Source organism: Bos taurus, chromosome 18, assembly GCF_002263795.3.
Source record: "Bos taurus isolate L1 Dominette 01449 registration number 42190680 breed Hereford chromosome 18, ARS-UCD2.0, whole genome shotgun sequence".
Lineage (NCBI taxonomy): Eukaryota > Metazoa > Chordata > Mammalia > Artiodactyla > Bovidae > Bos > Bos taurus.
Genome location: NC_037345.1, coordinates 22,955,177 through 23,027,265, shown reverse-complemented (window position 1 = coordinate 23,027,265; position 72,089 = coordinate 22,955,177).

Here is a 72,089-nt window from a genome sequence, read left to right as displayed (position 1 = left end):
ATAAACCAAATGATGATCAACTAAATCATAGTGCATATATCTGATAGATAATTATGTGGCCATTAAAGTTATAATTACAAAAACATGAAGTAAATGTTAAAAAAACTTATTAAAACATACAAAATTATATGTATGCTATTCTTGTGAATATATGTTGAAGTAAAGGTGAATACACAGGATTGTAATAGTTGCAGTCTATCATGACTAGGATGCCCTGAATTTGCTTCTTGCTTTTCTCTCAAACATAATTAAGAGTTTGGTTCTGAATATTGTCAATTAAGAACTGAAAAATGTATTTGCATTCTACAAATGGTGCTTTTTTAAAAAACTGGTTTATAAAACATGGTCCAGGCTTAAATTAACTGAGGACATGTTTTTGAAGCTTAAACTTTTGTTACTTAAAAAACAATTTTACACTTTTGAGAAAATAGCTGTGTATTTGCCAATCATACGAATTCTTACACTGCAAACTAGGGATTTTCCTTAGCTCATATGAAGCTAAGATTTGGCGTTCAGAAAAGCTGTACACAGGTGACTAAAAATATCTGCAGCCTATCTGACCAAATCTTTCAATTAGGTCAATTTCCTTTTTCCTAGTGTTTATGTAATGTTTTCTCTGCAGACTCAGGATGCCCGTTTCCTGCTACATGTTCCCCACCATCACTCTCTCACCTGATTAAACAGCAGGACAGCAGGCTCCTTAAGAACTGATAAAGGGGGCTTCCCTGGTGGCTCAGTGTAGAGTCTGCCCACCAGTGTAGGAATCATGGGCTTGATCCCTGGGCCAGGAAGACCCCACATGCCTCAAAACAGCTAAGTTTGTGTGCCACAGCTACTGAGCCTGTGCTTAAAGTCTGGAAGCTGCAACTGCTGAACCACGCACCACAATTACCGAAGCCCGTGTGCCCTAGGGACCATGCTTTGCAGCAAGAGAAGCCACTGCAGCTAGAGAGTAGCCCCTGCATGCTGCAACTAGAGAAAAGCCTGCATGGCAACGAAGACCCACTACAGTCAGAAATAAAATAAAAAAGAAATCTTTAGCTTCATCTTAAAAAACCAATCAAGAAAAAGCTTCTCTAAAATTTTGAGATTTTTGACTCATTGGCCAAGGTTCCTGTCTTCAAGATGCTTCTTGGGTTTGTATCATCCTCTGTTCTAGACCATAATCCTTAAAGACAATGATCACCATAAATGCTCTTCTGTTTCCATTTATTCTGAGAGGTCAAAAGATGCAGCTGGTTTATGAGTTTATTCTGCCATGTATCACTACAGGCAGGTCAGCCGGCCAGCGGATGGATGGGCAGTGCTCACCTCCCCATATATTACTCTTGTCAACTTGGAAGGGATTTTTTTTTTCCTTTACCTTGTGAAAGGCCCATCAGCAATGAATCAGTGAAGTGAAGACGACAGTTGATTTGTGAATTTAGATTCAATAAAGTGACTCCGCTTTGGTGGGCTGTGTAGATAAAGCAAGTGTCATGATAAGATGCCAAGTGCAATTCCACAAAACCAAATTTATTGCACATTGGAGGAAATCATCCTATTTTAAAATGCCATAAATTCTAAATTGAATATTACTTATTCCCATGAATTTTGATTTATATTTTGAATATTTTTAATGGGATGCTAAATAGCTTAGGTTCGAAGTTATGAGTTTATGCATTTCCTCTTGCAGGCTATTGTGACTTGGCGCAGAATATATTGGCCATTCTTAGGATTTTATTTGTGTGGACCCTGGTGGGGGTGGGATAGAGGATTCATACTCCTGCTGAAGGCACCCTGTGGGGAATGATATGGATGCTGGTTATAAAGAAAGGGAGCTGGCTGACTGCAACCTTCCTTCCCCCGAGCAGTCTCATAAGGAACTCAGAGAGGGACTTTTTGCACCAGCTCAGACAAGGCTGACACAAGCATGAGAAGGAGCAGGAATCCTGACTCCCCAAGTGTGTTCGACCCCCATTGCTGCTGCTAAGTCACTTCAGTTGTGTCCGACTCTGTGTGACCCCATAGACGGCAGCCCACCAGGCTCCCCCTTCCCAGGGATTCTCCAAGCAACAACACTGGAGTGGGTTGCCATTTCCTTCTCCAATGCATGAAAGTGAAAAGTGAAAGTGAAGTCGCTCAGTCATATCCGACTCGTAGTAACCCCATGGACTGCAGCCTACCGGGCTCCTCTGTCCATGGGATTTTCCAGGCAGGAGTACTGGAGTGGGGTGCCATTGCCTTCTCCATTAGCCACCCTAATCAGGATCCCTGTACTTGGGACTTCACTGGTGGTCCAGTGGTTAAGAATCCCCTTTGCAATGCAGGGGACTCGGGTTCAATCCCTGGTAGGGGAACTAAGGTTCCACATGCTGTGGAGCAACTAAGCCTGAGTGTCACAACTACTGAGCCTGCGTGCTCTGGAGCCCAGGTGCCACACTCCCTAGCCCACACGCCACAAAGATTCTGCATGATGCAGTGAAGATCCTGCATGCAGTAACTAAGATCGAATAAATAAATGAATAAATTTAAAAAACAGAAAAGAATCCTCATACTTCTCTGTAACACTTAATGCCGCAATAATGAACGATTTCAGTGCTGACTTCTTCACAAGTTGTGTCTCCTGTCATGGGTCGCATCTCCTGGCTCATGACTGTAACTTCACAGAGCTTGATAAGCAAGGAGGCCCTTCAGCGATGACGACAAAAATCTCCCTTGCCCAGAATGCTTTAGGCTACAACCTTTCCAGTTAATTTAGCTTTCTGCTTAACTGAGAGTTTAAAAAAAAAAAAAACAAGCCACCTAATTTCAACCCTGGCTGTTAGAGCACTTAAAAAAAGGAACACCCAATTTACCCCCCTCCAAGGAGAAAGATCAGGGAAGATTCTTTCAGCCTGTACCTGAAAATTGACAGCTTTCCCGGGTCCCCACCAGGTAGCAGCCCCTTTGGGACCATTTCCCTGGCCTGCGGTGGAAAGACAGCTGGGTTGCAAGGTCTTGAATGGCTTCCCCATTCTTTGTGCAGACTTCACCCAGCACCTGGCACAGTGAGGAGCAGGTACTGAAACTGTCAGATTACATGGTCAGGGTTTCTCCAGCCTAGACTGGAGCTGCTTTGCCATGAATCCCCCAGGGATTCATGACAGTTGAGAAGATTCAGCAGAACAGATTTAATATGCAGATGTGTGTGCATGTATGCTCTTCTTGTCTGACTTTGTGACCCTGTGGACTGTAGCCTCCCAGGATCCTCTGTCCATGGGATTTCCCAGGCAAGAGTACTGGAGTGGGTTGCCATTTCCTCCTCCAGGGGATTTTCCCAACCCAGGGATTGAACACACATCCCCTTGGGTTCCTGCATTAGCAGGAAGATTCTTTACCACTGAGCCACCTGGGAAGCCCAGATATTCAGATATGGGCCTGGTAAAGCCAGGAAGGTCTCTAACTTCTTTTAAAATACTTTTAATCACTACTGTGTTTGGAACATGGATAGAGTTTGCATGACACCTGCTAGAAAGGTTCTAAATCTCTGTGTAAGTTGAAACCTTCTAACTTTCGCAACCTGAGCCCTCTTGGGCCCCCAAACCCCCAAAGAACTGTGCTGTTTTTCTTTGCATTTTACTGTAGTTTCTCTTCCCATGAAGCATAGAGAATAAGAGAAACATACAAATATGCTTTTTTAAAAAAGATAGGGGAGTTATTTATCATACTCTATTACCTCCTCTCTGACCACCACCTATAAGACTGTAGAGCTAAGTTTGAGTAGCTTAAATGCACAAAATAATGTGATTCCACATATGACTGCATTGACTGAGACCTGAGCTAGGCTGTGTGTTGTGGGGAACACTGCCACATGGCCTCACAGGTACCCTGGGCTTCCTCACAACATCGTATGCGTGCTTGCTCAGTTGCTAAGTCATGTCCGATTCTTTGACACTATGTAGCCTGCCAGGCTCCTCTGTCCATGGGATTCTCTAGGCAAGAATGCTGGAGCAGGTCCAAGGGACTTCCCAACCTAGGGATCGAACCTACATCTCCTGTGGCTCCTGCATTGGCAGGCAGATTCTTTACCACTGGGAAACCCTTTACACATGGTAGTGGGGTCCAAAAATGAGTGCACAGAGTGGGAGAAGATAGGAAGAGAGGGGCAGAGACAGATAGACACACACACACACACACACACACTCACACACACAGACAAAGAAACAGAGGCAAATACAGAGGGAGGGAGAGAAGAAAGGGAGGGAAAAAGAGACAAAAAGACAGAGAAACAGAAGGACAGGGAGAGAGAGAGAGAACTTGGTGGAAGCTTATCCTTTTTATGAAAAGCTTCATGGAGAACCACTCTGTCCCTTCCTATTCATTAAAATCAAGTCACTACAGAGGAGAAATATGTGACTTCCCTTACATGCAGAATCTAAAAAAGAAAGGAGACAAATGAACTTATTTATGGAATAGAGACTCACAGATTCAGAGAACAAACTTATGATTGCCAGTGGGAAAGAAAAGGGTGGAGAGATAGTTAAGGAGAATAGGATCAGCATGTATACGCTGCTTTGTTTTAAATGGATAATCAACAAGGTCCTGCTGTACAGCACAGGGAACTCCATTCAGTGCTATGTGGCAGCCTGGATGGGAGCGGAAACTGGGAGAGAATGGATACATGTATATGCATGGCTGAGTCCCTTCATTGTCCACCTGAAACGATCACAAACATGGTTAGTCAGCTATACTCTAATATAAAATAAAAAGTTAAGAAAAATAGTCTGACCCACATTCAAGTGGAGGAAATTAGATTCCACTGTTTGAAGGGAAGAGTGTCCATGAATGAGCAGACCTATTTTAAATCCACCACATAGGGGGTCATTGTGGGAAGCAATCTTGCCCTTGATGGTGGTGAGATCTGGTTTGGGTGGTACCTGAGACCCTGCCAAACTCAATTAGCATCTTTCAGAAGCAACCAAGGGTTTGGCAAACCACCTTCTTACCTGGGTGGATACTCATATAACATCTCCTGCAGTGCCATTTTCTTGGTTATAAGGGTTTTGAGAGATAAGTTTACAAGCGAGTCTGAGGCCTCCTCTGGTTCTCCAAATGCCATTTAATATTTTCTGGAACATCTCTATGGGGAGGGTAAAGGTCACTGTGCTGTGCCCCCTGCTTGCAATGTCTCTGTCCCCTTTACTGTGTTTGACAGGCTCTGTGCTGTGCTTAGTCACTCAGTTGTGTCCGACTCTTGCTACTCCATGGACTATAGCCCACCAGATTCCTCTGTCCATGGGAATTCTCCAGGCAAGAATACTGGAGTGGGTTGCCCTCTTCCGGAGGATCTTCCCAACCCAGGGATCGAACCCAGGTCTTCCACATTGCAGGCAGATTCTTTACCAGCTGAGCCACCAGGGAAGCCCAAGAACACTGGAGTGGGTAGCCTATCCCTTCTCCAGGGGATCTTCCTGACCCAGGAATCGAATGGGGGTTTCCTGCACTGCAGGCAGATTCTTTAGCAGCTGAGCTACCAGGGAACTAGTCATCCTTTAATGGCCGCACTTCAAGCCCATCTCCTCTTTTAAGTATTCCAGGGTGCCTCCAGGGATTGTTGAATCCCCCATCCCTCTGCTTGCCCACGGTCTCTTATTCTCAGGTCTGTCACAGCACCAAAGTGTCTGCTGTTTTCTCTTCTGGATGGTAGGTTCCCCTAGGGCAGTGATCCTATCCTTCCCCAGCTACAAACACAGTTCCTGGAATGTGGTGGGCATGTATAATCCATAAATGTTGGCTCAGAGGGGCTTAGAAAAATGGGCAATTGTTTTAGCTCAGCATTTTCCCACATGGGACATATGCAAGCTACACTTGATGAGATCCTATAAAAGGAGGGTTTTGTGTCAAATAAGTTTGAAACAAATCTACTTTTTCTCATTTTCCCTTGAAAGCTCATAATGCATATTGATACTCAAATGGTGTTGAGTGTGGTGTAGAGCTTAAAAAAAAAAAAAAAACTCTGCACCTTGAGGTCAATTTGGATTTGAATTTTGGCCACACTCCCATATGCCATATTTCCTTTGACTATAAAACAAGAATGATATTATTATTCCTTACCCCCTGGTGATATTGTTTTTGAGAGAATGAATTTGGTTCATGAAAGGCACTTAGATGGGTTAAGAACTGAATAACTATTGAGTAATATAATTATCAGTACAGGCTCTAAGAAGTCCTGTGACAATCACAGTGTTTCCCAAACTTACTAGACATAGACCTTTTTTTTTGCTCGTCACACTTACTAATTTACACCCACATTTTAGGATATATGGCAGCAGATTTGACAATATTGGAAATTAGTCTCTGCAAATTAGATGATACTTTCAAGCTAGAAAATCTTAAAGATACCATGATTCTTAAAGGGTTGTTCCAAGTGATGAAGCCAGAATTAGTCAATGAATGAGTAGCTGACACTTTTGTGTCATTCAAATTTCTTTAACTGATGGCTGTCACCCTTTGAGAATTGATAAAACTACTTCAGTTATATCTGACTACATGTTTCAGTAGCCTGCACTGTGAAAAAGGAGTTACCAGCATGGTGGGTGGTAATCATGCTGAGCTTAGCGGATGTCCTTTTGTGAAAACTTAGCACTCACTCTGTCATCCTTGTAGGCATGTTCAGAAAGAAATGCAATGCTTAAATTGCAGTCAGGGACTTCCATCTCTGGTAGGGAACTTCCAGCTCCTGCGTAACAGAAGCTGTGTTGAGTACTTACCCCTTATAAGCCAAGGGGCTTATAAGTTTGTTTATTAGCTCCTCACAGAGACTTGAGGCTGTCAGGGGCTTCCTCAATCCTTAGATGGGTCTGGGCTCAAGGTGGCTGCTTAAATACCTGTGGACATCTGGGTCCTGATTTGAGTCTTGTAAAGTGGTTTTAACTGTCCCACAGACATGCCTCTTTTTTCTGGTAACAAACAACCTTGTTCTTTCTTTGGGAAGTCATTCCTTTCCACTCCCAGGCCATATAATTGAGGTAGGACTAACTTTAACCACCCCCAACAGACTGGGCACATGCCCCAGGTCTGGCCAATCAAAACATCCCTTTTGGCTGCTTCAGAAAAAGACATGTGACCTAAGTGGGCCAGTGAGACCCCTGGGTGGAACCATGGGAAGAAAGTCTGTCTGGTCAGACTAGGAAGGGGAAGGGAGCAGTGTGGGGCAATGGCAAAGTGAGTGAAGTCACTCAGTCGTGTCCGACTCTTTGCCACCCCATGGACTATAGCCTACCAGGTTCCTCCATCCATGGGATTTTCCAGGCAAGAATACTGGAGTGGGTTGCCATTTCCTTCTCCGGGAGATCTTCCTGACCCAGGGATTGAACCCAGGTCTCCCACATTGTAGGCAGACACTTTACCATGTGAGCCACCAGGGAAGTCTATTGTCCAGGGAAACTCAGACATCAAACTTGTTTAAACCTCCTTTTTGAAAAAAACATAGGGAAAGAGACAACTTGCATTACATTACAGTTCGTCTCCAGAATAATCATTAACAATAGAATATCTCTGTTTTATTGAATATTTACTATGTGCCAAGCTCCTGTTTGCCCTCAGTTCTAACACACGACTTTTCTATTTGAAATCTCCAGAATCAGGATCCATCTTCTCTTTGACGGCCTCTTAAAACTGCTTGCAGCCAAGCAGTGGTCATGACCTAGTTGTCACTGCATTAACCAGTATATCGCACTTCTGTTTTGTATGAATGCCAAGGGTAATATTTGGTGAAAATCTATGTTAATATAAGTCTTCAAAAAGCTTTTTCAACAAAAATTTCAAATGTTAAGAAAGCTTTGGGATATGCTTCCATCACCAGTGTTTTTTCTTTCTTGGAGAGACACACAATAATATTGCATCTTGGGACTTCCCTGATGATCTAGTAGCTAAGACTACATACTCCCCAAGTAGGGGGTCTGAGTTTGATCCCTAGTCAGGGAACTAGATCCCAAATGCTGCAACTAAGCATTCACATGCCACAACTCAACAAATCACCACTAAAACATCCTGCATACCACAACTAAGACCCAGTGCAGCCAAATAAAGAAAATATTAAAAATAATAATATTGCATCTTGCAATTGATGGCATCTCCATTTCTTCAAAATACAAGATTATCTTACTTAGCGTTGGACTTGGTATTATTTTGCATCTAAGGAAAGCAATGCTTGGGGAAGTTAACTAATTACCACAATCCACCACCAAGTGCCAAGCTGGACCAGCGTGTATAAAGCACATAAAGCTGGGCCAAATTAGTTCAGTTCAAAACTCAAATCATAAATGGACTTCGCTTTCTGGGCAGATTTCTAATTTGCAATCATAGGCAGAGGTCATCTTTTCTTATTCCTGTATCAAAAAGAAAAGGGTTTTTTCGGTCCTTTCCCAAATCCAAACCTTCCGTTAGTATTGCTGCTTTAGATAATGCCATCTCAGTACAGTAGCATCATGAAATAGTTACTTGTAATCTACAGGATTAGATGAAAGCCGAGTTCCTGGTCTGTTGTTTCTCTACCAGAAAATTGATACCAGGGACTTTCAGAGCTGAAAGAGACCAGTGAGCCTGCTTAAAACAACCAAGGACCCAGTTGCCATGATGTGGCAACAATTAGAATACGATTTCCTTTAGGAAAACGACAGTGCAGCCAAATGCCCCAGTCATTACGAACAATTTTTCCTGCACAACCCACCCACTCCCAAATTTTTATAAATTAGAATCATCCAATTTGGCTTCAGAGTTTGCTTGCATGGGCAGTGAGTTTCATTCTGGAATAAAGTGTCTCATGGGAAGAAGGGTCTTAGCACAGAGGCAATTTCTTGATGGGGTGGAGGGTCCTGGAGCATTGCGAGACTTTCCTTCCGAGGTTGCTTTGAACCCTGGCTTTCATGTGAATATCAGACACTTTATTGCCTTGACTCAGGTGACCTCATCTATCAGAATGAAGTCATCCATCCCACCAGGGAAGACAAATCTTCATTCCAGAGAATCAGTTGGGCCCATCAAGGGCCCTGCTCACCCCCTTATCTCCAGCCAGTGAAGGAGTGCACAGTTATGAACCTACAGGCCCCAGACAGCCCCCGTTCCGCACGTCCCACTAAATCAAAGAGGAACCCAGAGACTCACGTAGTGCCAGCTGGCTACTGGGTAACACTGCTTGACTTCATTTCTGACTTAGGGGGATTGTTTTGCATCGAGGTGTTTCTTGAGAACAAAACCATGGCATTCCACTGAACTTTAGGATTTTCTCCTTCTTCTTATTAAAGTATTAACTCCTGCCAGATAGGAATGCCAGGCACATAATTGCTCGCCCGGCCTTTTTATCCCAGGCTGTTGCACAACCCATAAACAGTCCAATTAGGAAACCAATTAAAACCAGAAAGAGGCTTCCTGAATTACCCAGCAGTTGAGGCAGTGCTGTCTTTTCGTTGTCAAGCAGTGAAAGGTTTTTATTGCATCTGCCGAAGAGGTGAAAGGATGAAGGAAAACCGTGGCGCCCGCCCGTGGGCTGAGCTGCAGCGAGAGGGGAGCCCTGGGCAAACTCAGGGATGCTCTGGGGGATGACGAGGCCGGTGTCAGAGAAAGAGGAAGCTTTACTTTGCTTATTGGAAGCGAGACAGAAATTACAAATAAAAATGAAAAACCGGTCCATGAAGTTTATTTCTGCAGAAGCTCTGGTGAATATGGATAGATTCAGAAAGTGGGCACTTTCCCTGGGAAATGGATCCTGCCTCGCATTCCTGGAGGACTCTCATGTACACTGAATGCCAAATCCTTCTTCAAGGCAGCCCTCTCAGTGGTCGAAGGAAACCAAGAAGGAAGCTGACCTTGGCCAAGGTCACATACCCCTTCATGCATTTCTTCAAGAGACACTTGCTGTTGGCTGACTGCATGTAATAGACACTACTGAGCCCTGGGGACCTGAAGGGTGAATAGGATGGACTCCTGCCTCCCTTGACCTTGCAGCTTGTAGACACATGCACTCACTTCTCCCTGGACTCACCTCCAGTTTAAACCTTCATCTTCAGCTAATCCCAGGGCATGGCACACAGTGGATGCTCAGACAAGGGGATGATGGGAGTATCCAGACTCATAGCCTCTGCTCATCCCACCTGACTATCAGCATTCCATCAAGAATCCTTGAAAAGATGGGGGCTACTGATTCCTTTTTCTGAGATGGAAGCTTGCATGTGTGTGTATGCAGGCATGTATGCATATGTTTTGAGGAGATATAGTTAATAAATTGAGCGTTCCTTGTTCTCCAGAGTATTGAGATCTCTGTCAATTACTGGAGCCACTCAGAACTCCAGTTGTGAAACTGACTTTGTTCTTTGCTGCCTATAGACTCAGAAGAAGGAAAGTGGATGAGGGGTGTCATAGATCTCTGAAATGCCAAGAGGTGGTACCCTAGAAACGCCCCTCAGTGGTAAAGAACCCGCCTGCCAATGGAGGAGATGCAGGTTCCGTCCCTGGGTTAGGAAGATCCCCTGGAGGAGGAAATGGCAATCTGCTCCAGTATTCTTGCCTGGGAAATCGCATGGGCAGAGGAGCCCATGGGTTCACAAAAGAGTGAGACACGACTTAATAACTAAACACACAACTCTGTAATGGCACCAACAGCCTTCTCCTTCGCTCTGAGGGATTTTGCTATGTCTCCTTCCTCCCTGCCTGGATTTGAGCTCCTTGAAAATAAGCATGGGGCATCTTTGCTGCTCCAGCCACAACCCCCCACCTCCCCCGCCTCCTGGAATCTCTGGCTTAGGGACTGGCCCAGGGTGGCTCTTCTCTGAATCACTGACAGGAGAACACGGGTTTCTTGAATGTCTCTGAGTTCCTCTGTCTTCTCACTCTGTTGGTCCTATAACTGCCTGACCCACTTCATTTCCATTTTAGATGACATGGTGGCTTCAGGACTAGGATTGAAGTCTGTACCTTCAGCCTCCTTGGATAAAAAATTGAGTCTCATCCAAGTTCCTCCAATTAAGTCAAGTTGCTTAATCTCCTTAAGCCTCTGTCTCCTCATCTGTTAACCACAAACAATAATAGTCTGAGTCAGGTTGCTGGAGGATTGAACGAGTTCATATACACAACGTGCCCAGACCAGGACCTGGCACATGGCAGGTGCTACACGATGTAAGTTGTTAACTATTTCTGTGCTCTGGTGCTTATCCAAGCTGTTTGCTTTCTCCTGGCAAGACTAGACCTTGAGTGTGCAAAGCTACACTTGCTCCTTTTTAGCGGACTGGTAGCAACATCAGTTTCAATGGGCTTTGGGAGACTTCACATGTGCCCAGCATCCATGCTGCAATCCCCTGGAAAGCTGGTTGCCATGGATGGCACATCTCATATGTAGTAAGCACCATGCTTTGTGTTTTCACAGGTCCTGTTTCATTTAGTAAAATGGCCAGCTTTGGCTTAAATTTCTGGTGAATGGTAGCCTACTGCATCATAAAGTTTCTACTGAAAGGTAGCATAGCAGAGTAGTTCAGAGTATGATTGACTTATGTTTGAACCCCAGTTCTACAGCTGAGTGTGTGCGTGCATGCTAAGTCACTGCAGTCATGTCCGACTCTTTGTGACCCCATGGACTGTAGCCAGCCAGGCTTCTCTGTTCCTGGGATTCTCCAGACAAGAATACTGGAGTGAGTTGCCATACCCTCCTCTAGGGGATCTTCCCAACCCAGGGATCGAACCTGCGTCTCTTATGTCTCCTGCAGTGGCAGGCAGGTTCTTAGCACTAGTACCACCTGGGGAGCCCACAGCTGTGTGAACTTGAATGAATTACCTAAACTCTCTCTGCCTTATTTCTCCATCCACAGAATGAGGATAATAATAGTCCCAACCATTACAGGTTTTATTAGAATTAAGTGAGGGAATATTTATAAGGTTTCTTGAAGAGTGTCTGCTGTGTGAAGTTAGCATGAGCCTGGCTCAGAAAGGGTCTGTAACCTCTGCGTTCAAGATGAGTTTCTGCATGCTACGCCAGACCAGGGTACCCATTTTAGAGATTCGTAAAGGAGAACTCAGACAGCAGAAGTAACTTCCCAAGACAGCATGGCTAGGAAATGGTCTAGATGATAAGGACACCAAACCCAGAACTTTCTAAACTCGACACTTTTGCTTGGCTCCACCAAGGGGCAAATATGGATTTCAAATCGGTAAAAGAACTATCTAACACTGATTCATCCTAAAACTGAAATTTATTTACCATAGTCTTACGTAAGGAAAAACATCAAAATATTTTCAAATGAAAGGACATGATGTCTTCCATGTGCTTTGAAGTAACTGGGTATGAGGAAAGGGTGGGCAGGGCCAGAGAAGGATGAAATAATGGCTAGGTGTCAGTGGGCATTAAAGCTGAGAACAGAAGGCTCAATCGATTATTCTCCCTACTTCTATATACTCTTGAAAATGTCTATAATAAATTTTAAAATAAAACAGGATAAGTGAGAGCATGGACAGGATTAGTGATAGAGAAATCAGGGAAATCTCGCAAGTTCAATGGCCAGAAGTCAGCCACGTGGGGAAAAAAGGCAGGAAGACAGGCAGAGGGAACAGCAAGTACATCACAAAGATTATTCAACTCTGTCTAAGAACTAACACTGTAAAGCCTTGGAAAATGCCACTTATACATTTTCTGAATGATCAAATCAGCCAAGAGAAGATGTCTAATTAGCAACTGAAAATATTGCTGCTTTGAAAATGATGCTAATTTTCAGTAGGGTTTCTTCCCTCCAAACAGAGATAATGTGTGCAAACCTTATGCTTTGGATTAAATTTTCAAGTGTGTTTTAAATTTTGATTAGAATTATTTCAATTTAAAAATTTTAATTGCTTTATTGTCTTCATCGCTTGCCGTCTGACTCCACCACTGGGACCCATTCCTGCACCTGCTGGAGTTCCATAGGCTGCCAGTTCAAACAGCCACATGTCAGTGAATAAAAGGAAAAGACAGTTTTGTTTTGTGTTTTTTTATATTTGTGAAATACTGCACCAATGCATGTAGTGTAAAATAGCCCAGTGTGGTCCCAGCTGAATAGTAAGAGGGTGATTTATTCCCAAGGCTCTGTTTCCATTTTTGCTGTTTATGATAGCATATCAACGGAGCTTTTTGATTGAATTACCACCTTGTATTCAGGCTGGGACCATGCATTATTACATATGTAAGTATAAATGTTGATGCAAATGAGCTTTCCTAATGAAATGAGAGGCAGTTTATTTTTCCTTGCATAATGGGTGATTCTGAGGACCAGATTTATTTTCTGAAAGTGAGTACATGCTTATTTTTCAATTTGTCATCCATTCTTAGCATGAGCACCCCAATAATTCAGATCCACAGATCTTTAAGCTTTCACATGTTAATGTGGAAGTTTTTTTCATTTTTAAACTGAAATCAATTTTGGTGTGATTTATCATCAGAGAATTACCTTATGTAGAATGCTTAAGTGAATGAAGTAATAACTTGAAGCCTATCAGTTAGAGGGCAATTTTCAGGTTCTCAGTTCTGAATAAATGGTGAGATCTTTGGGTCACCTTTTCATTTCATTCATGACACTGTGTGCTTTAGTTATTACTGAGTTTGGGCCTGTTTAGAAGCTTCAGATGAGCTGAAAAAATTGCTTTTAAGTATTGCTGAATTTTATTTTGTACAATTTGAACTGTCCTCCTTGGGTGTTGCTTGCTCTGCTGTTATTCCCTTACCTGAACCAGCTGGCCACGTCTGGAGTTTATTTCACTCTTCATAAATTAGTATACTAATACGGAGCCCCGGGCTCTCTCTTTGCATATGAAATTAACCACAGCTTCTCTGCTTTGAAATCTGGATTCGGTTGAGGATTTGCTTAGTAAATACTTGTCCAGAATTGCAGAGGGAGTACCAGACCGAAGGAAATGCAGTACAAAAGTGTTTCTCTCCCAGCTTTGAAGGGGTAAAGGTTCAGGTGAGCAGATGTCAAAGACAGACAGGAGTTTGCCTACCAAGGCTTCTACATGAAGTATCAGTTTGGGGGTTAAGTAGGTGGCGCCCCTGCGAGCATAATGAGTTTGGGGACAATAACAGCTTTCTTTTCACAGGTCAGACATCTCCTAATAAGAACAATAATGTTTGATAGTAATCTTGTTTCTTTATTATACTTACATACGGTATGGGGCTTCCCAGGTGGCTCAGATGGTAAAGAATCTGCCTGACACTGCAGAGACGTAAGTTCAATCCCTGGGTGGGGAAGATCCCCTGGAGGAATAACTGGCAACCCACTCCAGTATTCTTGCCTGCAGAATTCCATGGACAGAGGAGCCTGGTGTGCTAAAGTCCATGGGATTGCAAAAGAGTTGGACATGGCTGAGCACACTTGCATGCACGATAAATAAAATTTAATAATAAATATATTTATTTATTTAGCTTACAAATAGCTGTAAAAAAAAGAGAAGCAAAAGGCAAAGGAGAAAAGGAAAGATATACCCATCTGAATTCAGAGTTTCAAAGAATAGCAAGGAGAGATAAGAAAGCCTTCCTAACTGAACAAGTCAAAGAAATAGAGGAAAACAATAGAATGGGAAAGACTAGAGATCTTTTCAAGAAAATCAGAGATACCAAAGGAACATTTCATGCAAAGATGGGTAGAATAAAAGACAGAAATGCTGTGGATCTAACAGAAGCAGGAGATATTAAGAAGAGGTGGTAAGAATACACAGAAGAACTATGTAAAAAAGATCTTAATGACCCCAATAACCACAATAGTGTGATCACTCACCTAGAGCCAGATATCCTGGAATTCAAAGTCAAGTGGGCCTTAGGAAGCATCACTACGAACAAAGCTAGTAGAGGTGATGGAATTCCAGTGGAGCTATTTCAAATCCTAAAAGATGATGCTGTGAAAGTGCTGCCCTCAATATGCCAGCCAATATGGAAAACTCAGCAGTGGCCACAGGACTGGAAAAGATCAGTTTTCATTCCAATCCCAAAGAAAGGCAATGCCAAAGAATGCTCAAACTACTGCACAATTGCACTCATCTCACATGTTAGCAAAGTAAGCTCAAAATTCTCCAAGCCAGTCTTCAACAGTATGTGAACCGAGAACTTCCAGATGTTTAAGTTAGATTTAGAAAAGGCAGAGGAACCAGAGATCAAAGTGCTAACATCTGTTGGATCATAGAAAAAGCAAGAAAGTTCCAGAAAAACATCTATTTCTGCTTCAGTGAATACTCTAAAGTCTTTCACTGTGTGGATCACAACAAACTGTGGGAAATTCTTCAAGAGATAGGAATACCAGACCACCTTACCTGTCTCCTGAGAAATCTGTATGCAGGCCAAGAAGCAACAGTTAGAACTGAACTTGGAACAACAGACTGGTTCCAAATTAGGAATATGTCAAGGCTGTATATTGTCACCCTGCTTATTTAACTTCTATGTAGAATACGTCATGTTAAATGCCAGACTGGATGAAACACAAGCTGGAATCAAGATTGCCGGGAGAAATACCAGTAAATACCTCAAGATTGCTGGGAGAAATACCAGTAAATACCAGTTACAGAAATACCAGTAACTTCTGATAGGCAAATGACACCACCCTTATGGCAGAAAGCGAAGAACTAAAGAGCCTCTTGATGAAAGTGAAAGAGGAGAGTGAAAAAGTTGGCTTAAAACTCAACATTCAGAAAACTAAGATCATAGCATCTGGTCCCATCACTTCATGGCAAATAGATGGGGAAACAGTGAGAAACTTTATTTTGGGGGACTCCAAAATCACTGCAGACAGTGACTGAAGCCATGAAATGAAAAGACGCTTATTCCTTGGAAGAAAATTTATGACCAACCTAGACAGCATATTAAAAAGCAGAGACGTTCCTTTGCCAATAAAGGTCTGTCTAGTCAAAGCTATGGTTTTTCCAATAGTCACATATGGATGTAAGAATTGTACCATAAAGTAGGCTGAATGTGAAGAATTGATGTTTTTGAACTGTGGTGTTGGAGAAGATTCCTGAGAATCCTTTGCACAGCAAGGAGATCCAACCAGTTCATCCTAAAGGAAATTAGTCCTGAATATTCATTAGAAGGACTGATGCTGAAGCTGAAGCTCCAATACTTTGGCCACCTGATGCGAAGAGCCAACTCATTGGAAAAGACCCTGATGCTGGGAAAGATTGAAGGTAGGAGGAGAAGGGGACGACAGAGGATGAGATGGTTGCATCACATCACTGACTCAATGGACATGAGTTTGAGCAGGCTTTGGGAGATGGCAAAGGACAGGGAAGCCTGGCTTGCTGCAGTCCATGGGGTTACAAAAAGTCGGACACGACTGAGAGACTACACAACAATAAATATATGTATTATGCTAATGTATATAGAATTTATATCATCATCATCATAATACTCACTTATTGAGCACTTCCTGGGTCCAGGCAGTATGCTAAGTATCTAACATGCATTATCTGATTTAATCTCCAAAACAACCCTCCAAGGTAAGAACCACTATAATCTCTGTTATACAGATGAAGAAGCAGAGGCTCAGAGGAGTTAAGCAATTTGGCCAGGGTCACCCAGCTAATAAGCAGAGGAACCAAAATTTGAATGCAGCCTGGCCTGAAAGCATTCTTCACCTCACAGGCATTTGACTTTAGTAAGGTTTCCGCTCATGGAGGAACGCTTCTCTGCGCAGGGTTTCTAAACCCCCATGATCTCCCATCCTGTGGAAGGGAAGGAGATTATGTAGCCCGGTGGTGGGTGAGAAGGCTAACTTTAAAAGTCGGACAGACCCGGTTAAGCTCCACCTCTGGGGCTGTCATTTCAGCTGCATGGCTTTGCATAAGTTGCTTGACCTCTGTCCACCTTGGTTTCCCCGCCTAAATTATGGGGATACTAATGATAATATTGTGATGGTGAAGAATTCGTGAAGCAGGGCCCACATCCAGTGGGTCAGAACAGAATGGCACTAGCTATCCTTACACTAAAATCTTAACACCAGATTTACTCAGGTGGGAGCTGCCTCTGGGAGCTGTTTTAAAGGGGCTTATCCATTTGCATTTCTAATTACCCTCTAACTACCTGCCTGGCCAGTCCTCTGAGGACTTGCTCGGTGATTGATATGATGCCACTTAGAAATTTCTTTGAATTCCTCAGAAGAAAGGTTTTTCTGTACAGTCCAGCTGGTGGTGTTACCGTTTTGAGGCATCTGAAAACCTAACTGTGCCACTGATACGCTCGTAGGGAGTTGAAAGGGGGATTATCTTTTAAGACTTGAGAATGTTGATGTTTGCAAATATTTTCTTGCTGCCTCTCCTAATACTGCAAATTGACTGCAGAGATAATGGGCAAAGGATGACATCATACGAAATAGCAGCCTTTTAAGTGTAAGAGCTAGAGAAACCACTTAGAGTAATTAGGAAATCCTTAAACAAGTGTTTGCAAAGTATTGGCTCACCCTGAAGGCTGGCCTTTTTTTTTTTTCCCCTGGCATCCAACTTGAAAAATCTGACCTTGAATAATTATCTACTTGCTGGCTTTCAGCACCAGGAGAAGAAGGGTTCTGGGTCACCGTCTGGTTGCCTGTGGACGACACCGCTGAACCCTAGTGCAGTTAATAAGCGAGGAGATGTTTGGGAGAGAGCTCTCAGACAGAAGGACTGTGCCGAGTAGAGTTGCAGGGGGCCCCTGCTGGATGCTCTGGGAGAAAGTACCAACTTTCTTTCCTCTTGCTTCCATTCTAGAATGGCTAGCTGGCTCTTTGGAAAGCTTGGTAAAATCTCTCTTCCTGTTGAAACTGGCTTGGATGCCGAGAGTCACTGTGGCCACCTTGACAAAAGCTGGTTTTCTCAGGATGGCCCTTTGACCTGTTTCGGAGAAGGGAGAGAATGATTGGAAATCCTGTCTTTTGGAGCATACATCTTCAGTGAGATGGGGTGAGCAGGGAGGAAACTAAGCTTGGGGTTGATATTAAATCTTTTATTACCTAGGTCAATACATAATATCTTCTGTAACCATAATATATAACCATAATATCTTCTGAAACCAATTTTCTTGTCCTAAAGAAAGAGAAATGCAAATCAAAACTATAATGACATATCACTTCACACTGTTCAGAATGGCCATCATCAGTGTACAGGCTGCTATACTCAAAATAGATAACCAACAAGGACCTCCTGTACAGCATAGGGAATACTGCTCAATATTCTGTAATAGCATAACTGGGAAAAGGATTTGAAAAAGAATAGATTCATGTATATGTATAACTGAATCTCTTTGCTGTGCATATGAAACTTTCAGAACCTTGTTAGTTGACTATACTCCTGTATCAAATGAAAGTTTTTTAAAAAGACCACAAGCAGTCTATGCTGGAGTGGGTGTGGAGAAAAGGGACCCCTCCTACAATGCTGGTCAGAATGTAAATTGGTACAGATAATATGGAGAACAGTATGGAGGTTCCTTCAAAAACTAAAAATGGAACTACCATATGATTCAACAATCCTACTGCTGGGCATATATCCAGAGAAAACCATAATTTGAAAAGGTGCATGCACCCCAAAGTTCATTGCAGGACTCTTTATAATAGTCAAGACATGAAGGCAACCTAAACGTTCATCAACAGATGAATAGCTAAAGAACAATGTCTGTTGATGGACATTCCATATACAATGGAATATTACTCAGCTATAAAAAGCACAAAGTAATGCCATTTGCAGCAACATAGATTGACCCAGAGATTATCATACTAAGTGAAATAGGTCAGACAGGGAAAGACATATATCATATGATATCAGTCATGTGTGGAGTCTTATTTTAAAAAATAGACAAGTGAACTTTTTTGCAAAACAGAAACGGACTCATAGACTTCAAAAACAAACTTACAGTTACCAAAGAGGAAACACGGTTGAGGGAGAAGGCTACATTAAAAGCTTGGGATTAACATATACATACTACTATATATAAAATAGATAGCCAATACGGACCGACTGTATAGTACAGGGAACTCTACTCAGTATTCTATAATAACCTATATGGGTAAAGAACATGAAAAAAATTATTATAATATATGTATATGTATAACTGAATCACTTTGCTATATATTTGAAACTAACATGACATTGTAAATTAACTGTACTCCAATGACATTTTTTAAAATAACACCTCACTTAGCAAAAACCCTTCATGGGCAAGCCTTAGTCCTCAAAAACTAATGATGGGCCTTCGTGAGAAGAGTTGACTCATTGGAAAAGACTCTGATGCTGGGAGGGATTAGGGGCAGGGGGAGAAGTGGGTGACAGAGGATGAGATGGCTGGATGGCATCACCGACTCGATGGACTTGAGTCTGAGTGAACTCCGGGAGTTGGTGACGGACAGGGAGGCCTGGCGTGCTGCAATTCATGGGGTCACAAAGAGTCGGACTTCATGGGGTCACAAAGAGTCGGACACGACTGAGCGACTGAACTGAACTGAACTGAACTGAATGGAGTTCAACAAAGAGGAGATCCACCCTCATTCATTATCTTTTCATATTCAAAACTATCTAAATTCCAAAAGAAACTAAAGGCATACAAAGAGTTGGAGGAGAAAATTTTCCGAATAAATTCAAGCACAAGAATTTAGATTGTCCATGTGTGTTTTATTTTTTTTAATGATGCTCAAATTCCACATCGCAATCTCTTCAAACTGTGTCTTGTATTTATACCTTAAGCTCCTAGTAAAATGCTCTATGTAGGTTCTCAACGATGTATTGAGTAGCTTATGTGCCAGGCACTGTGCTGGGTGATGGGGCTACAAGATGGAACACAATCAACAGTATGCCTCCTCTTTTGGAGTGTGCAGTCTCATGGAAGGTACATGTTAGACGAACGTAATCACACACACACGTATGTTATTATAACTCTTGGTAAGAGCTAAGAAGGGAAGGTGAAGATGTTCCTGGAGATTTGACTTAGGTTTGAGGTGGGATAGGGTGGCACAGTGAAGACTGGTCAGAGGGGATTTCCTTAAGAGATGGTGTTCCAGCTGACACCTGAGGGATACATATAGAGCTTAACCAGGCAACGAGCAAAGATTCTCCAGCAATTGATACCATATGCGAGGACTCTTGGAAGAGAAGACATTGGTCAACTGGAGGAATTCTCCATCTTAAGCAGCAGGACATGGGGTCAGCGAGACAGGCAGGAGTGAGATGAGCGGAGTTTGCCGGGCTATAGGAAGGCACTGGAACATTATCCCGAAGTCAGAGGGAAAGCATTGATGTGTGTGAGTGTGTGTTTCATTTACCGCTTATACTTACTTTTTATGTTTAAAAAATTATTGATTTTTTAAATTAAACATTTAAAAATATTTATCTATTTAATTGGCTGTGCTTGGTCTTCCTTGTGACGTGCAAATTCTTAGTTGTGGCATGTGGGATCTAGTTTCCTGACTGGGAATCGAACCGCCTGCACTGGGAGTGTGAAGGCTTAGCCACTGATCCACTAGGGAAGTCCCTATTTACAACTATTAAAGCAGTAAAGTTACACAATCAAGTTTGTATTTTAAGATTCTTTGGGATATATTGTAAGAGGAAGTGAAAGGTGTAAGGAGGCCAACTGAGACAGAGTCCAGATGAAAGATAGTGGTCTCAGATGAAGGTGCTGGAGACAGCTACTCGAGAGATAGATCAGGAAGGGACTATTTTTGCAGGAGGAACTGGCAAAGCTTGGTAAGACTGAATGGAGGTGGGGGCTGGTGACGGAGATGATGATATCAAGGATGAATTCGGGATATCTGCCTTCAAGTGACCATTTACCTAGAAGAAAAACCCTGAAGGCAAGCAAACTTGGAGGTGGAAGATAAATATGAATAAATGAGGCATCATAATGATTTCTTTACTGCCTATTTAAGACTCTGACAGAGGATGAGGTGGTTGGATGGCCTCATCGGCTCAATGGACATGAGTTTGAGCAAGCTCCAGGGGTTGGTGATGGACAGGGAAGCCTGGCGTGCTGCAGTCCATGGAGTCACAAAGAATCGGACACCACTGAGCAACTGAACTGAACTGAACTGAAGACTCTGACTCACTGACTATCCTGAGAGTAGAACACAGGACCCCGGGCCTCCCTGGGGGTTCAGTGGTAAAGAATCCGCCTGCCCATGCAAGAGCCATGGGTTCAGTCCCTGGTCGGGGAAGACCCCACGTGCTCCAGGGCAATGAAGGCTGTGTGCCACAATGCAGCCTGTGCTCTAGAGCCTGGGCACCACGACTGCTGAGCCCACATGCCATAGGGTCCATGCTCCGCAGCAAGAGGAGCCACCACAAAGAGAAGCCTGCACACCACAACTAAAGAGAAGCCCCCACTTGCCACAACTACAGAAAAGTCCACACAAAGCAACGAAGACCTGGCACAGTCACAAACAGATAAATTACACAAAGACAGGACCCATGTAGATGATCTGTTCTCGTCCTTGATAGTTTACAAGGACGTGGGGGTGTTTTTACAGCATCCACACCTCGACTTCTTCGTATCTCTCCTGATGGCAGCCTAAGTGTATTCACTCCCAAATTTCTATACTATGCAATGGCTTTTGATAATAAATATAAATCATCCATCCACTCACCCCCCCAAAAAATGGATGGATTGATCTCTTTTCCATCCCAAGTTGAGCCCTGCTATCCACAATCTTTTCCTGGTAACCATGGAGGGTGCAATTCTTAAGAGATATTTTAACAAGGTTTCTTGAGTCATTCCAATAAGTTCTTTAAAAGAAACAGTGTATATTTTTTTTTCAGGAAGTAAACGAGGGCATTTGTACCATTATAAATCATGATGGATTTCCATATTCTCTGCCATAAAGAACCTTTTTTCTCTTAGAAAGGAAAATTAAGGTTGCTGTACCAGGGGATCACTTTCATTATCTTTAGCATACAAATGATCTTTTAAAAAGATTTTCTTCCTCTACATATGTACAGTATCAATGATATAATTTACATTGCATCCTTCATATTAACACTCTGATCCATCATCGCTAACAATGCAAGGTCTTTGTGTGAGGGGCTGTCGGACAAATGTTTTAGCTTGTGAGAAGAAAATTGTTAGCATTTGAATAGAGAATGGTACAGGAAGGATTAATAGCCTACTTTGATGGATTAGAATGTAGGGAAATTGCTCAATATTAATATGAAAATGTTTGTGAATTGGTTGCAAGGTGCTGTCAATGGAAAATGATTATGTCTCCAAGGCCTTATCAGTTGAGACTTGACTCTTAGCAAAGACTTTCACACAAAAGACTGATGAGGGGTGTGGAAGATGGCTGGTTCCAGGAACTGGGACAAAACCCCACCATTCAACCAGTGAAGTCCTCCTGTCACTTTGGGTGCCCTTTCTGTATTATTGTACATCTTTATATTAACATATCTAATATAAATATGCATTTATATTAGAAGAGAAAGGAAAGTGTGGGCAATGTTGTTATGTCCATAGTTTAGCCTTTCCATCTTTGGAAACCCAATCAGAAACAAGCAGGTCATTCTCGCATAGCTAAAATTTTGGTCTGAGTACAATGGTTTCCCAGATGGTAATTTGCAAGGATGGCCGACAGTTCTGAAACCATGATATGGAAATAACTGTTTAATACGAGCGTCAACCAACTCAGTCAGCACCAGCCTAATTTTCGAATGATGTCTATGAGGTTTGGGAGGTGGGTATTAAAAAGTCTTATCTGCAAAATTGCACTCTGGTGTTTTCAAGTATCTTAGGTGTTCATTTACCTTAGAAAATAGATTTTGGACTGAAAGTTCAAATTTGGGACAAAAGGGAAACTAATAAAGCTTTGTTGCCTCTACAAAAACCTGAAACAATAGCCGGCCCCTTTTGCCCGACTGATGGGGTACCCAGCAGCGTATGAGGGCAGCCTCATCCTGCAGCCATGCGGTAATGCTGTCATTCATTCTCACTGACATCAGAATGGAAATGACAGGCTAGGCAGCGGGAAACACTGCTCTAAAAATCAAGGCACTGTCTCTTCCAAGAATGGAATGCTCAACAGCATTCTCGGAATAAATTTTTCCTATTTAAGTTTCATATTTAATGCTAGAGCAGGCCTTTTCAACGCCAGCACTACAGACCTTTGGGACGGAATAATTCTTTGTTGTGGGGCTGTCCTGCGCATTGTAGATGTTTAGAAGCATCTCTGGCCTCAACCCAGTAGATTCCAGTAGGTTCTCCCCCAGTTGTGATGGCCAGAAATATCTCAGACACTGCCAAATGTCCCCTGTAGGACATCCCAACCCCCAGCAGTTGAGAAATACTGAGCTAAAGAAAAGAAAAGTAACTGAGTTATGTAGAAATATTACTGTTGGGATGAAAAGCTTATATAATGTAAAATTTTTTTCTCCTTAAAATAAAAGGTAAGATTCCAGGCTGTTTATTTAAGCATTTTAAAAACAATAATACTAGCAACTATCTATGGAATGCTAGTGATTTACTGGGCATCAAACGTTTTGGCATCACTATATGGTCTTTGCAATAACCTAATGAACTGGGTCAAATGATTCCCCTTTAACAGAAACTGAGGCTTCAGTCATTAAACCACTAGCCCTGCATCAATTTGCTGTGTGTATGTGCTCAGTCATGTCTGACTCTTTGCGGCCCCAGGCTCCTCTGTCCATAGAATTTTCCAGGCAAGAATGCTGGAGTGGGTTGCCATTTCCTCCTCCAGGGTATCTTCCTGACCCGGGGATCGAGCCCGAGTCTCTTGAGTCTCCTGCATTGGCAACTGGATTCTTTACCAGTGAGCCACGTTGAAGTCAGTTTGCTAAGACAGCATAAATGATGGCCAACTCTGGGTCACCCTGGCAGCAATGCCTGTTCACGGCTTCCAAGCATCCTGGAGGTGAGGTCCCTGCTACAAATAGCTGCTAGGTGCCCCCTGCAGTCTCCTGTACTGGATGAATCTCAGTCTCCACCTGTACCCTCTAAACGGAGCTCTGAGAGGTTGCCTCCATCCTAGGCTGCTGAAGGGTCGCCAGGCAACGTGGCAGGGGGGAGGGGGTGGGGCGAGTGTGTTGTAAACCCCAGGGTCCTTCTGGAGAGGGAGGCATTGTTCAGCTCTCCATGATGCTTTGCACCATTCCTGCTGCATTAAGCTGACGTCTTTGCTGTAGGTGTTCACTCCTGCAAGATGCAGAAACCTGAACTAACAGCTCTTGGAATGATATAGCAGCCTGGGGACCTGTGCAGTGCTTCCTCTTTCCCCATAGACTCTGTGAGTGAGATGCCCTAAAACGGTGACATTTGATCCTGGCCTGATATCTCGTAGTTTCAGTCTAGTTGGCACAGCTAAGTACAGAGTCTGTACAAAAATAAATGCACCTTTGGAGAAATATGCAAATTGACATAGGTTTTTTGGGGAGGTCATGGAACCCGCCAAAGCTTTTTTTCCCTAGAGTCAGATTGTGGAGTCATTTCCTGATGAGTATGTGGGCTGTCCAAGAATTTTATCATAACTCAGAGTAACACCTTCTTCATTTAAAAAAATCTGTTTTGGACATACTGGGATCTAATTTGTGGAAATGAGCAGTTATAGTAATCAGTCAGTGTGTGCTAGACAGACAGGTGACAGCCTCCCCGGCCTGGCAATGTGCATTTAAGAGAGCTGACAATTCGCAAGGCCAGCTGTGTCAGATGCGTCCCCCGCCTGCCCCGGGATTGGCAGCTCCATTATTGCTGTTGTCAGTGTTTGTGGAGCATCGACCCTGTGCGCCAGCCAGGCCTTTCCCAGGTAGAGATGTTCATTGTCACCTATTAATTCCCAGGCGAAGACAGAGTCGCGATAGAGGGCTGGCGGCTCTTGATTGCTGCGCTGGACTTTCTGCTTTAATTCCTCCTTGTCTGTGGTTTACGAGTGCCATCCTGCATCCTGTCTGTTGTCAGATTGGCCCAGATTCCTCTCTTTTCTTTTTGAATTAAAAACATTCCCCCAAAGTTACAAAGTTACTTTCCTAGTTCTAAAAAAATTCCATAAAGCTCCTCTTTGCCTCCTCAAGTTCCCTATTCACCCACCCCAATTCCATTGTCTACAAGTGACTCATCTCTTTCTGATGTATCTCTGTGCACATATTCCCTTGTTTCTAAATCACATGTTTGTATAGCTTTTTCTTCATTTTTAAGTCTAGGTACTGTCTGTTAACTCCCCACTGTAGAATATGAGCTTCTAACTCTTCATGTATTTCCCTACCACTGCCCCCAGGACACACCTGCCTGGCAACACAAGCCCCCCTTCCAACCACCTTCCTCACAATAGAGTTACATCACAATTTGCGTTTAACTCAACATTTGACATTTACCTTGTTTTGATCATGTCAGTATAACCCATGACTGAGCCATTGATTGTATTATGATTACATTTCCTTCTTGTGTAACTTTTTGTTTTCCCTGGAGTTGCCAATATCTATGTACCTGTCAGTCATTCACGTGCAGCCTATCAAAGCTGTGACTGTCTTCCCAACATTTGTAACCACATCTGCCATTTGATCAGTTTGGGGTTCTTATAGCTGACATCCCTGTGGCCCCCAGCACTAGCCCGTTCTCCTGCTGACAGCCTCCTCGGTCTTTCTTCACCATCATCCCAGGGGGGCCCCTCTCGTCTCTTTATTAAGTTAAATCTTTGCTTCCTGTCCCTGTCTTTCAGTGGGCATCATCTAGTGACTTCTGACCGTAGGTTCATGTCTTATACTTCTCTGACACTGAAAATGTCTTTTCCCTAATGTGTCAAGACTTCCCATCACATGTCAAGACTGCAAGTGACCCCGTTTCAAAACATCATAAAAACCTCTTAGAGTTTCCCCTACGTTATTGCTCCCAAGGCAGCAGCCTGTTTTTTTGGAGTCATAGACTTTTTTTTTCTAGCTCTCAGGAGCATTGAGTATATCCCTGTAATCTATTTCCCACTGACGTCTCAAGATTAATAACAGCCTGCATTGTGTAGCCCTTTACTGTGTAGCAAGCACTGCCATAGACATCCCCCATTGCAGGAGCCAGGTAAACATTACGAATGTTGCGTCTGACAAAGCTGAGCCTGACTTGGGACCACACTGTACATAACTGGGGTCTAGGATACAGGCTTCTGACTCTAGGCGAGTGCTTGAGAGACCAACAGCGCATGTTCAGGAAGTACCAGAGAATCAGAGGCACCATAGAAATTTTTCCTTTGATGAGCTTAGCCAGAAGTTTGCATTAAGAAATTCTTCCAACGAGCTCTTTTTTGTATCAGCCAATGTGTTTTGGATAAGTTTAGTATGTTATGGTTTAATAAGGGCTTCCCTGATAGCTCAGTTGATAAAGAAACTGCCTGCGATGCAGGAGACCCCAGTTCTATTCCTGGGTCGGGAAGATCCCCTGGAGAAGGGACAGGCTACCCATTCCACTATTCTTGGGCTTCCCTGTGGCTCAGCTGGTAAAGAATCCACCTGCAAAGCGGGAGACCTGGGTTCGATCCTTGGGTTGGGAAGATCCCCTGGAGGAGGGAAAGGCTCCCCACTCCAGTACCTGCAGGTAGTACCAGAGAATCAGAGGCAACTTCAGAAAATTTTGCTTGATGAACTTAGCCAGAAGTTTGCGTTAAGAAATTCTTCCAATGAGCTATTTTTTTTGTATCAGCCAAAGTGTTTTGGAAAAGTTTAGTATGTTACTGTTTTATAAGGTTTTTTAATGATTTTATTTATTTGTTTTTGCCTGTTGGTGGGTCTTCATTGCTGCGGGGGCTTTTCTCAAGCTGTGCCAAGCGGGCCATGCTCTCTAGCTGTGATGCATGGGCTTTTCATGATGGTCGCTTCTCTTGTTGCGGAGCACTGGCTGTAGGGTGTGCAGGCTTCAGTAGTCATAGTGTGAGAGCACAGTAGTTGCAGCTCCTGGGATCTAGAGCACAGGCTCAGTAGTTGTGGCTTATGGGCTTAGTTGCTCCATGGCATGTGGGATCTTCCTGGACCAGTGGTTGAACCCACATCTCCTGTATTGAGCCACTAGTGAAGCCCCTGGTTTTGTAAGTTTTTGAAGTCTATATGGTCCAACTCTTTGCCACTCTCTGAACTGTAGCCTGCAAGGCTTCTCTGTCCATGGGATTTTCCTGGCAAGAATCCTGGAGTGAATTGCCATTTCCTTCTCCAGGGTATCTTCCCAACCCAAGGACTGAAACCTTGTCTCCTTCATCTCCTGCATTGCAGGTGGGTTCTTTACCAACTGAGCCACCTGGGAAGCCCATATGGTAGGTCAAGGGAGCCCCATAGTATTTTCAGGGTCTAGGGCTTCTAAAGGTCTTCAGTTCAGTTCAGTTCAGTCGCTCAGTCGTGTCCGACTCTTTGTGACCCCATGAATCGCAGCACGCCAGGCCTCCCTGTCCATCACCAACTCCCGGAGTTCACTCAAACTCATGTCCATCAAGTCAATGATGCCATCCAGCCATCTCATCCTCTGTCATCCCCTTCTCCTCCTGCCCCCAATCCCTCCCAGCATCAGAGTCTTTTCCAATGAGTCTACTCTTCGCATGAGGTGGCCAAAGTACTGGAGTTTCAGCTTTAGCATCATTCCTTCCAAAGAAATCCCAGGGCTGATCTCCTTCAGAATGGACTGGTTGGATCTCCTTGCAGTCCAAGGGACTCTCAAGAGTCTTCTCCAACACCACAGTTCAAAAGCATCAATTCTTCGGTGCTCTAAAGGTCTTAATCTGTTTGTTTAGATGATTTGCTCCCCCACAACTTTCCCACCCACTTACTCTACTTTGATGAAGTTAATTTCTATAATGATTCTTAAGTTAGGTTTATCCTAGGAAACTAACTTTTAGGCATTGACCAAAAATTCCTGTAAGAATGTTCTCTTGACTAAACAGCTTTGCAGTTGAAAAAGAAAGAAAGAATTTTATACCCAAGTTAGCAGGAGAAAATTTTCAGCCTATGCTCTCTCTGTCCCTAATATTTCCCCTTGACCCTACTCTACTTCCTCCCACCATGCTAGGAATACAGTGTTACTGATCGTGGTAGGTGGGAAAAGAAAAATCAAAATGAAAGAATTCCACTGACCTTTATCAGAGTTTATTGACCATTTTTGGTTAGCACATGCAAAGGCCCTGTGGCCCTTTTAAGTCTCCCCATTCCCTCAATGCTCTGCTTTCTCAGGTAACAGCTAGCTAATTTTTAAAGTACTTTTTTTTTTTGGCTGTACCACACAGCAGGTGGGATCTTAGTTCCCAATCAGGGATTGAACCTGTGCCCCCTGCAGTGGAAGTGCAGAATCTTAACCACGGACTGCCAGGCAAGTTTGGAAAGTACTTTTTAAAGTAATTTTAAAAATAATTCCTGATGAAATATTCTGGATGAATGTGGTTTAATCAGTTTGAAAAAAAACATGTTCTAGAGACTATTCGTTAATCCAAAGAGGGAAGAGAAGTAGTAGAATTTCTGATCTTAGCAGGCAGGGGACTTCTTTATTTTTCAGCCATGGAGAATAGCCCACCTGGAGAACCAATGAGGTACAGACAAAACAAGGAAGTATTTGAGATCACTCCTTACTGTAAACTGAGATAATATAAAACATGCCTTAACCTGTATTACAAACACAGAGAGGACAGCAAAGTGCTTGGTAATGTAATACAGTATCTGAGAGACCTTGACTCCCCATAAGCGTCTTAGTTTTTACCAAACCAATTTCGTTTCTTGACATTTCCCTGCCAGCATATAGCACTCTCACATAACCCCCTTGTGCATACATGCTCAGTTGTGTTCGACCCTTTGCGACCCCATGGACTGTGACCTGCCAGACTCCTCTGTCCATGGGACTTCCCAGGCAAGAATACTGGAGTCGGTTGCCATTTCCTTTTCCAGGGGATCTTCCCGACCCAGGGATCAGACCTACATCTTTTACTTTAGCAGGTGGATTCTTTACCACTGAGCCATGGGAAGCCCCCATAACTCCCTCACAGAAGGTATATTCCTGTACCTCATTATTCCATACCTGCCCCAAACCAGATTTTCTTTTCCTCAGGCACAGTCTGCATAAAATTAAATGTGAGTAAGTGTGTGTATCAGTGAGGGCTTAGGGTTGCAAATGGAGAGGTGGATTATTATCTTAGGTAGAAAGGGGAATTTAGTCAAAGTTTACCACACTGTGTAGAATTGATATTCAAAATAGTAACTGATAGGGTCTGGCACTGGCCAATCAGAAGGGGACTGGAACAGGTTCCTGGTGGCCTCCTGCTGTTCCGGGAGTTAACCCTTAGCTTTCCCTTGATGGGGAAAGCTAGACAGAATGGCGGGGGCGGGGGGAGGAGGGGGGCAAAGGGCAGGGGTTTTTCAACTAGAGCAGGAGGAAGATGCAGTCAAGGAGCTTGGAGCCACAGCTGTTTACTGATGGGAGCAGGAGTACCTCGACATTTGCACCACTGGCACAGGCTCAGTAAGGCGGACCCACTGAACATAACTGCTGGCTGCGAAAGACACGAAGAGAAGCAGGTTGGAGAAGAATTCAGAAACCCAGATAGTTGGAATGGCGCCTACGTATCCTTTGGGGCTTCCCAGATGGCATTAGTGGTAAAGAACCCATCTGCCAGTGCAGGAGAGGTAAGAGACATGAGTTTGACCCCTGGGTTGGGAAGATCCCCTGGAGGAGGAAATGGCAACCCACTGCAGCATTCTTGCCTGGAGAATCCCATGTACAGAGGAGCCTGGTGGGCTATGGTCCATAGGGTCACAAAGAGTCAGACACGACTGAAGTGACTTAGCATGCACACATGCATGCTCCATATCCTTTACGAGACCTACTGGGGAGGTTCCAGTCGCTGATTCTGAGCATCACTGCTGTGAGGGAATTCCTCACTGTGCCTTCATCTTTGTGGCATTCTTGCAGGAAGCACAGTCATGTGTGGGAAAGTCCAGGCTGGCCAACGGTAAGCATGCCCCCTGACTGCCAGGGAGTGAGGAGGGCAGTGCCGCTTCCTACTACACAGCCAGTGGGATTTCTTCCAAGGAGAAAAGGGCTTTTGATGCTGTGTATCCATCCTACTAGGCTTCCCTGGTGGCTCAGATGGTGAAGAATCCACCTGCAAGGCAGGAGACCTGGGATCGATCCCTGGATTGGGAAGATCCCCTGGAGGAGGGCATGGCAACCCACTCCAGTATTCTTTCCTGGAGAATCCCATGGAAAGAGGGGCCTGGTGGGCTACAGTCCGTGGGGTGGCAAAGAGTTGGACACGACTTAGCGACTAAGCATAGCCCAGCATCCACCCCACTAGGATGAAGGTTTACTGTTGGGACAAAGATGTTTCCTATAAGATGGTCTGTCTCCAAACCTGTTTCTCTTTCTTTCTCTCATCCAAAGAAGAATTTTGTAAACAAATCATTTTTGTTATCACACACACACACACAAACCCTTAAAACAAATGCAAGGTGATTGGCAGTGTGTTGCCAAGCTCAAGGTCACCTTGGATTTTCATCCCGACTGCCATGCTTTACTTCTCATTAAAATATTTGACAAGAATTCTTTGCATGGATGAGCAGCTCCAGCCACCCCGGCCCCACACTGTTCTCACAAAGATGTTGTCCTGTCATAGTAAATAATTGTGCCACCAGCTGAAAACCAGTATCTGTGTTATACACACATTAACACAGAAATCTGACATTCATACAGGTACGATGCCAGAAGATACTGCATAATTTTTTGATGAAATAACATGGATTTCCTTCCCTTTAGGTTACTTATGACTGGCCTAAAAAAGTAGGGTTTTACATCTTTATTCATTTCCGGATCCCTGTTGCACTTGGCAAAAAGCTTTGATCACAGTTGATGGTTGAAAATGTTTATTGAGTTGGACAGCGGTGTTGGGAATTGCAAGAATATGACTACGGTCTAAGTCTCAGAAGCTGTATATGGGAGGAGATCAAGTGCAGTGGTTACTGTTACAGGATGACCAACTGTCCCCATCTGCCTGGAATGGGGAGGGTGCCCAGGACACTGGATGTGCAGGGTTAAAACTGGGAAAGTCAGGGGCTAGGGTACCTGACAACCTGGATTTGAATTCTAGTTCTACCACTTATCAGCTGTGTGACTCAGTTTTGTACCTGTAAAATGTCAATAATACCCCATTTATCATTGGGCATTGGAAATATCCTCATAACATATTTAATTAGCATATGTAATATGTATAAAGGCCTTGGATTATGGTGGTTCATAGTACATACTCAGCCAGTGTTGACAAATAGTAAATTATTGTAATGCTCTAATGTCTCCCACCAGAGCCCAGAAGATGCTTCCATGAATATCTTTTTAGCATTGGTAAGTCTTTTTACAATATTGTGTGTCATAAAAATTTTTAGATGGTTGTCTTACTAGGTGACTCTATCACATACCCCAAAACACACACACCAGTATGCACACACACCCATAACACAATGCTGGCTGTTTTTGTACTGCCAACTTGAAGATTTCCCAAAATTATCCAGCTGAAATGAAAGTTGGGGAGGTGAGGTGAGCAGAAAAAGCCTCAATAAATACCATCGAAATGCCACCAAGGCTCTGCGCTCTTTAATTTCCCCCCTCTCTCTGAGGGAAATGTTCCTTATCCCCAATTTCATGGACAAGCTTCAATCAGTGTGCAAATATTTTGCCATCACTAGGACCTGAGTTCTTCATCTAAGTATTCAGAAGTCTTTAGTCCGCATGTGAAAGAACACAGAGGCCTTATCATCTTACATGGAAACCAGGGTATGTGCTGAAAGCTAACCCAGGAAAGAATAATCGTGGTCTGTAAGGCAAAGGCTTGCCAGCTCTCTGAGCTAGCGCTCCCCTGAGCCAATGAGGCCCAACTGCTGTTAGCCTGGCCTCGCTTTTAATTGGGTTCTGGCTCTGTGAGCTCAGATCACGAGGATGAAAAGAAGAAATGGTCAATAATCCGGGTGTTTTGTCTGTGCTGTCAAGGGTGTGGGCATGCAGCTGAGTTCTGACTTTCTGTTAGGCCTGAATCCTTTTTCTTTCTCTTTAGACTGTAAGATCTACTCAGGGTGAATTACACTCAGAAATGTAACGCAGCTACAATGTTTTCTTGTTTCCCTCTGCTTTTCATATTTTTTTTTTTTTTTGGCCGAGCTGTGTGGCACGCAGGATCTTCGTTCCCCCACCAAGGATCAAACCCGTGTCTCCTGCATTGAGACCTCAGAGTCTTAAACCCTGGACCACCAGGGAAGTCCCTCCTCCTGCTTTTTAGAAGAAAGAAGCAAAGCAACATGAAGTAAATGAATAGAAATCTTTAGTTAAAATGATGTTAAAGAAATAGGATATGATACAGTGTCAGTAAGGGCTTCCCAGGTGGCGCTAGTGGTAAAGAACCTGTTTGCCTATACAGGAAACATAAGAGACATGGGTTCGATCCCTGAGTCAGGAAGATACCCTGGAGGAGGGAATGGCAACCCATTCCAGTATTCTGGCCTGGAGAATCCCATGACAGAGGAGCCTGGCAGCTACAGTTTTCTATATATATATATATTTTTTTTTTTTTTTTTCTTTTTTTTGGCTGAGCTGTGTGACATGTAGGATCTTCGTTCAGTCACCAAGGATCAAACCCATTTCTCCCACATTGAGACCTCAGAGTCTTCATCACTGGACTGCCAAGGAAGTCCCTCCTCCTACTTTTTAGAAGAAAGAAACAAAGCAACAGGAAGCAAATGAATGGAAACCTTTAGTTAAAATGATGTTAAAGAAACAGGATATGATATGGTGTCAGTAAGCATTGCCTGTGTTGGTGTTTCCAGGTGTAGGACACACGTTGCTGAATGTGGGTGAAAAGATTTTAGGCGTGGCCTTAAATAACAGAGACTTCCACAGTGAGAAAGACTGCCTTTTCCAGTCTTTAATCCCTTTATCTCCATCTGGAAGAAAGTCTCAGCTGCATGCTAAGAGTGTGTCTTTTAACATCTTGCCAACACTTGCTAACCTGCCTCTTTCCCAGAGATCAGTGGCCTAAGGTTCAACTCTTGACGGGGCAATAGGATCTCTTTGGAATTTAATAACATTGCTTTTGCTTGCATTTTATTTACTTTTCGTATTTGTCTTCTTTTCCACTTATAGCACTGGGTGAAGTTTTTTTGTTGTTGTTAAATAAAAGTGTGCCTATTTAAAGAAAGTCATTAAATCATTATAGTAAGGTAAGTGTATAGATTTGTCAAAAAGACTATCATGAAGACAGTCTGTACACAGTCCAATTTTAGGAACCAATGACCAAGATCTTCAGTGTGAAGGGACAGTATAATTCTTTCATCCATCCATCCATTCACTCGTGCACGCATCCATCCATCTTCCACCCATCCATCCACCATCTTTCTATCCACCCATACATCCATTCATCTTTCCATTCCCCCATTTGTCCATCCATCCATCCATCCAACAAATATCTATTGAGGATCTACTATGTTGTGTGAACCCTGCGGATCGGGGGGACAAAGTCCTTGGTCTTAAGGAATAGTAGGTGAGCTAGATGGCAATCAAATAAATAAGTAAGCACGTAACGTAATATCAGAAATAAGGTGAAAGAAAAGAACACCAAAGGACTAGAGAGTGACAGAAGTGGAGGTTCTATTTTTGACTGAGTGGTTAGGGCAGAGCCCTATGGGGAGATCCCTTTTGAGCAAAGCTGGAATGAAGATAGGTGTGAATTCTCCTGTATCTGGAGGAAAAGCATCTCAGGAAGATGGAACAGCCAGTGTGAAGTCCTGAGGCCGGAGTGTGCCCGGGCTGGAGGGGCTGCAGCGTAGTGAACAAGGCACGTGGCACATGACGTGACTGGAGATCTCTGGGCAGGACTGGAGTCTCATTGGGCTTCATTGGCTCTGGGGATAATTTTATTCCTAGTGAAATGGGGGCCATTTGAGTGAAAACATGATCTGATTTACACTTTTAAAGGTCGCCCTGGCTGCTGTGAGGAGAAGAGATGGGGGAGGCTGTGGAGGAGACAGGAGGAAGGCCCTCCAGGCTCTTCCAGGCCATGGCTTCTATTAATACCCAGATAGGGGTGTTGAGAAATGTAAGCCCCCTAAAGCTGGGAACCTTTATTGATCACTTCTAAGGGATGAGTGAAAACTGCATGAGAGTCTCTTGTCTTTCTCTTCTGAATGGTCCCCACATATCTCCCATCTCAGACACGCAGTGAACTATGCGTGTGTGCTAAGTCGCTTCAGTCGTGTCCAACTCTTTGTGACCCCTTGGACTGTAGCCCGCCAGGCTCCTCTGTCCATGGGATTCTTCAGGCAAGAATACTGGAGTGGGTTGCCATGCCCTTCTCCAGGGGATCTTCCCGACCCAGGGGTTGAACTCATCTCCTGCATTTGCAGGCAGGTTCTTTACCTCTTGCACCACCCCATCTCAAACTCTCAGTGGACTGAACCACCTACAAGTTTAATTGTTTTAGTCTCTCTGCCTACGCTTCTAACTAGGCGTTCAAAAGAAACCACATTCTCCTCTCATCTCTGCAAAGGCAGCCCAAACCTCACCAAGGACAGAATGAAGTTACTAGGAGACTGCACCCAGTTGCCTTTAAAGAACCTGTCATAGGATCTACCGTTCATCAGGCCCCTCCCTCTGGCATGCCAGTCCATTCACTCTGAAAATCGCCATAGGCACTCTTAATCTACTTCCTTGGATTTATCTTTTTGGTTCCATCAGCCAGTTCTTATGATCCAATGTCAAAAGCTAGGCTCTGCAATCTGAATGACAGGACTGCTGGCTTACCATGTTAAAATGGAATTATCAGGCTGAAATCAGAAGCCATTTAAGGCTCCAACAAGCTCTCACTGTGGCTGCTGATTCAGGAGACTATACTTTCCTGGACAGTGGGTATTCCTAGCAGATATTTTGCTTGCATGGAAGAGGTCTTTTCGGAGGAGTAATTTACCAGTATCCACTAAGGTTAAAACATCAAGAATCTGCAAATCTCTTGATCCCATTTCTTTGTAAGTCCCAGAAGACAAAAATGCACCCAAAGTGCCTTGGAGGTACATCTTATCCTTCAAGGGAGAACAGGAGAAGCCCTCTCCGTGTGTTTGCTCTGAATATTTCCCAGTAAGCTCTACAATGTAGCTGCTTCTTCAGCTGGTGAACTGAAACATAATCATGACAACAGCGATGATTACAAGAGCTATTCTCTTTTCAACACGGCAGCCTCAATCATCCTGGCATTAAGTCACAGCAGGTCCCCTCTACTCTCAAAGCCTGCCAGTGGCTCCCATTTTGTAGTAACATCCAAAGTCTTCCTGAGACTCCCCTGCCTTTGCAAATCTGGTCCTCTGTTGCCTCGCTGATGTCATCTCCCACCACCCTTGGCCTCCCTAGTTTTCTCCAGGAAAAAACTGGCCCTGTTACAGCTCCTCAGCAACTCTGGGTGTGCTCTCACCTTGGGGCTCTGTACTGCCCCCATGCTTGGAGCAACTGCATTCACCATATCCTCTTGGCTAATTCATTCAGCATCTCCAGGTCTTGGCTCACATGTCACCACTTTAGTGCGTCTGACCCTGACAATCCTGTGCCCTCCGACAGCTGTTCTTCTTTTACCACAACCTTTTTTCCCATACAACTTTCACCTAAATTCCATAGGACTGTCTTGTTTATTATTTATTGTCTTTTATCCACACTAGACTATCAGTTCTACCAGGTCAGGGATTCTGTTATTGCTGTTCTATTGTGTTCACCAGTGTATCCCAGGCACTTCAAATAGAGTCCAGCATGTAGAAGGAGCTCCGTAAATTGCTGCTGAGTGCTAACTGGCTCACATTTTTTGGGTGCTTAGTGGGTGCTCTTATTATATTACACTTGAAGACCCCTGGAGAAAAGAATGGCTACCCCTTTGGTTTCCTGCTTTCATTTCTCTCTTTCTCTTTGCTTCCTTCTTTCCCCTCTTCTTTCTTTTCTTCTTCCCTTCCTCCCTCTTTCTTCCTTTTTTTTTCCCCCTTCCTTCCTTTTCTTACATTAACTGACTGATTACTGTACACCAGAAACTATCCTACATTTAAATACATTATCCCATTTCTACAACAACCATATTAGATGGTAATGTTTAATATTCCCACTCTATAAAGGAAGACAGACTAGAAAATCTGCACAGGGTCACCCAGTTGACAGAGTCCAATTTCAGACCCAAGCCATCTGTCGCCAACCTGTGTGCCCTTAGTCATTTGGAAACACTGCCTCCCTTGTGGAGCACAGGGGTTTGTGTTGGGCAGGCCAGAGTGAACAGAAGAAGAAAGGGTGGCTACAAAGTCAGCTACTGTGACTGTAGGTAACAGTATAAGAGGCAGACTGGCATCATGATTAAGAACTAAGCTTTGCATTCAGACCAGCTCTGGTTTGAATTCAGCCTGTTCCATATACTAGCCGTGTAGGCTTGGCACATTCATTAGTCTTTCTGAGTTCTAGAATCCTCATCCGTACCATGAAGGTACATGTTAATCCCTGTCTCGAAAATATGTTGCCTGATTTAACTGAAAAGATGGATACAAAGCGTGATCCCATTATTTAGTACATAAGTGAAAGCTGATATGATATTAACATGTATATATAATTTCTGTTAATATTCTGATTATTCTTAATCACCCTTAGGCTCCTCAGTCCCAGCAACAGTCATCTGCAGACAGAGAGCTAAGTCTATTTTCTCCCCTGTGAAATTAGCCAAAAACCCCCTTCTGGCTGTACCCTTGGAATTGAAGACTACATATACGACAAAAAAATCCATTTAAACTATGCCAGTTGAATTTTGTCAACCTTGGGAAGGAAAATGTATGATGTGTAGCCTTCAGGAAGTGGCTGTGTTTAAAGAGATGTTCTCAGAAATACGCATGTGCCCCAGTGAGGGGCAAATTAGCCTGAGTCCTCCCCAGGTGATGTCAAGCAGACACCTCTTTCAGAATTAGCAATCTGGCTATGAAAGCACTGGTATTATGCCACGGGCATAAACCTTCACAAGCAGGGAGGGGATTGTACAAACAGGAAACATCTCCCAGATCTCGGATTAATGCAGCTGTGAAAAATAGCATTTTAATAAGTGTGTTCTCCGTAATGGAGGCACTTTCCTTGCACAGCCTCTCTTTTCTATCCTGAGAAACATGGGAAGTTTGGCTAAGCAGAAGTCATGGTGAAAATATTGGTTGGCCAAAAAGTTCATCTGACACACAGAATACACACATATTTAGAAAATATTGGGATGGCCAAAAAAGTTCTTACGGGTTTTTAATATTGTCTGAATACACGTGTATTCTGCACGTGAGTTTCACTGCACGCTGTAGATACCTTTTGAGAGCTCCACGGAAATGCTTCTCCATCTTGAGCCATCCGAAGTCACCAAACCTATTTTACAGTTGGAGGTTTTCAGCTTCCCACCTTCCTTCCCCACTTTCTATAACTGCGCAGTTGTATTTATGTTTATAAAAGAGCTTTACGTGTGTGTGTGAGAGACAGCACCAACCATCAGACTATTTGAAGTTAAAGCCCTTTGCCAGGTTCCATTTACTTCACAGCATTCCTTTCCACCTCTATTTTTTTTCTTTAAAACAGGCACACACACACAAAACCTGATTTGAGAAAACTTGATGCAGTTGGAACAGATTGGCCCCAGCAATTCCTTCCTGTGCTCCCCAAGACGGAGGAGTGGAGGCAAGAGAGCCCAGAAGATTCTGGAAGGGTGGGAGGTGGGAAGATGCCAAGAAAGGGCAAGGGTGAATGGGGCCATAGCCGCAGGGGATGTTCAATAACTCTCTTACCCTTTATGCTGTGGGACAGGGGCTCATTTGCTCAATTTGGGGTGACAGCGGCCGTTTCTGCTGTAGTGGAGCCAGGGTTTGAATTAAGTGCAGCTCTCAGAGGTCGAAAGCCGCATTCGTTATCTTAGCCATGGGAGGGCATGGAAATCAGAGGCGTTTTGGCAAGGGCTACATAAATCCAAGGTTTGTCAGGGGCCGATCCAGCCAGGAAGGAAGGAATGCAGTTTTCCTCTGACGGTGTGACTTCCTGCTTCTTCTTGGAGTGGTTGTCTGGACTCAGGCAGGAGCAAAATCGGCATCAGTTACTTGAAAGGAAACCAACCTTATTCCTGAAGGTTTGGCAGCAGAAATATTCATTGTTGAGAAAGGAGAAGGAAAAAAAAACAGCCTAATGAACTCTCCTCTCTTCGGTATTTTCAAAGGCCTCTTGTGTGGTGGCTGCTTTTTTTTTTTCTTCCAGAGTTCTGAGGAACTCTCTCATTAGCTCCTCAATAAATGCTACTTTAAGGGCTTGTAGCTTTGTCATTAAATCTTCACTCCAAGATGAATTAAGGTGGCGGCCAAGAAGTGCCCTCCCCACCCCGCAGCCCCCAGCGAGCTTCTTTACAATTACCAAAAAGGCAGGAAAATAGATTTGTGGGCAATTTTTAGTACTCCTTTACTCGCCTTCCTGTCAAACAGTGATTAATTCAGGGCCACTTAAGTTTTCCAAACTTTCATCCATAATGGGCACGTTGACATTTTTATTTGAATCTCTTTACGCCATCCAAAATAATCTCCTTCAGCAACAGAAACTGCTGGTTAATTGCCACAGAGCAGCTGTTACCTCTTCTCTGTCGACAGCCTCTCTGGGGATGGTTTGGAGCTTGGTGCCTGCGGAACACCCGGGCCTGCGACAGCGGGTGTCAGGTGGATGGGTTGAATGGCCCCCTTGTTCCTGACTGTCTGTGTCTACACCAGTATCAGGGCCAAACAAAGCCCTCCGCATCTAAATATAGCATTTTCTTTGGCCTCAGGCCCTCACTGTCTTGTTTTTCCATTCTTCCACACTCTAAAACATATTCAAGACAGCCCCCCCGCCCCCCGCGACTGCCGCCCCCGCCACCCTCTTAACTGATTCTTTTTTACCCAGATTTGCATATTCCTTGGATCAGACCACATCCTGGAAATAGAAGTTCATGTGCACAATTAATCTGATTTTCTGGTTAACTGAAGGCTGGCTGGAAAATGGCTTTGAAAATTCTCTATTGCTGTGAAGTCTTTTGAGAAGGTGTTGAGACAGGCTCAGAAAAGCAGATTCTCAGACCTGTAAGGGAAACAGGTGTCCATGTACTCCAATCCCTATGAGGTGGAAGGCAGCACCTCTGGGTCCAGCTGAGTCACTTGGACTTTGCATCTTCTGCACAAGCCATTGCAGTTTTGAATGCTTTTTGTCCTTGGATATTTCTGAAAGCAGTGTTATTCAGGGACATCTAAGAATTGTGTTAGCCATACACCCCCTCTAAGCCCAGAGTTCTATCCTTGGATCAAATTGGATACTAGAATCATGCTCATTTCTGCTGGATTTGTTTGGCCCAAGGTAAGGAGTTCCACGGCACACATGTAGTCGGCCCTCTTCTCTGCCTGGCCTCCATGTGGCTTGAGTTCTTGTTGTATTTCCTGCCTTAATGTTTAGTGAACTCCAGCGAATGTTGTTGTTGTTTTAATTGTTCACTTGATGGGGAAGCCTGCAGACCTTCAGGATCCCATATTGACCCCTGTCCTGTCAATATGGAGTTATCAGTACCTGGGTGGCCCTTTTGGAGCCGTGAACCACGTGTGCCGATCACAGACTCTCCATATTTGTTGTCTTATCATCTGCTCTTCTCCAAGAGGAGGCAGATCTATGCCAATCCAGAGCCTGGGAATCCAGTTAGATGAAATCTGTTCATCAATTTTGCCTTCTAGGCCACCAGAAGGATAGCCTTTACCAAAGGTTGGTATAACTTGAGGCCAAAAAAGAAAAGCAAGGAAAATGGCTAATTTAAAATGATTGATCTACTCTTTTCAGATTGTAAAAGTAATATATGTTATAATAAGTTCACACAATACAGAAAAGTGAGAGAAGTCCAAAGTTCCCTGAAGTCCTGCAGAAATGTTTTGAAATGAAAAAAAAAAAAAAAAAATCTGGCCCAGGCCAGGCCCATGTGGAGGTGGTATGGCCTTGAATCTAGATGTGATTACGGGTTGGGCTTCTACAGTTTAAGCTGTCAACCCCACCACCTGCTTCCTTTGTCGTCCAAGCATTGATAGAAACCCCAGGCAGCCATCCAGCTCCCCTGGAAGGCCCAGCTGAGAGCAGTGTTATTCAGGGACATCTAAGGATCATGACGGCCATGCACCCCTTGAGGCCCCAGAGTTCTATCTTTGGATCAAGTTGGACACTTAAATCTTGCTCCTTTGTGCTGAATCGGCTTAGCCCAAGGTGAGGCGTTCTGTAGCACATGTGTGGTCAGTCATCTGCCCTCTTCTCTGCCTGGCCTCCGTGTGGCCTTGAATTCTTCTCACAATAGGCTCTGTGAACCAACCAGGCAGCTGCAGTGGGTACTAGACAGGTGCCCATTTGCTTTACTTTTTTACTCTGGCTCTGGAATTTAACAACAGCGTTTGCTCTCAAGTTGACGTTGAACTTCTGTTTCCTGACCCTCTTACGAAGAGCCCTGAAGGCAAAGTTGCTTTGACAATGAAGTGCCGGGAAAATATTTCTCCCCACTGAAGACCTGATGCTTAGGTGAGGTGAGGCTTTGTCATTGGTCATCATTCCCCTTTCACTCTTGCTGCCAGGGAGCTCTGAATCAGGTCTCAAAGTTCCATGTGTGTGTGTGTGTGTGCTGTTGTGTCTGATTCTTTGCAATGCTGTGGACTGTGGTCCACCCAGCTCCTTTGTCCATGGGGTTCTCCAGGCAAGAATACTGGAGTGAGTTGCCGTTTCCTCCTCCAGGGCATCTTCCCAACCCAGGGATGGAACCCACATCCTTTGCATCTCCTGCAATGGCAGGTGGATTCTTTACCACCAAGCCACCTAGGAAGGTATCAGCAATGAGCCTTATGATTGCCCTGTTTGCAAATTCCTTATTTCTTGTCCAAAGTTTCTGTTTCTCTCCTCTGTTTTTGTTGTTGTTGTTGTGAACTGCCTTACATCAAAGAAACAAAAGTATAATTTTGTACACAAATTTAAAAAATCATGCTGCCTATTGCATGCCTTAGGAACACAGGCCTTAGTCTGGGAGCTCATCTTGTTTTCCTTCATGCTTAAAAACACATCCATGGCTTTGGACTGTATCTAAGATGAGAGATTGGTGCCAGAACAATGTAATCAGAGCTGGAAAGGGGAAATAAAACTGGGTTGATGGCCTGGATATAGGACGTCTTTATTTTCGGCCTTTAGAGATTGCTCTTGTGACCCATTTTACAGATAAACCAGGGCAGACGTGAAGGAGGATTCGGCTTCCAGGGGCCACCAGGGCCTGCCTGAGTGGCATGTCACTCCAGAGACCTGCCTCCAGGCCTCTCTGCCTCACAGCCTCCTGCAGCCTTGTCCATTTCAAAAGTGCTTCTGTGCTACAGGTCCTTCCAAATGCTACTGGTGAGCCCGGTGAATTTCTACTTTGTTTAGCAATCAGAATCACTGTGACTTTTGAAAAGCATGAAATCTCCAAGGGAAGGAACGTCCTTTTAGGTACTTAGCTTCCAACCTCCTCTCCGCACCACCCCCCTGCACCGCTCCCCCGCCCCCCCCCCCCCCCGCCCCGCTCCCCGCCCGCCAACATGGAGAAACAATCTGAATACACAAAATTAGAAAAACATACACAGAATGGTTGTTTAAAATTCACAGCTGTCCACACTAAGTATTTGGTATGAGAGAAAGAAGGTAGGAAACATCGGGTTAACAAAATAGCTGCAGATGGATGGGTTCGAGGCTGGGCCGAGGCTGCCATTATCTGCACTGTGGGCAGAGGCTCATTTGCATGCCGGGACAAAGGTTCCCTGTTGGAGACCCGTTCTCTCCATCTTCCTCCTCAAAAAGGCGGCTCACCATCCGCAGTGAAGATCGCCTGCCTCTGTCCTCCCATCAGAAACCTACAGGAACTAACACAAATCTGTTCTTTTAACACAACGTGGGCACAAAGTGGTGTTTTCACTGCAAATAAAGCCAGGGGAAGCTGAAGAATGGGGCCTTTTATTTGCAGGAGATACTCAAAGGAAGCCCGGCTGAACTGTAGGCCAGCACGTATGAATAAAGTTGTTAGAGAATTTGCAGCCTGTGGTCTGGGAGCGCCACTGTAAGTTTGGCTACTGTCAGCTTGAAGCACTTTGCATCAGAATGCATAATTGCCTCTGTTAATGACATTTTTAGCCCAGTTCTCCAACAGAGAATAAATTCATTTTCCCTCCACTTTTCATACTGCCTGGGAGAGAAGACATTTTTTCTTTCAATTTAATAAACATGATTGACAACAGAAAAATGCAGATTTGCTTTCATTCTATTATAACTGTATTTCGGAGGCCAGAATGCACACATGTATTCTTCCGACAATTACACAACAGCCCATTAACAATGGCATTCATTCCGTGAATTCTGAAGGCCCTCTCTTATGACTCTTGTAAGAAGTAGCTGGAAAGTGGCATGAAGAAATGTTTAAAAATACACTGAGACTAAGGACATTTTAAACACCATGTCTAACGGGAAATGCCAGGGTAGAAAGGGCATGTCAGTGGTGAAGGCCACTGAGGAGGGGGCAGGCTCTGAGAGCATCAGTTGCAGTGCTGGGGCTCCAACCCCACACTTTCAGGGGCTTCCCAGGTGGCGCAGTGGCAAATAACCCACCTGCCAATGCAGGAGACATGGGTTCTATCCCTGGGGTGGGACGATCCCCTGGAGAAGGGAACGGCAAGCCACTCCAGTATTCTTGCCTGGAGAATCCCATGGACAGAGGAGCCTGGCGGGCTACAGTCCATGGGGTCGCAAAGAGTCGGATGTTACTGAGTAACTTAACAAGGTCACAAGGATTAATAGTAAGAGGTGTGAGCCCAGCACCCTGACCTGCCTGGATTATGTGAAGGAGCCTGGGGTTTCTCCTCCCTTTCTTCTCTCTCCTCCCCTACCCCACCCTCTCAATCCCAGTGCTCCCAGGAAGAAAGGTTGAGAGCCTGCCTTTCCCATATGGGTGGGGAAGAACAGAAGAAAGATGACTGTCACTGAGGCTGAGAAAGCCAGGGGACAGGGTGGTTTCTGCGGCCGTGGCCTGAGGCGCCATGAGGGCTGGGGGTGGTGACAGTCTAGCCCTGCTCCAGAGAGTGGCCCCATGATGTCACTGAGGGTCTTGACACCAGCTCTTAAATCAGGGGCTCCTTTAGGAGTACCCCACTGCCATGGTTTCTTATGGCCTTAATCCCGGGCCTGAGGGGCAGGTTAAATAATTTTTCTTTTCTCACCACCAAAGACACCCTCATGTTTGAATAGAAGAGAAAGGGAGAAAAAAGTAAATATCCCAGAGCATAGATAATCTCCTCTTGATCTGGTCTCCCTGGGGCTCTGGCTGGCAAAGCTAAGCTGTCATGATGGTTCCAGAAAAATGAGCGTGGGAATGCCCCTCCTTGGGTTTGGGAGAGCCTACTATGGGGGGGGGGCAGTCCCTGTGGTATCTTTGGGTCCCTAAACCTGCACCCCCGGTGACAGCTGTGTCACCCGGTACAGACTCTGCTGTGTGTGGGCCCTGGTGCCGTGTGGTCATATATCCACGTCCACATGAGAGGTCGGATTAGATCATTGGGGTGAAAGAGCTTTGTAAACTATGTCTGTGACAAATGTCTGTGAGTTTTCATTATTAGTAACACAGGCCCTCTTCTGCCAAAAAGACTATTAAACATGTTTTTTATCAGAGATTTTTAAAAATTGTTAAGAAATCTTTATTGAGTAGGAAATGGCAACCCACTCCAGTATTCTTGCCTGGGAAATCCCATGGACAGAGGAGCCTGGGGGACTATAGTCCACAGGATCACAAAGAGTTGGACACAACTGAGCATATTTATCGAGAGCCTACCACTGACTAGTCACTTCAGTACAATAAATCAGATCATGTCACTCCCCGACCTGATCCACTCCAGGGCTCCTCCTTACATGTAGAATAACACTCATAAGAGAATCCTGGCCCTGTAGGCTCTCCCACCCGTCCCCTCCATTGCCCCCTTCCCTCTTCTGCTCCAGCTGGGGCACCCTCCTCACTGATCCTCAAACCTGCCAACCTCATTTCACCTTAAGGCCTTTGTACACGCTGTCAAATCTGCCTGGAAGATACCCGCTTTCATCCATTCAGGTTTCTGTTCAGATGTCACTTCTTCCAAAAGGTTGCCCTTTCTGCTATACAGTGAAGTGAATCAGCTGTATTTATACATATGATAGTGGTGGTGATGGTTTAGTCCCTCAGTCATATCTGACTCTTTGCGACCCCATGGACTGTAGCCCACCAGGCTCCTCTGTCCATGGGATTGTCCAGGCAAGAATACTGGAGTGGGTTGCTGTTTCCTTCTCCAGGGTATCTCCCGACCCAGGGACTGAACCTGGGTCTCCTGCATTGCAGGCGGATTCTTTACTGACTGAGCCACCAGGAAGCCCAATGTATACATTTATCTCCTCGCAATTATACTCTGACATAAATAAATAATAAAAAATATTGATTTTTTTTAAAAAAAACAAGGTTGCCCTTGACCATGCTGTTTGCAATCACCCCTTATACCTGATGCTTGTTTACATCTTACCTTGCATTAAGGTTCTTCATAGCCCTCATGATGATCTGAAATTGCTGAAGGTGTGTGTGTGTGTGTGTGTTGCTTATCTTCCCTACCAGAATACATGCTCTGTGAAGTGCATTTCACTCTTGGCTCTGTGCCCTTGATATTTGGCATACAGTAGGTGCTCAGCTGAAGAAGGGAATGGCAACCCACTCCAGTATTCTTGCCTGGAAAGTCCCATAGGCAGAGGAGCCTGGCGCATTACAGTCCATAGAGTCGCAAAGAGATGGACACGATTGAAGCGACTTAGCACCCACGAATGCACACAGGTGCTCAATAGAACCTGGCACATAGTGGGTATTCAATAAATATTATGAGATGAATGCAAAGGGGATGTGAAGATGAGGGAAAATATCAAGGGACTTAGCATCCTACCCTTTATCTCCCAGGATTTGGTTTAGAAGGGAAGCAAAGCATAAGAACACAATGTTGACTTTATGAATGAACTTGAAAGACTTAGACACCCAAGTTCTTTTTCTTTTTCATAAGAAGACCTGCCCAGAAGATCTGGTTTCTAAGGTCCCCCCGGGGCTAGGATTTTTGAGGGGAGAGATATAAAGACCAGGGTCCAAAGAGCCAGGTCAGAGAGCTCAGGGGTGACACACACCGGGAGGGCCGCCCAGCTCCCAGTGACTCTCAGCGCCTGGACTGGTGCTACCAGCTCTCTTTCACCTCCTTCTCTCTAGGTCCAATGAGCCACGCGGGGCCTCCTCTCTGACTGGTTAAAGAATGAGCCCCTCAACGAAGCTGAGCCCGTGAGTCTCCTTCAACCTCAGACCGTGGATGGCTTTGCTAGACCAGTTTGGGCCTTCCCTAGGAATGTTCTAACTGACACTAGAGAGGAAAACTGTTTTCCTTCTGTATTTATTTATTTAACACTACAGTATTGTATTGGTTTTGCCATACAGCAACATGAATCCACCATACATCAACGTGAATCCACCACGGGTGTACACGTGTTCCCCATCATGAACCCCCTTCCGTTATGGGGATGTGAGGCTGGAAAGAGAGAGCAGTGGAAGTTGTACCTCGTGGCAACAGCCGCAGGAAGCGAGATGCAGAGACGACAGGCAGTGGTGGAGGTGCAGAGATACAGAGAGAAGTTTCAGGCTGGGGCTGCTTCCACTCCCTTCCTTGCCTTCTGCCCTGAGCCACTAAATCCCGCCTGTCTGCCTACTGGCTCAAACTCGTTTTTTTCTCAAATTAACAAATGTGCCCTGATGAGTCTATTTTTATACAAACTATTATTCAATTATTATAACATAGGCACATACATTGAGTGTAAAAATGCAAGCCCTCCAGGAGATTATCAAATGAAAAGTGGTCTTCCTCGTGTCCCCCCACTCCTTCCTCCGCCTCACCACCACCCCCCCACCCTGCCCCCCAGTTTCATTCCCTAGAGGTAACCGGCAACCACTTGTTAAACTGATTATCCTTCTTACTGTCATTTGACCAACTTCTGGCAAGCATTTTGAAAAGCAGCAGAAAACCTTTTGTAATTTTGATTTATCTGATTGTAATATATATTACTCTTGTAGATTTTCAAACAATGGGTTATTCAGTCATTTATTTCAGTCAGCTCTGTCTGCATTAGTAAATGTTTTGACATTAGCCATTTGTTTCAGAGATGAATGATTCATTTGGGTATTTCTCAACAACATAAAAGAATACTGTGGGTGAGGGCATTGCGGACTTTTTGGCAGGGACTGAGTTATTCCTTTTCACATTCTTTATACTGATCATGGCGTTTGCGTAGCGCAGACACACAGTATGTGTTGGAATGGATGAAGAATTGGGTGAAAAGAAGCCCAAGACAGAAGGGGAAAGAATGAAGCTTTACTGAGTGCCTTCTAAGGGTCGCGGGCTTGGCATGCTTTATCTCTTTTGGTTATTGTTGTAACCCTGAGTGACTGCAGGCCCTATCTTTCTCCAGCTGGTTCTTCTTTCATTTCATAATGAAATGAAACTCCGCGTCTCTTCCACTAATTTGTTTGGCTAGATTAGCCAGGGCTGCTTTCTATTGCTTGCAGCCAAGAACCCTGAGACATGGGTGCATCCACAGTAGGGCACAATGGCCTGGACAGGAAATAGATGTATGCCCATTTTAAAACGAGAAAGATGAAGGTACAGATCCATTCAGTGCTTTGCTTCAGCCCACATGGCTAGGGAGTGGCTGAACAGGAATGAACCCCGGCCTGTCAGGGCACAAACGTTTTGTCCTTTCTACCACTCTGCAGCTAGTGCCAAGGCTGTGGCATAGGAATCAATTATTTCCAAAGACCAAAGAAAGCATGACTGAACTTGCATGGTCCTCACCTAGAAGTCAGCCTGCATCTGTTTTGCAGAAGGTGGCCTCTTCCTCTTCTAGAAGTCTGTAGGCTTTATCCTTGGAGACTTCTCTAGACCCCTCTTGATGCAATGGCATGTTTTAGACACTTAGAAAACAGCGTCTAGATAAGGGAAGTCAGGCACTGTTCTCCATTTGTCTTCATATCTCCAGACGTTTCGTGTGTCCCATTCCTCTTCTGCTGCCTTCACTACATAGTTTAAAAGAAAAGAATAGGGACCTGCCAGCTACGGTGAATATTAATCATTTGTTTGTTTTAGGTCTGACTCTATCTCACAAAATATTACAAAGTGGTCAAAAGCAGAGACTCCAAAGCCAGATTTTCTGTGCTTGAGTCCCAGTTCTGCCTCTTGTTATGCAACTGTATGATATGTGATAAAGTACTTATTATCTCTGTGACTCTGTTTTCTCATCTGTAAAATGGGTATAATAATAAAAGCTCATGTTTCCCAGGATTGTTGTCTGGATTAAAAGGTTAACATATCTAAAATGCTTTGAACAGAGCCTAGCACATGATAGGCATTGTGTGTTTGCTATTACTATTTTTCCTTAATTTATTATTTGAATTTGTTAATTACATTTTAAGATTTGAGGGAGACTGAACAGATGAAATGTTTTGAATTCTGCAGCTACATGTGTGTGAATTTTGCAGTTCAGGACAGAGGCTCAGAGTCTGTGATTAAGGCATAGGTCTGAAAGTAACAAATGACTGGTAGCTGTAGGAGTATAAATAGAATCCTTCTTCATGGATATTCTAATTATTCTTTCCTCTTTGACATGATTCCATGTTTAGCTGCATAATATTAAGTAATACTTACGCAGTTCGGGAAAGGGCAATTTAGAAAGATCAGACCCAGTGATCTTAAAGCCATGATGTATGGTTCAGTGAAAGTATAAGTAGGTCAAATACCTCTAACAGAATTAGCTGAAATTATGCAAGCTATTATATTGGATATTACTGTTTGAACATTTTGTATAAACGGCAGTAATACACATTCGTCTTTAGAGGATGAATCAAGACTTAAAACTAATTCTGGCGAATTAAGAATTGTATTTTCCAGGAATTAACTACCACAATTTGACTGCAGCTGTAAAAATTTTATTAGGCAATACATCTGACCTCAAATTGGAAATTTGTGTTGGAACCCAGTTTAGGAAATAATTATTGCTGTGTTGTTAATTTTATATTTGCCTAATAAAACATAGCAGGAGCAACAGGGTAGGGTGCATGTAACAAAATTGAAAGCTCTTGGACATGCTTGAGACAAATGTTTTCAACCCAGCTGGAACGCCGACGAGGAGAGTCTACCTGATAAATGCTGTCCTGGTGAGGTCGTGGAATTAACAGTTCATGGCTATCAGACTGTGAGAAAGAAATGTATTGATGTTGTTCGTATCATTCACACCAGCCAATAAGAAGCATCCATCTGTGTGTACCTTAAACCATCTGCCTCGGTAAAGTTTAACTTCCTCACACAACTCCAACCTCGCAGGAACGCACACATACACGTTGACATTGACACTTGGCCTACCTACATGTTCCTGTTGGTTCAGTTTGCACTGTGAAGAGTGCGAGCAGAGAAAAGCCAGCTTCTCTTGGAAGCCTGTGGCTGCTATCAGCGTGGACAGAGGGCTCATTAATTCATGCAGTCGTGTAAATGTATATTATGTTTCCTTATGCTGGTATCAGCTTCTAGTATCTTTTAGTAGCATCTAGTATCTTCTCGTTTCATCTCAAAGACATAACTTGAGGGGTGAACTGTGTCCACAGCTCCTTGCTATCAGTTGCTGGTGGGCAGGATTATCCAACAGTTGGGACACACAAACTGCCTTTCAGGTGAAGTATCAAATAACGTAGATTCTCCCCATGAGAACATTATTCTCTTAACAATGCTCTCATGATCCTTCTGGTTGTATCAACCAGGATATCTCAAGTTACTGGTAGGATGTCTTTAACACCTTTTAAACTCTTGTTTACATCCATTTTTACCAAAGTTTGGGGCGGACTTGGGCTCAAAGCCATGGAGGCAATAGTAGCTAGCTATGGATTGATGATGTTGATTTGTTTGCCCTGCTTTTTCTTTTTAATTAATTAATTAATATGGCTGCCTTGGGTCTTAGTTGTGGCATAAGGAATCTTCATCATGTCACAAGGAGTCTTTCGCTGCGGCACACAGATTCCGTAGTTAGGGAGCACAGGCTTAGCTGCTCTGCTGCTTGTGGAATCTCCAATATTGTTGCCTAGAGAATTCCATGGACAGAGAGAGGAGCCTGGCAGACTACAGTCCATGAGGTTGCAAAGAGTGGGACATGATGGAGGGACTAACACCTTCACTCCTTTTTCACTTTTTCATGTGAAATCTTAGTTCCCTGACCATTGCAAGGCACATTCTTAACTACTGGACCACCAGGGAAGTGCCTGCTCTGCTTTTTTTTTAAATGATTGTATCTGATTTAGGATAAATGGGCATGGTTTTCCATTTATGATAGGGATTAAGTGTCTACTTTAAAATAATTGAAACATAAAATAGTGTAATTGATTTTAAAATATATTAGATAAATATAAATAAGTAGACCTTGGGTAAGGCAAGGACTTGGATAGGAGAAATCAAGAAGATTGTTCTAAGAGGAGTGAATGCCATGCTCAAAGAATTACCTGGAAAGGGATTATGAAATGACTAGTTAGAGAGTTGTGAGCAAGGTGAAGGGGACCAAAGAGAGAGGGTGAACACTCAGGACTAGCAACTGTGGGAGCCATTAGCCTCTGAGGGCTGAGTGTGAGGGAAGGGTGGAGTTTCCCCAGAGCCACAGGAGACCTGGGACTTAGGAGGTGGGAGACAGCTGCCTCATTGGGAAAGTGAAAGTTGCTCAGTCATGTTCGACTCTTTGTGACCCCATGGACTATACAGTCCATGGAATTCTCCAGGCCAGAATACTGGAGTGGGTAGCCTTTCCCTTCTCCAGGGGATCTTCCCAACCCAGGGATTGAACTCAGATCACCCGCATTGCAGATAGATTCTTTACCAGCTGAGCCACAAGGGAAGCCCACCTCACTGGGAAGCAGAATAATAAGCACCCTGACGTCTCTCTGCTTCCATCTTCCAGCATAGTGCTGGTGCCTTATATCAGCCCAACCCAACCCGAAGCCAAGGTCAAGGGAGAGTCTGGGAGATGCAGTTCTCAGAGGTCAGCCTCTCAGGGCAAACAGCAGGGCGGGTAAAGAAGCTGGTGCTCAGTTGCTTCAGTTGTGTCCAACTCATTGTGACCACGTGAAGCCCACCAGGCTTCTCTGTCCATGAGCTTTCCCAGGCAAGAATACTAGAGTGGGTTGCCATGCCCGCCTCCAGGGGATCTTCCTAACCCAGTGATCAAACCCGCATCTCCTGCATTGCAGGCGGATTCTTGACCCGTGAGCCACCAGTGAAGCCTGGAAGGAAGGAGTAGGGGCTGGCAAATGGAGAAAAGCCAGAGCAGTGGTGCTGAAATGAGTGAATTCGGGAGATGCTGCTGGGGTGTTAGAAAGAAAAGGAAGATGATGATTAGGGGAAAGGGAACCGACTTTTGATATTCCATCCTGTATTTTCCATGAGTCAAATATCCTTGGCCTGCTTTAGTTCATTATTTATATCATGAGTAGACGGATGAGATGAGCAAAATTCATCTCTGAAATTCTTATATTGTGAGAGAACAGTGTCAAGTGATAAGTTATTGGCAGAAGAATGTTTAACTTTAAGCCCCGGTATCACACAGCCCTGCTCACCCACGAACTTTGTAAAGTAGAGCACAGCAGTTGAGAAGAGCAGCTCAGGGATCCATCTGGCTGGGGTTCAAGTCCCCACTCCTTCATATACCAGCCATCTGATAGTGAGGGAGTCACTTAATCTCTCTGTGCCTCATTTTACTCATCCACAAAATGGGAACATGACAGCTCCTACTTCTTAGGGATGCTGTAAGGGTTAGGTTGATTAATGCAGATTAAGTTCTCTGAGAAATATCTGGCACATAGTAAGTGTTCAATAAGTGTTTTGTAGCAATGTTATTGTAATTGTTTTGTTTTTGTTTTATTTTGCAGATGATAGTGGTACCCCTTCTTTCTTTGGAGCATAAGTAACAGTACTGATGCTGAGGCATAAAAAAGTGGAATAAGGAAGGATCTTTCCTCCTTATTTCTTCACTGCAGTAAAACCTTAATAGATCAGAAGGTGCCATACTCCAGTAACCGAGACCTTGGTTAATCAAGGAAATCCGAACTCCCTTTTTGTTCCAGTATCTGTTGAAATAGTTTCTAAGATGGACCAGTCCACTTAGATCACCTAGTGAAGAGAGTAGTGAACATAGCTGGAGACCCTTGGAGACTGAAAACCCGAATGAGCTGAGACCCATTGTTCAGAAGATGCGAACTTACCTTTCTAGCCTGTGAATTGAGACTAGGTACTAGGCTGAACATTCCGGGTGCTAACTTTAGAGGATTTGTCCTTAATCTACCATGTGCTGTTTTATTTTCATTTGCTTCTTTCTGATAAGATGAATAAACTACCCTGGAAAGTTAAGGTTCTCCTGGCACATGCATGCTTTGAGTGGTAAAAATTCTTCATTTAATTTGTGTGTGTGTGTGTGTGTTGGACAGGGTTTGCCCAGGATAATGCACGGCTCTGGCCCTTGGGGAGATTTTGATTATAATGAGGAGCATGAGACGATATCCAGGTCAGACTCTTCTGACTGCCTTTGGTAGGCCTAGGGTACAGAGGGGATCCCCAAAAGACACTTACCCTTTCTGCTAGAGATAGAAGGTACACTGGATCACTTGGGGAAGGGACTCATTTCTGAGCTGAATTCAGAGGGGAAGTAGGATGTTGAGAATTGGAGATGGATGAGAGGAAACCTTTATGATAGAGGTAATTCTACAAGTAAAGGCTTAACCTGAGGGAATTGCTAAATAGGATTCAAACCAGCAAACATCCAGCTTGGCAGCCATGCGTTTTGCATGTTGTGAGCAGCCTCTTAATGTGTTTGTTTTATTGACTATAATATGGCCTCCACAGTGAGAAATAGACCAGAAAATATGGTTGCAGTTGGATTATAAAGAGTTTTAAATGCCAAGCCAAAGAATGAACATGCAAGATTGTGAGTTGATTTTTTTGACTTTCAATCTTGAAGTGAAAAGGTAGAGAGCCTTTTCAGTGTCCCAGGTCTTAAAGTTAAGAGATGGATCCTATGGCCTTGCCTCTATGGAGTTCACAGTCAGACACAGAAGATGGTCACTGCACGATATCATGAAGGTCACAGCAAAAGGACCATGGTGTCTAACTCAAGGTGGGTCAGAGAAGCTGCCGAAAGTGGGGGATTCCTGGGTGAGACACAGGCAATTGATTCAGCAAAGTAAGGCAGAGAGAACTGTGTGTGCAAAGATCCAGAGATGAAAGAAGATAACTGTTGAGAAACAGCCAATGGGCTTCTTCCAAGGATGACTAGTTGGGATGATTTTGATAGAAACGCACAGCAAGCTACTCAAGTGAATGCCAATAAAAACATGGGGTTATTAGAAAAGACCCTGATGCTGGGAAAGATTGAAGGCAGGAGGAGAAGGGGACAACAGAGGATAAGATGGTTGGATGGCATCACCGACTCAATGGACATGAGTTTGAGCAAGCTCTGGGAGTTGGTGATGGACAGGGAAGCCTGGCGTGCTGCAGTCCATGGGGTTGCAAAGAGTCAGACATGGCTGAGCGACTGAACTGAACTGATTGTAAGGGTACTAAAGGCTTCTGGACTCCAAGTACAATGCAGCCAGGTTTCAGGGAACTTACTGACTTTCAGGAACCAAATATTCAAGCCCTCCCCCATGGGCTACATGGCTTCTCATCTCTGCTTTTTCTTGCCTTATCTATTTCTGTCTCTCTCTCTTCCTTGACTTTCAAGATGGCCACGAGCCCACCAGGCTATGCAACCTGTCTGCCCAACCTTAACTAACTCAGCTTCTCAGCCCAGAGTCCCAGGAGAGAACTCTGACCACCTGGATTCAGCAGAGTTCTTGACACCAGACTATGTCATTGGACTGTTCAGAGATTTATTATCTTTGGGTTGGAATCTCTGGTCCAATAAGTTGTGGCTGGGAGGGAAGGGACCAGGTCATACATGTCCACTCATCTGGGGCTATGGGTCTTAATGCCCAAATCTCCAAAGATTCTAAGATGCCACAGAAGGTAGTTTGAATAAAGAACCAGCCCTTGAACTGACAACATGGAGCCCTGCCAAGCCCCTCCCCCAACACCTCCACCACGACCCCCTCCCCTCCCCCATCCAATCTAAGTGTAATGACCCGAGAGCCACTTCCTTGATTGACATTCTTGTCAAGATCCACTCATTCTGGACCTAGAATGTTAATTTCATTTGGAGCAGCAAAAAAATAAATAATTCAATTAGGCGTTTTCCTGCTAGACCTGTGGTGAGAACTAAGTGATAGGAATCTCTCCATCAAGTTGTCAGTTTTATCTTAAGCACTCAGGGACAGAAAATGGTGGCAAATAACAATTTGTGATCGAGAGAAAGTAGAAAGTGCAACCCTCCAGTCATAATGTTAATTCTTAGAATTTTGTGTTTATCTTGGTGGTGATGCTGCCTTCAATTTTATTAAAAGTTTAGGACTTTCTTTGATTAAAAATGTACTAATATGCTAAGGAAAAAAAATTCCTCTCCCCCACCATATTAAAATTTATTTCCCAGGAGAGAAAATAAATTTCTGTGAAACGAAAGGAAGAATTAAGATGCTTGTTTTCTGAATCAGCCTGTTTTCTCTTGCAAAGAATGTGCTTTCAGGCAAATACATTTGCGTGCCTCTGGAGGTATGTGATGTCAGCCGCTGTAAGACAATAGTAATTAAAAAATTAAACAATTAAAAAAGGGAAAAGTTTGTCATCAATTTTAATGTTATGTTACGTGAATTAATATTTCTTCTTATAATGCAATATTCTTCAATTTATCATGCAAGCACAGTCCTTGCTTCCGCATGGTAGATAATTAGTTTACATTACTCTACAGAAATGAATTGTCACTGGTGATCTCAAGTGCCTGCTAACAAATCATTTTTGTTGCTGGGCTTCATTGAGATTCTACTCAGGCCTTAACTATAAGCTATATATGGCATTATCCTTAAATGTTAAATATCAGCTTAATTTAACAAATACCAGCAACAACCAAAAAAAAAAAAGAAAATTAGACTCCTAGACCAAGAAGGCTAGAAACCTATTCTTGTGACAAATTAATACTCTGTCCTCTTACTTCACAAAAGGGATTTGTGTTCTCAAGTATAATTTTCATGACCAGTTTTTCTCCCCTCTCTCACCACCAACCCAGCCACTAAACCAACCAGCCCGGACAGTGAAGAGAGTCTTGGGACCGCTCCAGGCTGTTAATGAGACAAAATTACTCATGAGTCTTCGTGCACCTCCTCCTCTGAAACTAGATGTCACCATGAAATACTCATGGAAAAGAAAATTGACCTCTAGATCTAATTCAAAATTCCAGTCTTTGTCATCATGTGTACGAAAGCCATATTATGGATCAATTTCATCACAGGGGAAAAGAAAACTGGATGGTCTGATCATGTCTGGTGAGTTCAGTACTGCGGAGCTCATCTGTCTCACTGAGGTTCCTAAAGGACACAGCACACGGAGAACACAGTCTGCCCACTCGGGGAACTGAGCAGGAACCATGGGAGATGGTGACCTGCAAGGATCTCGTCTTATAGAGAAGATGATGACTTCTGAGAATCTGATTCACTATCATCTAGAGATTCTCAGGAACCTGGTGGGAGTCGTCCAAACGACTTTAGAGAAATATCAGCCCTGCCTGCCAAGAGTTCCAAGCCTAAGATTCAACTGGATTTGACTGGGCCAACAAACATTTATGGAGTGCCTATTAAGGGCCCCCCCTAAGAAGTGTGGATTCTTAGGTAGAACTATTAAGAAGGACAAGTCTGGCCTCTACCTTAAAGAGAGTTACAGTCTAGTTGGAGGAAGAAAAGGTGAGCATAGGGCAAAAGGCAATGAAATAAAAGGGCACAAATATTGATTATCGATTAGTTTGTTGTTCAGTCGCCAAATCGTGTCTGACTCTTTGAGATCCCATGAACTGCAGCGCATCAGGCTTCCCCGTCCTTTACTGTCTCCAGGGATTTGTTCTAACTCATGTCCATTTGATTAGTTTAGAATTTCCCAAAGCTCAAGTGACTTTGGGTGGTACATGGATACAGCACTAATTAATGAATTAATGAGAAAATTAACTCATTTCAATCTCTTCTCAATCTTTCCATACCAACAAGAGAAACTCTAAGTTTTGTTGCTAATATGTCTTTAATACTTCGCTAACTTTTCCAAGCTTTCATTTTAATAACAAAAGAGCAGGTTCTAGGGTACAACACTAGGCACAACTTTAATAATAGCATATTTTTAATGTTATTTTTTATTTTCTTAGATTTTTTTTAAAGTGGACTATTTTTTAAAGAAGTCTTTGTTGAATATGTTACAAAGCTGCTTCTTCCTGAGATGAGAAGCAGACAGATGCACCTGGGTCCTTACAAAGATTTGTAATGACCAGAGATTCAAGCCAGGACAAAGGATCCTCACTGTGGCTTGACTCCCGGTAGCTCGTAACCCATTATCCTGTGGGCCCCCACCCCTGCTGTTAACTCCGACTTGTGGAAACCCCGTTTTCTACCCTGGGTACAAGGGAAGTGGCTGGTTCTAGGTGAGGTCTCACTTCCTTTGACGGGAGAGAGTCTGGGCTTGGGTTATACAAACTCATCCTATCCCATGGTTTAAGGGTGTTATGGGTTAAATCAGCATTTGAGGATTCACTCTGGACACTCACCACTGGAGTTTCTGTGGGAAGTGGGCCTGGCTTCCCTCAGATCCCCAGCCGCAGTGCATATGCAGGATGGGATGTGGGAGCTGCCATCACCAGGATGCACCCGTTGGAAAGTGTTTCTCCCAATCCCAGCTGCTTAAAGGCTAATCTTTTTGCCTCACATGGGTTAAGAGTGCAAAGTTGAGTCCAAAAAGGGCTCAATTCAATCTCATTTCCTCCTCCCTTTGATCTCTTCATTTCCTATTTCACTTCCTCTGACAATTTCCTCCTTCCATTCCCAGAACAAACAACTCTCACTGTGGCACTTGGCCATTTGTAATCATTTTCCCAGATGCTGATTCTCTTTTGGCCGCTGTGCACTATGGACCTTCTGATAAATATCAGAGGCAGGGTTGGGGGCACCTCACGTCATGCTTCATGGATCCTCGTGCCTGAGACTTGGGTATAGCTAGAGCTATCAGCCTATGAAATCTTGGATCCCCCAACAGGTATAAGTAGCACAATTATAACCAAGAAGTTGAGTATTTCACAGTGAACAAAGAGGTTTCTACTTTTGGGTCCCTCAAAGAGGCTAATGTCGCGATTTCAGCCATTTGTGTTTTTCTTTCCTAACTGAGCTCATGAGTGAGAACCAAATATTCCATTCTAAAACAAAAAAAGTCAAGGCACAGAATGTTCTAGAAACTTCCATGTTTTTATTTTTACGTCTGCGTCTCAATGTGAAATGGTTCCCGAACTAATCATATTAGTAAAACTGGCAAGATTAAAAGAGCCATAAACACACACGCTCAGTGTTTCAACATCCATTAAAATGTATACTGCAGCCTCCCAGAATATTTAATAGGCTTGTATGATGACTGAATGCGAATTCATTCATCTCAGTCAAGTCGGGTTATTAAGATACACACGCTAAGTGATTTGTCCTGTGTTTACCCTTTGCTGGGAAAATGGTATCTGATTTTGAAAAGGAAAAAAAAAAAAAAAACAGAGTTGTTCCTTGTTGAAAGAAATGGGAGGCAGGACCCCACGTGCCCTCCACCCCACCCCAGTTTTCATACCAGCTCTATCGCAAGCAAAATACTTAGTCCTTGCGGGACTCAGCTGTCCATCTGAGAAATTAGGAGGATTGCCTAAGTGATCTCCAATGTTCCTTCTACCACCGACTTCTTTGAAAGTGACATAAGGAGTAGAGGGGTGTGGGCTCTCGCATTGCACCACCAGGGCGCAAACCCTGCCTCTACCACTCCGTTTCCCCATCTGTAAACTGGGGATGATAATAATAGAATGTTAAAGAGAGACGATCAACGCAGATCGTGGTACCTAGGGAGTGCTCAATAGAAATGTCGGTTTTAACTTTAGAAATTAAGGCAACATCAGGACTTCCCTGGTGGTCCAGAGGCTAAAACTCCAAGCTCCCAGTGAGGGGGCCTGGGTTCGATCCCTGGTCCGGGAAGTAGATTCCACATGCCACAACTAAGAGTTCACATGCTACAACTGAAGATCCTACATGCTGCTGAAACTAAAAGAGAAAGAAAGAAATCAACGTAACATCTACTGGGCAGTTTGAAAATGGATTTCATTCTAGAATTTAAGAGTATCACACTTTAGCTACATTATTAAATGTAATCCTCCCCACCACCTTGCAAGGAAGATGGAATTAACCTTGATTTAAAGATAGGAAACTGAGACCCAGAGAGATGAACTAACCTGCCCAGAGTGATACAACTATTAAGAGATAGAGCCTACAACTATTAAGATAGGATTTAAACTCAGATCCTCACTGACTCCATTGTGGGCTCCCCTCCCACCCAATCTATCCATCTAACTTCTGGTTAAGTTCCAGTGCATCCAGCATCCCTCAGGGATTCTGAGTACATCTCTAAGTATTCAGCCTGTGGCCATAAATTTCTCCACTTTGGGAAAACGGAAAAGAGCTGGACCATGTTCTGATCATTTTGGTTTCTCTGAAGTTTAGGACTGAAAAATCAAAGTTGTGTTCTCAACACCTGTTTTCTCTCCTCCCTCACCAAAGCTTAGTCAGCCAAGAGCAGCTTTTGTTCATTATTATTTTTTGGTTTTAATTTTGCTGAGATTCAGGCTCAGTGATATCACATCTCCAACATTAATGTGTACCTCGGCCAAGCTGAGCCGCGTGGAAAACCAGAGTCACACTTCTGAGTCTAGATTAGTTTCCCAGCTTCGTCACTATTGACATTTTGGGCCAACAATTCCTTGCTGTGGGGGGCTGTCCTACACATCCTGTAGAATGTTTACCAGCATCCCTGGCTTCTACCTACTAGATGCCAGTAGCAACCACTCCCACCCTCCAGAATGACACTCAAAAATATCTCCAGACATTGCCCAATATCCCCTCGGGAGCAAAAATCCCCATTTTGGTTGAGAACCACTAGGCTAGCTAAAAAGGATGAAAAGCTTAAGCTTAAGTATCCTTTTCATTCTGCCTTTGCCTGCTTCATCACATGGCTTTTGGGGTTATTTAGGTTCTGGTAAGCAATTGTTTTATCTGGCAACATCCTAGAAGGCAAAACATCAGCCATCGGGAGATGCTTTTGGTCTGAAGGCGATTTTGCCTGGATGGAAATACATGTTATGTTTTTGTCTCTGTGGCTAGCAGGCGTGTTTTTTTTTTAGCGGGGGGCAGTTAAGGCAACCTTTTCAAAATGGTCCCCCCAACTCTCCATGGGTCCAGTGCCCTCTGCTGGAAGGTTTGCCAACATTGTCTCAGAGGAGGTTGGGGCACATGGTTTGAGAATTTGGGAAACGGCGCAAGTACAAAGAATAAATGAAACAATCCAATGCATAGGAAACTTTTGCAGTAGCTTCCTTTGTATCTAGTCATTTTTTCCACAAGCTTTCTAATTTCTTGGCAGAACTTTTTTTTTTTTTTGGTAGATTAACCAACACGCTTTCCATCCTTTCATCTGTATACCCATATGGTCTTTCACTGATAATTATAATAACCACATCAACAAAAATTTACTGATGAACTAACCATGTGTCTAGTCAATGTGTCCCCTGTATCAGAGGTTGCCAACATTTTTGGAATCAGGGATCGGTTTCGTGGAAGACAGTGAGGGGAGGGGGATGATTTCAGGATAATTCTAGTGCATTAATTACGTTTACTGTGCACTTTATTTCTATTTTTATTGCATCAGTTTCACCTCAGATCATCCAAGCATTAGATCCCAGAGGCTGGGGACTCCTGCCCTATATGCTTCCTCCTCTGGTGTTCTCAATAGCTCTCTTGGGACAGAGGGTATTATTACTATTATTATTCATACACACTGGTGGCTCAGAGGTGAAGAATCTGCCTGCAGTGCGGGAGACTCTGGTTCAATCACTGGGCGGAAAGATCCTTTGGAGAAGGGAATGGCATCCACTCCAGTATTCTTATCTGGAGAATTCCATGAACAGAGGAACCCGGAGGGCTGCAGTCCACGGAGTGGTAAAGAGTGGAACACAACTGAGTGACTAACACTTTCACCCAGACTTTGGTCACTTTCACGAAATTGACCTGACCAAGGTCACACAGCCTTAATGGTGGAGAAAAGGCCTCAATGCCAGATCCCACGTGTTTAACCCTACACTACACTGCTTTATTCCTTTATTCATCTTTTCTTTTCCATTCCACCTAAAGTTTCCTTTCCAAATGTGACTCATTATTGATCTAAGGAAGCAGCATATGGATATCTGGTGTCATTTTGAATTTGCTCCCATTTATTTAAAGCATATTTTTCACCTAATTACCCCTTTTAGCTTCCGAAACCACAGGAAGATAAGTTGCTTTTTTTTACCAGTGTGAACTCTAGACGCAGAATTCTAATAGAGAACTAGAGTCTTAAGCGTTCAAGGGCTCATGAATCTCTCTAAAAATATTATATTCGAATAACATTCACATGCATCAGAATACATCAGAATAGATCCAAGACCTTGTAATTTATGGCCTTGCTTATTACTTTAAAAGCCTGGGATTCTTGTAGAATATGGTTTAGTGGGTCAAACATTCCCTTTCCTCTCATTTATCAGGCTTTTGATCTCATGTCAGTCCTGAATGTCGGCTTGCCTGGCCAGGAACCCCAGGCTCGCAGATCACATACACAACAGAACCCCTTCCCTTTTAAAAGCTGGTGGGGATGAGGGTGCGACAGCCCCGGCTGGGTAAGCAGAGGAGGTATTGAGTTCCCTGAGTCCTCACTGCCCCTTTGTCTATTATTATTTTATAGTTTTGTTCTGCATTCCTTTCATTCAACCTCCAGTCCATAGAAGCCTGTTTCTTTATTAGTTACATATGTCTGCACCCTTTTACCCCAGCAGGGAAAGACAAAATATTCTGGAGGGCTCAGAGGCCTGGGATGGACAGCTAATCCATCCCCACCTTGAACTAATCGGCGAGCTGATGTGCTATTGTACTGGGTACTGTTCTGTGCAGCTGAGCGGTGGGGTTTCAATTTGTAGGAGCATAAACAGATACTAAAGTTGGAAGAACGGCTCAGTCATTTGTTAGCAGAGTTCAGATCAAATTATCACAGCGGTCCCCTGCTGACAGCCTGAACAATTACCTCTTTTTTTTCTTGATCTTTAAATGTTTTCTGTTTCACTTAAGCCTCAGTAAATAGTTTACTTCTCATGGGCTTCATTTATTGACACAGAGAGGCTGATTTATTTAATTTTGTTTCTCTGCTGCCTTCCCAGAAAGGAGTCTGTAATGCTTTGTTGAAATCTCCCCCCTTCCCTGCCCCAAATGATAAGTTTATCATGGTAGACTGAGGAAGCGGTTTAATGATGTGACTATAAATTATCTGGCTTTTTAATGAGAAGTTTAGATGCCCAAATTTGAAAGCCGATTTTTAAAAGGCTTTAAACCAGAATCCAGCGTCTGTTACTTGAAGAGGTTGAAATTCAGAGTCAGAAAGGGACCTAAGGAGTGATCCTGAGACTCTGGGATCTGAATTCATAATTGGATTATTCAAAACCCAGGAATTGGATTATTCTTTTAAAGAAAATGGCTTATATTGTGTCCCTCACCTCTGTCCCATCTTGGCATAGATTCATTGATGTTCTGAGTGAGTTCACTGGAATTAACTCCCACATTTGTTTTCACTCTCTTTCCCCTTCCCCCATTTTCAACCCTTGACTTTCACTCTTCCACAGTTACATTTGTCTGCTTCTTACAGTCCTACTGGGACGGATTTATCATCATTTGCTAACATATCTGTCTCAAAATCTCAGCTTTGATCAGCTTGTATTTTATAACTTACATCTGTTCTACATTTAACCTTTTGTAATGCTGTTTTTCAAAAATATTACCTGAGCTAACAAAAGAATTGTACCAGAGCATGAGCTCCAGAGTGGAGATTTAAAAAAAAAAAAAAAAAGCCACCAAACATACCTGTGCACATGACCATATTTTTATTACTCTTCCAGAGGTGACTTTTCATTAAATGTATCAATCCATCATTTCTCTGCACTTCGTGGCAGGACCTCTGTCTGTCTAAGGGCTTCGTGCTCCCCATGTGCTCTAGTCCCATCTTCTTGACCCTTCCTCTGCCTGGAATTCCTGCCAGAGCACAGGACCATGAACAGGGTACTTCTGCTGGGGTCCATGGCTGGACTTAGAGCTGGCTTTCCTGTCTCATCTGCCTGACCTGGAGGGGGACTGGGGGTCCGTGCTGACCAGGGCAGACTGCCATTGTAGCTCATGTGAATTCTTTTCCAGCAGGTCTGCCTTCCATGAGACTTGATTCGCTTATTTGAAGAAAGTCAGTTTATTTTTACTGATGAATTCTTGACACCCAAAAAGTATTCTTTTAAAAAGTATAGTAAACATTCATGTACCTGCCACCCAGCTTAAGAAATAAAATATTACAAATACAGTAGAAGGCCCTCGTGTCTCTCTCTTTATCACATCTTTCCCACTGCTCCTTGGAGAGAAAGGTCACTCTGAATTGAAGGTACGCATTTCAGGGTATTTCTTTATACTTTGGTGGTGATTTAGCCACTAAGTCGTGTCCGACTCTTGCGACCCCATGGACTGTAGCCTGCCAGGTTCCTCTGTCCATGGGATTTTCCAGGCAAGAATACAAGAGTGGGGTGCCATTTCCTTCTCCAGGGGCTCTTCCTGACCCAGGGATTGAACCCGGATCTCCTGCATTGCAGGCAGAGTCTTTACAGACTGAGCTATGAGGGAAGCCTTCTTTATACTTTAACTGCTTGTGTATGTTCTTCTACACAAAATTTTTCATACAGCTCTGAGACATGCTTTCTTCAACCATGTTGATATGTGCAGGGCTAAGCCACCATTTACATTGCTGTTGGATGTGCTCTTTTATCATGAACATTTACATAATTTTCAACTTTCTTACTATAGACAGCAATGCTTTATGAAAATTCTTACAAATGTCTCCTAGGATGCCTGTGTAAGAGTTTCTCCAGGTTCATCACTGAGAGGGAAAGGCTGACTCACAGGATATACACTGCTTGATTTTAGTAAATATTGCCAACCTCTTTCCCGGCACGGTTGTTTGATTTTACACTCTTGTCAATGCTTGCTATAGCCAGACATTTTTAAATGTTGCCAACGAATGGAAATATAATGGTATCATGTAGCAGTTTTCATCTGCAACTATTTGCTTACTAACAAAGTTGAAATGAAATGGTAAATAGTAACACAGTGCTGGGAAGGTAGTAAATATTCTATTAATGAAACATTGTTGCTATGATTACCTTACAGAGAAATCCTATGAGGTAGTATAAACGGTGGTTAACCCCATTTTATAGATGAGTGCCCAGGACCTGGAAACATACCAACTGTAACAGGATAAATCCAGAGAAACACAAGCAATGGAGATGATGGTGGTGAGCAGTAGCCTGTGATCCATGACTGACTTGCTGGTATCACTACCATGTGGACAGACCATGGCCAGTGATGGCCTACCACCTTGAATGATGCTTGCTGACTTTCCTAATGACTTTTACACCTGCTCTGAGTCAAGACTCACCATGGGAATGTGAAGGTCAAGGACTGGGTTCTCTCTTTTTTGGTTCATGGCTTGGGGAGAGAACAGGTGGCCCTTGATTCACCCCTCTAGGCAGCAGGGGTCTCCACAGAATCAACTGAGTCAGCCTTTTGGAGCTCCCCTTCCCCACCACCAGCCTGCACCCAAAAAAGCAGCCCTGGAGACCATGGACTTCTTTACTAGCCTTAGAAGGTTAGAACTGAGTCCTCTTCCGCCAGTGGAACTGGAAGAAGCCATATATTTGGGGGAACATATATAAGTCATCTTGATGACTGATGATGGGCTAACTTTTTTTTTTTTTCTCCCTTTTGGTCACCATGCAGTACGCTCCTTCTATATGCCAAGCATGTGAGGACATCTTACATACATTCTGTCATCTCTGGAGCTCATGAAGAAGTCTGTTAAGGAGACAGTGTTAACTCCATCTTACTGTTCCAGTCGGAGAAGGCAATGGCACTCCACTCCAGTACTCTTGCCTGGAAAATCCCATGGACGGAGGAGCCTGGTAGGCTGCAGTCCATGGGGTTGCTAGAGTCGGACACGACTGAGCGACTTCACTTTCACTTTTCACTTTCACGCACTGGAGAAGGAAATGGCAACCCACTCCAGTGTTCTTGCCTGGAGAACCCCAGGGACAGGGGGAGCCTGGTGGGCTGCCGTCTATGGGGTCCCACAGAGTCGGACACGACTGAAGCGACTTAGCAGCAGCAGCAGCAGTGTTCCAGTAGGATTATAAGGAACATGAACAAGGGAGCTCCAGACAGCCTGGTTTGGGAGAAAGTGGAAGTCAAGATATCCCATTTTTAACTAAGGGTTTCTGTGCCCCAAACTCTCTCCCTTCTTTAAATTTGTGCTCAGGCACTTCAGTAGTGCCCCAACTCTTTAAGATCTTATGGACTGTAGCCCACCAGCTTTCTCTGTCCATGGAATTCTCCAGGCAAGAATACTGGAGTGGGTAGCCAGGCCCTCCTCCAGGGGGATCTTCCCGACCCAGAGATGGAACTCACATCTCCTGCATGTCCTGCATGAGCAGGTGGGTTTTTTACCACTAGTGCCACCTGGGAAGCCCTGTTCCTTAAATTACTAGATTCATTTTCTTCTGCAGCGTCATCCATGCATTCTTCAAACGAGTCCTCTTTGGCCTGCAAACATCCAGGGTCCCAGGACAAAACCAAGTTCACCATGAACTTGAAGTGCCACATCTAGGTTCTCCATCTCTTTTAAGGACCAGTGTCTGGGAAGTCAGGGTGTGGCTTCAGCTCTATAAAGTAACATTTTGGGTTAAGAAAGGCAGCTGCATACCTCTGCTACCACTGCGGGGTTAAGATCTGGTCATACACCTTTTTCTCTTTTGATTTCCAGAAGGCATGGGAACGGCTAAGGTTACCAAACACACCTCTCTTGATGGAGAAAATTCTTTTTTTTTTTTTTGGTTTGGTTTTGTTGTGCCAAATTCTACCCTTTGAAAAATGCAGAAGCCCATTAGAGATTAAGACTACAAACAAGCTTAAAACACATCTTAACAGCATTCAGAAATGTCCCAGGTGTAGGCGGGTCAAAGTGATATCTTGTTCTCCTAAATATTTCAACAGATAGACAAACTTTTGATTGCGATATCTGCTCGAAAAATGACTTTGAACTCTCCGCCAGTACCTCCCACTTGGGCTTTCTAAACCCCACAGAGGGCCAGTGGCTGATAAGGGGCTGGAGTGGTCCCGGGCGGCGAGGGCCTTTTATCTCACCTCGCTGTGTACACGAGCCCAAGCCGTTTGCTTAGCTTGGCTCTGCTATCCTGAGGACCTTTTAAAAATCCTCCCATTTATTAGGATCTAACACCCGATCTGTAAATAAACCAGCAGAAAATGTAGATTTCAGCAGTGTAGGAGGGCAGTTCACTCTCAGGTGGGCTGACTTCTCCCTCTAGCTGGTTATTCCTCTCTTGCTCACTTCCTGGATCCCCTCTCTCCTCCCCTCCCCTTCTCAGTCCTCCCTTCCTTTCCCCTTTTCTTCCCTGCCTTCCTTCCTTTTCCTGCAGCCGCTTGAAGATAACAAAAGAAAAATCAAATAGATTGACCGTATTTTTGCTGTAGGCTTTAAGTTCATGTATCAAGAAATAGTAAGAGTCTGGTGGCTAAGAGCCCAGACTCAGAGCCTGGGTTTGACTTCCCGTCTGAGTGGGTCCTGGCTATATGATTTTAGGCAATTTGCATAACATCTCTGTGCCTCAGTTTTCTCATCAGCAAAATGGGAACAATAACAGCCCATGGGGTTTTTCTAGGAACTAAAATTCAGAATGGGCCTTGGTACAAAGTACACCCTAAGTTTCAGTCAGTTCTCTGACAGATCCCCAGGTCAGGAAGATCCCTTGGAGAAGGGAATGGCAACCCACTCCACTATGCTTGCCTGGAGGATTCCATGGACAGAGGAGCCTGATTGACTACAGTCCGTGGGATTGCAAAGAGTCAGACACGACTGAACGACTTTCACTTTCACATTAACGTGCAGGAAGCTTTGAGATGGTTTTCACAGCATCACCTCTGGTCTCCAAAAGAGTTGTCTTCCACTGAGAGACCTTGGACACATAGCTCCACAACAAGGATGTGAGCCCCTTCACTGACCAGATTTCCCACAGGTGAACTAGGGCCCCTCATCCTCTCCAGGACAGATGAGGGAAGAAGACAGTGGGTCTGTTGCCCTGAGCTCAAGAAGCCGACACTGATGCCTCTCCATCCCCCAGCACTCAAGGATGGAGGGTCTATCTGGTGGCACTATCTCAAACATGTGGAGATGCTGTGATTAGGCTGATCCATCTGGCCCTGTTGAGAGCTTTCGGTGATACAGGTCTTATCACTGGGAGGGAATGTAATCATCTCCTGGCCACTCTGTGCCCCTTGTGAGAGAAGGCTGGAACCCACCCAGCTCTCCTGGGCCACATGATAAGGCTAGCAGGAAATAGGACCCAAAGTCCTCCCCTCTCTGTTATGGGTCCACCCTGAGGCCTCCAGATCCCCTGACAGGTCCAGGGCAGCTTGGAGGGACTGTTGCTTCCCCTTACCAGGCCATCAGGAGATTAGAGGAAAGCCCTGCGCCCATTTCTCAGAGAGGCAGAGCCAGTAGAGGTGGCTGACCCAGGATGCTGGAGCAAAGAACACAAAGTATCTTCTCGGGGCTCTCTGGAGCCTTTTCTGCAGCTTGAGAACAGACAAACTGAATATGAAAGAAGCAGGGTGCATCTCTCATGGGTGGTGTACAAATGGAAATTTTGAACATTGCTTTTCTTCCTAAATGCTCAAGGGTAGTTGGCTGGGGTTTTTTGGTTGTTTTTTTTTGGCAGCATTGCTTGAAATGCAGGATCTTAATTCCCTGATCATGGAGCAAACCCTTGTCCCGCAAAGTGGCAGCCAGAATTCTTAACCACTGGCCCACCAGGGAAATTCCTGGTAGTTAGCTTTTTGAAAGGACATTTAGTAAGATGAAAATCTTTCGGGATGTAATTTGCAGCTCAGATATCAGAATCAAAAGGATTTCTTAAATGACAACTGCACTGAAACACCTGCAACCTCCAAATGGGTTTCCTGAACACCACGCAGATCTTGGGATAAAGGGTTCAGTTCAGTCAGTTCAGTTGCTCAGTCATGCCCGACTCTTTGTGAACCCATGGACTGCAGCACGCCAGACTTCCTTGTCCATCACCAACTCCCAGAGCTTGTTCAAACTCATGTCCATAGAGTTAGTGATGCCATCTAACCATCTCATCCTCTGTCATCCCCTTCTCCCCCTGCCTTCGATCTTTCCCAGCATCAGTGTCTTTTCAAATGAGTCAGTTCTTCGCATCAGGTGGCCAAAGTATTAGAGTTTCAGCTTCAGCATCAGTCCTTCCAATGGATATTCAGGACTGATTTCCTTTAGGATGGACTGGTTGGATCTCAAGACTCTTGAGAGTCTTCTCCACACCACGGTTCAAAAGCATCAATTCTTCGGCACTCAGCTTTCTTTATAGTCCAACTCTCACATCCATACATGACTACTGGAAAAACCATAGCTTTAACTAGATGGACCTTTGTTGGCAGAGTAATGTCTCTTCTTTTTAATATGCTGTCTAGGTAGGTCATAGCTTTCCTTCCAAGGAGCAAGCATCTTTTAATTTCATGGCTGCAGTCACCACCTGCAGTGATTTTGAAGCCCCCTAAAATAAAGTCTGTCACTTTTTCCACTGTTTCCCCATCTATTTGCATGAAGTGATGGGATCCAAAGCCATGATCTTAGTTTTCTGAATGTTGAGTTTTAAGTCTGCTTTTTCACTCTCCTCTCATCAAGAGGCTCTTTAGTTCTTCTTTGTTCTCTGCCATAAGGGTGGTGTCATCTGCATATCTGAGGTTATTGATATTTCTCCCAGCAATCTTGATTCCAGCTTGTGCTTCATCCAGCCCAGCATTTCTCATGATGTACTCTGCATATAAGTTAAATAAGCAGGGTAACAGCAAAGGTTTCTCTGAGGAAAGAGAACCACTATCCATGCAGCTTCCCTTGCTTTGATTAAGGTTTGTGGCGGAAACTGCCTGCACCCACAAAATCCATTTTCTTCTTTGGCCTGGCTGGTCTATAATGACCCAGACTCCCTTGCAGTTGATCAGGGCCCCTTAAGTTTTTTCCTATAAAACGGGAGCTAAGTCACGTGGGCTACTTTCCTGCATGTTCTCTTGCCCCTTCAAGACTGGCTGGAATCTGGACAAGGCAAAGACCCAGCAGAGGGTGACAATCCCCTGAGGCAGGGCCAATGACCTCTGCCCCAGATCCAGCCCAAAGTGGGCTGATTCTGGCCACACCTGTCACGTGAGCGCTGCCTAGGTTTGCTTTTGGGCCACAGCCCCAGAGCTGAGTTGTTGTAACAGAGACGTTATGACCAGCAAGCCAAACATATTTATGATCTGCCCTTTAGGGAGAGTTTGCTGACCCCAACCCTAGGGGATGGCCAGGAAACAAAAGGAACTGAGTCTCTGAGCAGAGGGACTGTACAACCAGGTGCATGGTGAGATAAGGAAATGGGGATGCTTGGCTCCCTAGGCTTGTTGTCAAGTGTCACAGCAGACACAGTCCATTTGACAGTGTTGCTGGAAACCGTATCAAGACACCCGAATGGAAGGACTGATGCTAAAGCTGAAGATCCAGTACTCTGGCCACCTGATGAGAAGAGCTAACTCATTGGAAAAGACCCTGATGCTGGGAAAGATTGAGGGCAGGAGGTGAAGGGGACGACAGAGGATGAGATGTTTGGATGGCATCATTAGCTCTATGGACATGAGTTTGAGCAGGCTCTGGGAGTTGGTGACGGACAGGGAAGCCTAGTGTCCATGGGGTTGCAAAGAGTTGAACACAACTGATTGATTGAACTGACTGAATTGAAGGAGAAGCCTGGCACACAGTAGGCACACTATAAAATGTTGTGACGATCCAGCAATCCCACTTCTGGGTGTATCTCCAAAGAAAATGAAAGCTGGATATGGAACAGCTATCAGCACTCCCATATTCATTGCAGCATTATTCATAAAAGCCAACATGTGGAAAGAGTCTAAGTGGCCATTGGGAGTGAATAGATAAAGAGGATGTGCTGTGTACATCAACAATGGAATATTACTCAGCCGTGAGAACGAAGGAAATTTGCCAAATGAGACAACATGAATGGACCTTGAGTGCATCAGGCTAAGTGAGGTAAGTCAGACAAAGAGAAGTACTGTATGATATCACTCATGTGTGGAATCTAAAAAAGCCAAACTCATAGAAACAGAGAAAAATGGTGGTCGACAGGGCGTGGGGGTGGGAGCATAGGGCAGATGTGGTTTAAGGATACAAACTTGCAGTAAGTAGTAAACAAACCCTAGAGATCTTAAGCACAGTAGAGTAAATATTAGTGAAAATACTACATTATAATCATCAAACTTGTTAAGAGGCTAGAACTTATTTATTCCAACCACTAAAAAAGAAATGATAATTATGGCACAAATAGAGGCTCTAGTTATAGCTACAGTGGCAATAACATAACACTATATAAACGGATCAAATCTTTGCGACCCCATGGACTATAGCCTACCAGGCTCCTCTGTCCATGGGATTTTCCAGGCAAGAGTACTGGAGTGGGTTGCCATTTCCTTCTCCAATATAAATGGATCAAATTAACCTGCTGTACACCTTAAATTTACACAATATTATGTGTCAAATATATTTTAATTTAAAAAATGAATTGAATGAATAAATGAGCTGGAGCGTAGAAGAAAGCCAAGAGAAGGGAAAGGAAAACCAGGGTACTCTTGCCAATGTAGAACAACAGATGAGTTTTTTCTTTTAATATTCTATTTATTTACTTGGCCATGCCAGGTTTTAGGTGCAGCACACAGGATCTTTGATCTTCATTGCATCATGCAGGATCTGTAGTTGTGACATGGAAACTCTTAGTTGTAGCATGTGGGCTCTAGATCCCCCACCTGGGATCAAACTCAGGTCCGCTGCATTAGGAGCATGGAGTCTTAGCCACTGGACCACCAGAGAAGTCCCAACAGATGAGTTTTGAAGGCAGTAAAACCTGGTTCTGGTACACTCAAACTGTGTGTGCTCAGCAAGTCATTTTACCTCTCTGAGCCTTGCTTTCTTCATCTGTCAAAGGAGATGGAAGGACTGAATCACGCAGCATTGTCACAGTTAGAGGTAACAAGAGTAGAAGGTATAACGGAGATGACTTGGCTGTGGGTTGTTTGCCATTGTGGATGTCAGCCACATGGTGCTTTCTCTGCCATCAGCTGTGAAGGGAGTGAAAACAGCAGGGACCCCTGAGAACTTTTCCAAAGTTCTAGAAGTAAATACCACTTACAAGAGATTATCTCCCTCTCAGTCATCAAGTTATCCTCTCAATTAATTTGTACCCACAGACCTCAAATGATGAGCAAGATGGAGCAGCTACTAGGCAGTCATATGAGCACAGGGCGTGACGGCTGTATTTCCTACATAATAAAGGGCTTGCTTTGCTGGATAAGAATGTGTTTGTTTTGAGCAGCAAGAGTACAGCCTGAAATTCTATGATTCTGAAAACTTGGTGAATTTCTGCTTGGCCTCTCCAGTGGGAGGAAGTTACTAAGTGTCATACGACAAATTCCATGTAAGGAGATGACAAGAGGTGTGTGTAAGCATTGAGAAGACAGGGCATCTGGGGCAGGCAGAGGGGACAGGTGTGATCAGGGGCAGATCTGTTGAAATGGATGCATTTTGAGTGGTACACTGTGATGATCCAATTAGCTGTCCTTTGCTGGATACTGAAGTGTTCCAGAAGCTGCAGTGGTACTCTGCATTTTTAGCCAATGTACAAGGTAGGTGGGCTTCCCAGATGGCTCAGTGGTAAAGAATCTGCCTGCCAATGCAGGAGATGCAGGAGTCCCGGGGTCAATCTCTGGTTTGAGAAGATCCCCTGGAGGAGGAAACGGCAACCCACTCCAGTGTTCTTGCCTGGGAAATCCCATGGACAGAGAAGCCTGGTGGGCTACAGTCCCTGGGGCTGCCAAGGAGTCGGACACTGAATAACTAAACAACAACAACAACAACAACAGAGTAGATGTTGATGATTCTCCACCTTCAACAGATGAGGAAACTGAAACTCAGAGAAGGGGAGTCGCTTGATTTGGAACACATGACTGATAACAGTGAGGCCAGGATGGAAATCCTGGTGTGTGGGACTGTGGGACCCACAGCCTTTTCTGAAATATAGCATTTTATAGGACCTTCCCCTCTCTATGATCCAAAGCCACAAATAGTTGGAGATGGTGGACACACTCACACGTTTTAGTCATGTATTTATTTTAATATTTATTTGGCTGCATTGGGTCTTAGTTGTGGCAGGCGGGATCTTTGCTGCTTCATGCAAGATCTTTCACACTGGCACACAGACTCTCTAGTTGTGGAGCAGGCTCAGTATTTGTAGGCGTGCTGGCTTAGTTGCTCTGCAGCCTGTGGGATCTTAGTTCCCTGACCAGGGATCAAACCCACGTCCCCTGCATTGCCAGGCAGATTCTTAACTAAACAGACCACCAAGGAAATCCCTACACTCATACACTTCAAAAAATTTAGTTGCCTGTATTTAAAAGCTGGAAGATTTTATCTTGAATTCTAGATGCAGGGCTTCTTGTGGCCAGTCAGAAGATCTGGCAATATAATGTGTGAATCGCCCCTCAACAGTGACTGCCTGGAACCCAGCAGAGAATGCTCCCTTCGGGAAAGGCAGAACAAGATCCAACTGGCCACAGTCCCCACTAATCTCTATTGTCTACTCTGCCAGCTTCAGTCAGCTTCTTTCCTTCCTGGTCCCTGTGGACATTTGGGTTCAAGATCCCTGCCCTAGAGTCTTGAAGCCCCTATCTCCAGGCGGCAGCTGAAGGAAGCAATGGGAGTATTACTTTCCCCTTAGAGCATGGGGACATGACACTGGGTGGGGAGCACTCCACTATGGACAAGTGGCATAGTTTGTTCCAACAGGCGGATGTCTTTTCTTGAGTGAGTACCATCTTGCCTTCCCCCTCCCTGCTCCCCTGTGCCGGGGGGCTCAAGAATCTCTGAAAGCACCTTGTTATCCCACTCCCCTTCACTAGAAGTCCTCAGTGGCTCCTATTGAACCCATTTTATTTCACTTGATCTCCAAAGAGTCCAGACTCATTATAGACCTTGGGAAATGCTTCCCACCCCCCACCAACCAACCCCGACAGCTCTATGGGGAGATCCACTAACTTGATCAATAGACCCAAACTTTAATTTTTCTTCTACAGCTAAGGCTATAGGGTGGGGATGGAGGGGAGGAGAGAGGGGAAAAGTCTTAAAACAGTATTGTTATGATTTCCCTTTGCCTAGAGGAAGAAACGATGTTGCTTCAATTTTGGCATGAGTTAAACTCGATGCAAACATCGCTATAAATGGGTCAGGCAGTCAGGAAAGCCAGCAGTTGGCCACATTTGTGCTAACTCCAGTCTTTTTGTTTTTGCCAGAGGAAAAAAAAAATTCTAATTTCTATCAGTCTAAATTGAGTTGGGGAGCATTATCAGCTGGAAGGACCCTTCTGATTTGACAGGCCCCACTGTATGATGATTAATTACTTCTCAGCTTCATTGGACTTTTCTAATTTCCTTTTGCCACTGGCTGGAGGCACCGTGCGATAAGTACTGCTCTTATTATTTTGTGCAAAGGAAAATGTCTATTACGGTCTGTCCTACAAGCGAGCAGAATAAAAAAGACAGCCGCTCAGGAAACTT